Here is a 67,968-nt window from a genome sequence, read left to right as displayed (position 1 = left end):
TTCCGGCACGCCCGACAGGTGATTCCGGAGCGTCCGCCAAGTGTTTCTGGCGTACCCGGCAGGTGATTTTGGCATGTCCGACAGGTGTTTCTTGCGAGTCGAACAGGTGGCTCAGGCATTCTCAGCTGGTGCTTCCGGCGTCTCTGGCACGTGGTTCTGGTGTCTCTGAGAGCTGGTTCTGGCATGTCCGGCAGATGATTCCGGAGTGTCCACCAAGTGGTTGTGGTATACCTGGCAGGTGATTTTGACGTGTCAGGAATGTGGTTCCGGCTTGTTGAGCAGGTGGATCAGGCGTGCTCGACAGTGGGTTCAGGCGGGTCTGGAAGTTGGTTTCGGTCTGTTCGGGGAGTGGTTCCAGCATCTCAGGCTCATGGTTCTGGCACGTCTGAGAGGTGGTTGCGGCCGGCCAGACAGGTGTTTCCATGGTGTCCGCCAAGTGGTTCCGGCACAGCTGGCAGGTGATGTTGGCGTGACCAGCAGGTGGTTCCAGCAAGCCCGGCAGGTGATTCCGAAGAGTTCACCAAATGGTTGTGGCGTAGCCGGCAGGTGATTTTGGCGAGTCCAGCAGGTGGTTTTGGCGAGTCGAGCAGGTGGTTCTGGCGTGCTCGGCAGGTGCTTCCGGTGTCATTGGCATGTGGTTCCGGCATGTCTGAGAGGTGGCTCCGGTATGCCCGGCAGGTGGTTCCGGAGAGTCTGCCGAGTGGTTCTGGAGCCAGCCCGGCAGGTGATTCCGAAGAGTTCACCAAATAGTTGTGGCGTAGCCGGCAGGTTATTTTGACGTGTCAGGAAGGTGGTTCCGGCTAGTTGAGCAGGTGGATCAGGCGTGCTCGCCAGTGGGTTCAGGAGGGTATGGCAGGTGGTTTCGGTCTTTTCGGGGAGTGGTTCCGGCATCTCAGGCACATGGTTCTGGCACGTCTGAGAGGTGGTTCCGGCCGGCCGGAGAGGTGTTTCCGGAGTGTCCGCCAAGTCGTTCCGGCGTAGCTGAAAGGTGATGTTGGCGTGACCGGCAGGTGGTTCCAGCCAGCCCGGCAGGTGATTCCGGAGTGTCTGCCGTGTGGTTCTGGCGTAGCTGGCAGGTGATTTTGGCGTGTCCAGCAGGTGGTTCCGGCGAGCTCGGCAGGTGGTACCGGCGTGTCCGAAACATGGTTCTGGCACATCTGAGAGATGGTTCCGGCATGCCCGGCTGGTGATTCCAGAGTGTCCGGCATGTGGTTCTGGCACCTCTGAGAGGTGGTTCCGGCATGCCCGGTAGGTGGTTCCGGAGTGTCTGCCGAGTGGTTCTGGCGTAGCCGGCAGGTGATTCTGGCGTGTCCAGCAGGTGGTTCTGGGGAGTTTATCAGGTGGTTCCGGCATACTCGGCAGGTGGTACCGGCGTGTCCGGAACATGGTTCTCGCAAGTCTGAGAGGTGGTTCCGGCATGCCAGACAGGTGATTCCGGGGTGTTCGCCAAGTGGTTCTGGCGTAGCCGGCAGGTCATTTTGCATGTCCGGCGGTGGTTCCGGCGAGTCGAGCCGGTGGTTCCAGCGTAGCCGGCCGTTGATTTTGGCGTGTCCACTAGGTGGTTCTGGGGAGTGGATCAGCTGGTTCCGGCATACTCGGCAGGTGGTACCGCCGTGTCCAGAACACAGTTCTGGCAAGTCTGAGAGGTGGTTCCGGCACGCCCGACAGGTGATTCCGGAGTGTACGCCAAGTGGTTCTGGCGTCGCGGGCAGGTCATTTTGCATTTCCGGCGGTGGTTCCGGCGACTCGAGCCAGTGGTTCCGGCGTGTCCAGCAGGTCGCTCCGGTCTGTCCGGCATGTGGTTCTGGCGTGTCCGGCACGAGGTTCTGGCACGTCTGAGAGTTGGTTCTGGCATGCCCGGCAGGTGATTCCGGAGTGTCCGGCATGTGGTTCTGGCACCTCTGAGAGGTGGTTACGGCATGCCCGGCAGGTGATACCGGAGTGTTCACCAAGTGTTTCTGGCGTAGCCGACAGGTGATTTTGCATGTCCGGCAATGGTTCCGGCGAGTCGAGCCGGTGGTTCCGGAATGTCCGGCAGGTGGTTCCGGCATGTCCGGCAGGTGGTTCCGGCATGTCCAGCACGTGGTTCCAGCATGCCCGGCAGGTGATTCCGGAGTGTCTGGCATGTGGTTCTGGCACCTCTGAGAGGTGGTTCCGGCATGCCCGGCAGGTGGTTCCGGAGTGTCTGCCGAGTGGTTCTGGCGTAGTCAGCTGGTGATTCTGGCGTGTCCAGCAGGTGGTTCTGGCTAGTGGATCAGGTGGTTCTTTCATACTCGGCAGGTGGTACCTGCGTGTCCGGAACATGGTTCTGGCAAGTCTGAGAGGCGGTTCCGGCATGCCCGACAGGTGATTCCAGAGTGTTCGCCAAGTGGTTCTGGCGTAGCCGGCAGGTCATTTTGCATGTCCGGCGGTGGTTCCAGCGACTCGAGCCGGTGGCTCCGGCGTGCTCGGCAGGTCGTTCAGGCGGGTCTGGCAGGTGGTTTCGGTCTGTTCGGGGTGTGGTTCCGGCATGTCAGGCACATGGTTCTGGCACGTCTGATAGGTGGTTCCGGCCGGCCCGACAGTTGTTTCCATGGTGTCCGCCAAGTGGCTCTGGCATAGCTGGCAGGTGATGTTGGCGTGACCGGCAGGTGGTTCCAGCCAGCCCGGCAGGTGATTCCGAAGTGTTCACCAAATGGTTGTGGCCTAGCCGGCAGGTGATTTCGGCGTGTCCAGCAGGTGGTTTTGGGGAGTCGAGCAGGTGGTTCTGGCGTGCCGGCTGGTGATACCGGAGTCTCCGGCATTTGGTTCTGGCACCTCTAAGAGGTGTTTCCGGAATGCCTGGCATGTGATTCCGGAGTTTCTGCCGAGTGGTTATGGCATAGTCGGCAGGTGATTTTGGCGTGTCCAGAGGGTGGTTTTGGCGAGTCGAGCAGGTGGTTCTGGCGTGCTCGGCAGCTGCTTCCGGTGTCATTGGCATCTGGTTCCGGCATGTCTGAGAGGTGGTTCCGCCATGCCCGGCAGGTGATTCCGGAGTGTTCGCCAAGTGGTTCTGGCGTAGCCGGCAGGTGATTTTGCATGTCCGGCAATGGTTCCGGCGAGTCGAGCCGGTGGTTCCGGCATGTCCGGCAGGTGGTTCCGGCATGCCCGGCAGGTGATTCCGGAGTGTCTGGCATGTGGTTCTGGCACCTCTGAGAGGTGGTTCCGGCATGCCCGGCAGGTGATACCAGAGTGTTCGCCAAGTGGTTCTGGCGTAGCCGGCAGGTGATTTTGCATGTCCGGCAATGGTTCCGGCGTGTCGAGCCGGTGGTTCCGGAATGTCCGGCAGGTTTTTCCGGCATGTCCGGCAGGTGGTTCCGGCATGTCCAGCACGTGGTTCCAGCATGCCCGGCAGGTGATTCCGGAGTGTCCGGCATGTGGTTCTGGCACCTCTGAGAGGTGGTTCCGGCATGCCCGGCAGGTGATACCGGAGTGTCCGGCATTTGGTTCTGGCACCTCTGAGAAGTGGTTCCGGAATGCCTGGCCTGTGATTCCGGAGTGTCTGCCGAGTGGTTCTGGCATAGCCGGCAGTTGATTTTGGCGTGTCCACTAGGTGGTTCTGGGGAGTGGAGCAGCTGGTTCCGGCATACTCGGCAGGTGGTACCTGATTTTGGCGTGTCCAGCAGGTGGTTTCGGCGAGCTCGGCTGGTGGTACCGGCGTGTCCAGAACATGGTTCTGGCAAGTCTGAGAGGTGGTTCCGGCACGCCCGACAGGTGATTCTGGAGTGTAGGCCAAGTGTTTCTGGCGTACCCGGCAGGTGATTTTGGCATGTCCGACAGGTGTTTCTTGCGAGTCGAGCAGGTGGCTCAGGCATGCTCAGCTGGTGCTTCCGGCGTCTCTGGCACGTGGTTCTGGTGTGTCTGAGTGCTGGTTCTGGCATGTCCGGCAGATGATTCCGGAGTGTCCACCAAGTGGTTCTGGTATAACTGGCAGGTGATTTTGGCGTGTCAGGAAGGTGGTTCCGGCTAGGTGAGCAGGTGGATCAGGCGTGTTCGCCAGGGGGTTTAGGCGGGTCTAACAGGTGTTTTCGGTCTGTTCGGGGAGTGGTTCCGGCATCTCAGGCACATGGTTCTGGCACGTCTGATAGGTGGTACCGGCCGGCCCGACAGGTGTTTCCATGGTGTCCGCCAAGTGGTTCTGGCATAGCTGGCAGGTGATGTTGGCGTGACCGGCAGGCGGTTCCAGCCAGCCCGGCAGGTGATTCCGAAGAGTTCACCAAATGGTTGTGGCGTAGCCGGCAGGTGATTTTGGCGTGTCCAGCAGGTGGTTTTGGCGAATCGAGCAGGTGGTTCTGGCGTGCTCGGCAGGTGCTTCCGGTGTCATTGGCATGTGGTTCCGGCATGTCTGAGAGGTGGTTCCGGCATGCCCGGAAGGTGATTCTGGAGTGTTCGCCAAGTGGTTCTGGCGTAGCCGGCAGGTGATTTTGCGTGTCCGGCAATGGTTCCGGCGAGTCGAGCCGGTGGTTCCGGCATGTCCGGCAGGTGGTTCCGGCATGCCCGGCAGGTGATTCCGGAGTGTCCGGCATGTGGTTCTGGCACCTCTGAGAGGTGGTTCCGGCATGCCCGGCAGGTGATACCGGAGTCTCCGGCATTTGGATCTGGCACCTCTGAGAGGTGGTTCCGGCATGCCCGGCAGGTGGTTCCGGAGTGTCTGCCGAGTGGTTCTGGCGTAGTCAGCTGGTGATTCTGGCGTGTCCAGCAGGTGGTTCTGGCTAGTGGATCAGGTGGTTCTTTCATACTCGGCAGGTGGTACCTGCGTGTCCGGAACATGGTTCTGGCAAGTCTGAGAGGCGGTTCCGGCATGCCCGACAGGTGATTCCAGAGTGTTCGCCAAGTGGTTCTGGCGTAGCCGGCAGGTCATTTTGCATGTCCGGCGGTGGTTCCAGCGACTCGAGCCGGTGGCTCCGGCGTGCTCGGCAGGTGCTTCCGGTGTGATTGGCATGTGTTTCCGGCACGTCTGAGAGGTGGTTCCGCCATGCCCGGCAGGTGTTTCTGGAGTGTTCGCCAAGTGGTTCTGGCGTAGCCGGCAGGTGATTTTGCATGTCCGGCAATGGTTCCGGCGAGTCGAGCCGGTGGTTCCGGCATGTCCGGCAGGTGGTTCCGGCATGGCCGGCAGGTGATTCCGGAGTGTCCGGCATGTGGTTCTGGCACCTCTGAGAGGTGGTTCCGGCATGCCCGGCAGTTGGTTGCGGAGTGTCTGCCGAGCGGTTCTGGAGTAGCCGGCAGGTGATTCTGGCGTATCCAGCAGGTGGTTCTGGGGAGTGGATCAGGTGGTTCCGGCATACTCGGCAGGTGGTACCGGCGTGTCCAGAACATGGTTCTGGCAAGTCTGAGAGGTGGTTCCGGCACGCCCGACAGGTGATTCCGGAGCGTCCGCCAAGTGTTTCTGGCGTACCCGGCAGGTGTTTTTCGCCTGTCCGACAGGTGTATCTTGCGAGTCGAGCAGGTGGCTGAGGCATGCTCAGCTGGTGCTTCCGGCGTCTCTGGAACGTGGTTCTGGTCTGTCTGAGAGCTGGTTCTGGCATCTCCGGCAGATGATTCCGGAGTGTCCACCAAGTGGTTCTTGTATACCTGGCAGGTGATTTTGGCATGTCAGGAAGTTGGTTCCGGCTAGTTGAGCAGGTGGATCAGGCGTGCTCGCCAGGGGGTTCAGGCGCGTCTGGCAGGTGGTTTCGGTCTGTTCGGGGAGTGGTTCCGGCATGTCAGGCACATGGTTCTGGCACGTCTGAGAGGTGGTTGCGGCCGGCCGGAGAGGTGTTTCCGGAGTGTCCGCCAAGTCGTTCCGGCGTAGCTGAAAGGTGATGTTGGCGTGACCGGCAGGTGGTTCCAGCCAGCCCGGCAGGTGATTCCGGAGTGTCTGCCGTGTGGTTCTGGCGTAGCTGGCAGGTGATTTCGGCGTGTCCAGCATGTGGTTCCGGCGAGCTCGGCAGGTGGTACCAGCATGTCCGGAACATGGTTCTGGCACGTCTGAGAGATGGTTCCGTCATGCCCAGCAGGTGATTCCGCAGTGTCCGTCATGTGGTTCTGGCACCTCTTAGAGCTGGTTCCGGCATGCCCGGCAGGTGATTCCGGAGTGTCCGGCATGTGGTTCTGGCACCTCTGAGAGGTGGTTCCGGCATGCCCGGCAGGTGGTTCCGGAGTGTCTGCCGAGTGGTTCTGGAGTAGCCGGCAGGTGATTTTGGCGTGTCCAGCAGGTGGTTTTGGCGAGTCGAGCAGGTGGTTCTGGCGTGCTCGGCAGGTGCTTCCGGTGTCATTGGCATGTGGTTCCGGCATGTCTGAGAGGTGGTTCCGCCATGCCCGGCAGGTGTTTCTGGAGTGTTCGCCAAGTGGTTCTGGCGTAGCCGGCAGGTGATTTTGCATGTCCGGCAATGGTTCCGGCGAGTCGAGCCGGTGGTTCCGGCATGTCCGGCAGGTGGTTCCGGCATGCCCGGCAGGTGATTCCGGAGTGTCCGGCATGTGGTTCTGGCACCTCTGAGAGGTGGTTCCGGCATGCCCGGCAGGTGATACCGGAGTGTTCGCCAAGTGGTTCTGGCATAGCCGGCAGGTGATTTTGCATGTCCGGCAATGGTTCCGGCGAGTCGAGCCGGTGGTTCCTGCATGTCCGGCAGGTGGTTCCGGCATGCCCGGCAGGTGATTCCGGTGTGTCCGGCATGTGGTTCTGGTACATCTGAGAGGTGGTTCCGGCATGCCCGGCAGGTGATACCTGAGTGTCCGGCATTTGGTTCTGGCACCTCTCAGAGGTGGTTCCGGAATGCCTGGCATGTGATTCCGGAGTGTCTGCCGAGTGGTTCTGGCGTAGCCGGCAGTTGATTTTGGCGTGTCCACTAGGTGGTTCTGGGGAGTGGATCAGCTGGTTCCGGCATACTCGGCAGGTGGTACCGGCGTGTCCAGAACATGGTTCTGGCAAGTCTGAGAGGTGGTTCCGGCACGCCCGACAGGTGATTCCGGAGCGTCCGCCAAGTGTTTCTGGCGTACCCGGCAGGTGTTTTTCGCCTGTCCGACAGGTGTATCTTGCGAGTCGAGCAGGTGGCTGAGGCATGCTCAGCTGGTGCTTCCGGCGTCTCTGGAACGTGGTTCTGGTGTGTCTGAGAGCTGGTTCTGGCATCTCCGGCAGATGATTCCGGAGTGTCCACCAAGTGGTTCTTGTATACCTGGCAGGTGATTTTGGCATGTCAGGAAGTTGGTTCCGGCTAGTTGAGCAGGTGGATCAGGCGTGCTCGCCAGGGGGTTCAGGCGGGTCTGGCAGGTGGTTTCGGTCTGTTCGGGGAGTGGTTCCGGCATCTCAGGCACATGGTTCCGGCACGTCTGTGAGGTGGTTCCGGCCGGCCCGACAGGTGTTTCCATGGTGTCCGCCAGGTGGTTCTGGCATAGCTGGCAAGTGATGTTGGCGTGACCGGCAGGTGGTTCCAGCCAGCCCGGTAGGTGATTCCGGAGTGTTCGCCAAGTGGTTCTGGCGTAGCCGGCAGGTGATTTTGCATGTCCGGCAATGGTTCCGGCGAGTCGAGCCGGTGGTTCCGACATCTCCGGCAGGTGGTTCCGGCATGCCCGGCAGGTGATTCCGGAGTGTCCGGCATGTGGTTCTGGCACCTCTGAGAGGTGTTTCCGGCATGCCCGGCAGGTGATACCGGAGTGTCCGGCATTTGGTTCTCACACCTCTGAGAGGTGGTTCCGGAATGCCTGGCATGTGATTCCCGAGTGTCTGCCGAGTGGTTCTGGCGTAGCCGGCAGGTGATTTTGGCGTGTCCACTAGGTCGTTCTGGGGAGTGGATCAGCTGGTTCCGGCATACTCGGCAGGTGCTACCGGCGTGTCCAGAACATGGTTCTGGCAAGTCTGAGAGGTGGTTCCGGCACGCCCGACAGGTGATTCCGGAGCGTCCGCCAAGTGTTTCTGGCGTACCCTGCAGGTGATTTTGGCATGTCCGACAGGTGTATCTTGCGAGTCGAGCAGGTGGCTGAGGCATGCTCAGCTGGTGCTTCCGGCGTCTCTGGCACGTGGTTCTGGTGTGTCTGAGAGCTGGTTCTGGCATGTCCGGCAGATGATTCCGGAGTGTCCACCAAGTGGTTCTGGTATACCTGGCAGGTGATTTTGGCGTGTCAGGAAGTTGGTTCCGGCTATTTGAGCAGGTGGATGAGGCATGCTCGCCAGTGGGTTCAGGCGGGTCTGGCAGGTGGTTTCGGTGTGTTCGGGGAGTGGTTCCGGCATCTCCGGCTCATGGTTCTGTCAAGTCTGAGAGGTGGTTCCGGCCGGCCCGACAGGTGTTTCCATGGTGCCCGCCAAGTTTTTCTGGCATAGCTGGCAGATGATGTTGGCGTGACCAGCAGGTGGTTCCAGCAAGCCCGGCAGGTGATTCCGAAGAGTTCACCAAATGGTTGTGGCGTAGCCGGCAGGTGATTTTGGCGTGTCCAGCAGGTGGTTTTGGCGAGTCGAGCATGTGGTTCTGGCGTGCTCGGCAGGTGCTTCCGGTGTCATTGGCATGTGGTTCCAGCATGTCTGAGAGGTGGTTCCGGTATGCCCGGCAGGTGGTTCCGGAGTGTCTGCAGAGTGGTTCTGGAGCCAGCCCGGCAGGTGATCCCGAAGAGTTCAGTAAATGGTTGTGGCGTAGCCGGCAGGTGATTTTGGCGTGTCCAGCAGGTGGTTTTGGCGAGTCGAGCAGGTGGTTCTGTCGTGCTCGGCAGGTGCTTCCGGTGTCATTGGCATCTGGTTCCAGCATGTCTGAGAGGTGGTTCCGCCATGCCCGGCAGGTGATTCCGGAGTTTTCGCCAAGTGGTTCTGGCATAGCCGGCAGGTGATTTTGCATGTCCGGCAATGTTTCCGGCGACTCGAGCCGGTGGTTCCGGCATGTCCGGCAGGTGGTTCCGGCATGCCCGGCAGGTGATTCCGGAGTGTCCGGCATGTGGTTCTGGCACCTCTGAGAGGTGGTTCCGGCATGCCCGGCAGGTGGTTCCGGAGTGTCTGCCGTGTGGTTCTGGGATAGTCGGCAGGTGATTCTGGCGTGTCCAGCAGGTGGTTCTGGGGAGTGGATCAGGTGGTTCCGGCATACTCGGCAGGTGGTACCGGCGTGTCCGGAACATGCTTCTGGCATGTCTGAGAGGAGGTTCCGGCATGCCCGACAGGTGATTCCGGAGTGTTCGCCAAGTGGTTCTGGCGTAGCAGGCAGGTGATTTTGCATGTCCGGCAATTGTTCCGGCGAGTCCAGCCGGTGGTTCCGACATGTCCGGAAGGTGATTCTGGCATGCCCGGCAGGTGATTCCGGAGTGTCCGGCATGTGGTTCTGGCCCCTCTGAGAGGTGATTCCGGCATGCCCGGCAGGTGATACCGGAGTGTCCGGCATTTGGTTCTGGCACCTCTGAGAGGTGGTTCCGGAATGCCTGGCCTGTGATTCCGGAGTGTCTGCCGAGTGGTTCTGGCGTAGCCGGCAGTTGATTTTGGCGTGTCCACTAGGTGGTTCTGGGGAGTGGAGCAGCTGGTTCCGGAATACTCGGCAGGTGGTACCTGATTTTGGCGTGTCCAGCAGGTGGTTTCGGCGAGCTCGGCTGGTGGTACCGGCGTGTCCAGAACATGGTTCTGGCAAGTCTGAGAGGTGGTTCCGGCACGCCCGACAGGTGATTCTGGAGTGTAGGCCAAGTGTTTCTGGCGTACCCGGCAGGTGATTTTGGCATGTCCGACAGGTGTTTCTTGCGAGTCGAGCAGGTGGCTCAGGCATGCTCAGCTGGTGCTTCCGGCGTCTCTGGCACGTGGTTCTGGTGTGTCTGAGTGCTGGTTCTGGCATGTCCGGCAGATGATTCCGGAGTGTCCACCAAGTGGTTCTGGTAGACCTGGCAGGTGATTTTCGCGTGTCAGGAAGGTGGTTCCGGCTAGGTGAGCAGGTGGATCAGGCGTGCTCGCCAGGGGGTTCAGGCGCGTCTGGCAGGTGGTTTCGGTCTGTTCGGGGAGTGGTTCCGGCATGTCAGGCACATGGTTCTGGCACGTCTGAGAGGTGGTTGCGGCCGGCCGGAGAGGTGTTTCCGGAGTGTCCGCCAAGTCGTTCCGGCGTAGCTGAAAGGTGATGTTGGCGTGACCGGCAGGTGGTTCCAGCCAGCCCGGCAGGTGATTCCGGAGTGTCTGCCGTGTGGTTCTGGCGTAGCTGGCAGGTGATTTCGGCGTGTCCAGCATGTTCTTCCGGCGAGCTCGGCAGGTGGTACCAGCATGCCCGGAACATGGTTCTGGCACGTCTGAGAGATGGTTCCGTCATGCCCAGCAGGTGATTCCGCAGTGTCCGTCATGTGGTTCTGGCACCTCTGAGAGCTGGTTCCGGCATGCCCGGCAGGTGATTCCGGAGTGTCCGGCATGTGGTTCTGGCACCTCTGAGAGGTGGTTCCGGCATGCCCGGCAGGTGGTTCCGGAGTGTCTGCCGAGTGGTTCTGGAGTAGCCGGCAGGTGATTTTGGCGTGTCCAGCAGGTGGTTTTGGCGAGTCGAGCAGGTGGTTCTGGCGTGCTCGGCAGGTGCTTCCGGTGTCATTGGCATGTGGTTCCGGCATGTCTGAGAGGTGGTTCCGCCATGCCCGGCAGGTGTTTCTGGAGTGTTCGCCAAGTGGTTCTGGCGTAGCCGGCAGGTGATTTTGCATGTCCGGCAATGGTTCCGGCGAGTCGAGCCGGTGGTTCCGGCATGTCCGGCAGGTGGTTCCGGCATGCCCGGCAGGTGATTCCGGAGTGTCCGGCATGTGGTTCTGGCACCTCTGAGAGGTGGTTCCGGCATGCCCGGCAGGTGATACCGGAGTGTTCGCCAAGTGGTTCTGGCATAGCCGGCAGGTGATTTTGCATGTCCGGCAATGGTTCCGGCGAGTCGAGCCGGTGGTTCCTGCATGTCCGGCAGGTGGTTCCGGCATGCCCGGCAGGTGATTCCGGTGTGTCCGGCATGTGGTTCTGGTACATCTGAGAGGTGGTTCCGGCATGCCCGGCAGGTGATACCTGAGTGTCCGGCATTTGGTTCTGGCACCTCTCAGAGGTGGTTCCGGAATGCCTGGCCTGTGATTCCGGAGTGTCTGCCGAGTGGTTCTGGCGTAGCCGGCAGTTGATTTTGGCGTGTCCACTAGGTGGTTCTGGGGAGTGGATCAGCTGGTTCCGGCATACTCGGCAGGTGGTACCGGCGTGTCCAGAACATGGTTCTGGCAAATCTGAGAGGTGGTTCCGGCACGCCCGACAGGTGATTCCGGAGCGTCCGCCAAGTGTTTCTGGCGTACCCGGCAGGTGTTTTTCACCTGTCCGACAGGTGTATCTTGCGAGTCGAGCAGGTGGCTGAGGCATGCTCAGCTGGTGCTTCCGGCGTCTCTGGAACGTGGTTCTGGTGTGTCTGAGAGCTGGTTCTGGCATCTCCGGCAGATGATTCCGGAGTGTCCACCAAGTGGTTCTTGTATACCTGGCAGGTGATTTTGGCATGTCAGGAAGTTGGTTCCGGCTAGTTGAGCAGGTGGATCAGGCGTGCTCGCCAGGGGGTTCAGGCGGGTCTGGCAGGTGGTTTCGGTCTGTTCGGGGAGTGGTTCCGGCATCTCAGGCACATGGTTCCGGCACGTCTGTGAGGTGGTTCCGGCCGGCCCGACAGGTGTTTCCATGGTGTCCGCCAGGTGGTTCTGGCATAGCTGGCAAGTGATGTTGGCGTGACCGGCAGGTGGTTCCAGCCAGCCCGGTAGGTGATTCCGGAGTGTTCGCCAAGTGGTTCTGGCGTAGCCGGCAGGTGATTTTGCATGTCCGGCAATGGTTCCGGCGAGTCGAGCCGGTGGTTCCGACATCTCCGGCAGGTGGTTCCGGCATGCCCGGCAGGTGATTCCGGAGTGTCCGGCATGTGGTTCTGGCACCTCTGAGAGGTGTTTCCGGCATGCCCGGCAGGTGATACCGGAGTGTCCGGCATTTGGTTCTCACACCTCTGAGAGGTGGTTCCGGAATGCCTGGCATGTGATTCCCGAGTGTCTGCCGAGTGGTTCTGGCGTAGCCGGCAGGTGATTTTGGCGTGTCCACTAGGTCGTTCTGGGGAGTGGATCAGCTGGTTCCGGCATACTCGGCAGGTGCTACCGGCGTGTCCAGAACATGGTTCTGGCAAGTCTGAGAGGTGGTTCCGGCACGCCCGACAGGTGATTCCGGAGCGTCCGCCAAGTGTTTCTGGCGTACCCTGCAGGTGATTTTGGCATGTCCGACAGGTGTATCTTGCGAGTCGAGCAGGTGGCTGAGGCATGCTCAGCTGGTGCTTCCGGCGTCTCTGGCACGTGGTTCTGGTGTGTCTGAGAGCTGGTTCTGGCATGTCCGGCAGATGATTCCGGAGTGTCCACCAAGTGGTTCTGGTATACCTGGCAGGTGATTTTGGCGTGTCAGGAAGTTGGTTCCGGCTATTTGAGCAGGTGGATGAGGCATGCTCGCCAGTGGGTTCAGGCGCGTCTGGCAGGTGGTTTCGGTGTGTTCGGGGAGTGGTTCCGGCATCTCCGGCTCATGGTTCTGTCAAGTCTGAGAGGTGGTTCCGGCCGGCCCGACAGGTGTTTCCATGGTGCCCGCCAAGTTTTTCTGGCATAGCTGGCAGATGATGTTGGCGTGACCAGCAGGTGGTTCCAGCAAGCCCGGCAGGTGATTCCGAAGAGTTCACCAAATGGTTGTGGCGTAGCCGGCAGGTGATTTTGGCGTGTCCAGCAGGTGGTTTTGGCGAGTCGAGCATGTGGTTCTGGCGTGCTCGGCAGGTGCTTCCGGTGTCATTGGCATGTGGTTCCAGCATGTCTGAGAGGTGGTTCCGGTATGCCCGGCAGGTGGTTCTGGAGTGTCTGCAGAGTGGTTCTGGAGCCAGCCCGGCAGGTGATCCCGAAGAGTTCAGTAAATGGTTGTGGCGTAGCCGGCAGGTGATTTTGGCGTGTCCAGCAGGTGGTTTTGGCGACTCGAGCAGGTGGTTCTGTCGTGCTCGGCAGGTGCTTCCGGTGTCATTGGCATCTGGTTCCAGCATGTCTGAGAGGTGGTTCCGCCATGCCCGGCAGGTGATTCCGGAGTTTTCGCCAAGTGGTTCTGGCATAGCTGGCAGGTGATTTTGCATGTCCGGCAATGGTTCCGGCGACTCGAGCCGGTGGTTCTGGCATGTCCGGCAGGTGGTTCCGGCATGCCCGGCAGGTGATTCCGGAGTGTCCGGCATGTGGTTCTGGCACCTCTGAGAGGTGATTCCGGCATGCCCGGCAGGTGATACCGGAGTGTCCGGCATTTGGTTCTGGCACCTCTGAGAGGTGGTTCCGGAATGCCTGGCCTGTGATTCCGGAGTGTCTGTCGAGTGGTTCTGGCGTAGCCGGCAGTTGATTTTGGCGTGTCCACTAGGTGGTTCTGGGGAGTGGAGCAGCTGGTTCCGGAATACTCGGCAGGTGGTACCTGATTTTGGCGTGTCCAGCAGGTGGTTTCGGCGAGCTCGGCAGGTGGTACCGGCGTGTCCAGAACATGGTTCTGGCAAGTCTGAGAGGTGGTTCCGGCACGCCCGACAGGTGATTCTGGAGTGTAGGCCAAGTGTTTCTGGCGTACCCGGCAGGTGATTTTGGCATGTCCGACAGGTGTTTCTTGCGAGTCGAGCAGGTGGCTCAGGAATGCTCAGCTGGTGCTTCCGGCGTCTCTGGCACGTGGTTCTGGTGTGTCTGAGTGCTGGTTCTGGCATGTCGGGCAGATGATTCCGGAGTGTCCACCAAGTGGTTCTGGTAGACCTGGCAGGTGATTTTCGCGTGTCAGGAAGGTGGTTCCAGCTAGGTGAGCAGGTGGATCAGGCGTGTTCGCCAGGGTGTTCAGGCGGGTCTAACAGGTGTTTTCGGTCTGTTCGGGGAGTGGTTCCGGCATCTCAGGCACATGGTTCTGGCACGTCTGAGAGGTGGTTCCGGCCGGCCCTACAGGTGTTTCCGGAGTGTCCGCCAAGTGGTTCTGGTGTAGCTGAAAGGTTATGTTTGCATGAACCGCAGGTGGTTCCAGCCAGCCCGGCAGGTGATTCCGGAGTGTCTGCCGAGTGGTTCTGGCGTAGCCGGCAGGTGATTTTGGCGTGTCCAGCAGGTGGTTCCGGGGAGCTCGGCAGGTGGTACCGGAGTGTCGGGAACATGGTTCTGGCACGTCTGAGAGATGGTTCCGGCATGCCCGGCAGGTGATTCCGGAGTGTCCGGCATGTGGTTCTGGCACCTCTGAGAGGTGGTTCCGGCATGCCCGGCAGGTGGTTCCGGAGTGTCTGCCGAGTGGTTCTGGCGTAGCCGGCAGGTGATTCTGGCGTGTCCAGCAGGTGGTTCTGGGGAGTGGATCAGGTGGTTCCGGCATACTCGGCAGGTGGTACCGGAGTGTCCTGAACATGGTTCTGGCAAGTCTGAGAGGTGGTTCCGGCATGCCCGACAGGTGATTCCGGAGTGTTCGCCAAGTGGTTCTGGCGTAGCCGGCAGGTCATTTTGCATGTCCGGCGGTGGTTCCGGCGAGTGGAGCCGGTGGTTCCGGCGTGTCGAGCAGGTGTTTCAGGTCTGTCCGGCAGGTGGTTCTGGCGTGTCCGGCACGAGGTTCTGGCACGTCTGAGGGTTGGTTCTGGCATGCCCGACAGGTGATTCCGGAGTGTCCATCACGTGGTTCTGGCGTACCCGGCAGGTGATTTTGGCGTGTCTGGCAGGTGTTTCTTGCAAGTCGAGCATTTGGCTCAGGCATGATCAGCAGGTGCTTCCGGCGTGTCTGGCACGTGGTTCTGGTGTGTCTGAGAGCTGGTTCTGACATGTCCGGCAGATGATTCCGGAGTGTCCACCAAGTGGTTGTGGCATACCCGGCAGGTGATTTTAGCGTGTCAGGTAGGTGGTTCCGGCGAGTCGAGTAGGTGGTTCAGGCGGGTCTGGCAGGTGGTTTCGGTCTGTTCGTGGTGTGGTTCCGGCATCTCAGGCACATGGTTCTGGCACGTCTGATAGGTGGTTCCGGCCGGCCCGACAGGTGTTTCCAAGGTGTCCGCCAAGTGGTTCTGGCATAGCTGGCAGGTGATGTTGGCGTGACCGGCAGGTGGTTCCAGCCAGCCCGGCAGGTGATTCCGAAGTGTTCACCAAATGGCTGTGGCATAGACGGAAGGTGATTTTGGCGTGTCCAGCAGGTGGTTTTGGTGAGTCGAGCAGGTGGTTCTGGCGTGCTCGGCAGGTGCTACCGGCGTGTCCAGAACATAGTTCCGGCATGTCTGAGAGGTGTTTCCGGAATGCCCGGCAGGTGGTTCCGGAGACTCTGCCGAGTGGTTCTGCAGCCAGCCCAGCAGGTGATTCCGAAGAGTTCACCAAATGGTTGTGGCGTAGCCGGCAGGTTATTTTGGAGTGTCAGGAAGGTGGTTCCGGCTAGTTGAGCAGGTTTATCAGGCCTGCTTGCCAGGGGGTTCAGGCGGGTCTGGCAGGTGGTTTCGGTCTTTTCGGGGTGTGGTTCCGGCATCTCAGGCACATGGTTCTGGCACGTCTGAGAGGTGGTTCCGGCCCGCCCGACAGGTGTTTCCATGGTGTCCGCCAAGTGGTTCTGGCATAGCTGGCAGGTGATGTTGGCGTGACCGGCAGGTGGTTCCAGCCATCCCGACAGGTGATTCCGTAGAGTTCATCAAATTGTTGTGGCGTAGTCGGCAGGTGATTTTGGCGTGTCCAGCATGTGGTTTTGAAGAGTCGAGAAGGTGGTTCTGGCGTGCTCGGCAGGTGCTTCCGGTGTCATTGGCATGTGGTTCCGGCATGTATGAGAGGTGGTTCCGCCATGCCCGGCAGGTGTTTCTGGAGTGTTCGCCAAGTGGTTCTGGCGTAGCCGGCAGGTGATTTTGCATGTCCGGCAATGGTTCCGGAGAGTCGAGCCGGTGGTTCTGGCATGTCCGGCAGGTGGTTCCGGCATGCCCGGCAGGTGATTCCGGAGTGTCCGGCATGTGGTTCTGGCACCTCTGAGAGGTGGTTCCGGCATGCCCGGCAGGTGATACCGGAGTGTTCGCCAAGTGGTTCTGGCATAGCCGGCAGGTGATTTTGCATGTCCGGCAATGGTTCCGGCGAGTCGATCCGGTGGTTCCTGCATGTCCGGCAGGTGGTTCCGGCATGCCCGGCAGGTGATTCCGGTGTGTCCGGCATGTGGTTCTGGTACATCTGAGAGGTGGTTCCGGCATGCCCGGCAGGTGATACCTGAGTGTCCGGCATTTGGTTCTGGCACCTCTGAGATGTGGTTCCGGAATGTCTGGCATGTGATTCCCAAGTGTCCGCTGAGTGGTTGTGGCGTAGCCGGCCGGTGGTTCCGGCATGTCCGGAACATGGTTCTGGCAAGTCTGAGACATGGTTCCGCCATGCCCGGCAGGTGATTCCGGAGTGTCCGGCATGTGGTTCTGGCACCTCTGAGAGGTGGTTCCGGCATGCCCGGCAGTTGGTTGCGGAGTGTCTGCCGAGCGGTTCTGGAGTAGCCGGCAGGTGATTCTGGCGTATCCAGCAGGTGGTTCTGGGGAGTGGATCACGTGGTTCCGGCATACTCGGCAGGTGGTACCGGCGTGTCCGGAACATGGTTCTGGCAACTCTGAGAGGTGGTTCCGGCATGGCCGACAGGTGATTCCGGAGTGTTCGCCAAGTGGTTCTGGCGTAGACGGCAGGTCATTTTGCATGTCCGGCGGTGGTTCCGGCGAGTCGAGCCGGTGGTTCCGGCGTATCCAGCAGTTGTTTCCGGTCTGTCCGGCAGGTGGTTCTGGCGTGACCGGCACGAGGTTCTGGCACGTCTGAGATTTGGTTCCGCCATGCCCGACAGGTGATTCCGGAGTGTCCGCCACGTGGTTCTGGCATACCCGGCAGGTGATTTTGGCGTGTCTGGCAGGTGTTTTTTGCAAGTCGAGCATTTGGCTCAGGCATGCTCAGCAGGTGCTTCCGGCGTGTCTGGCACGTGGTTCTGGTGTGTCTGAGAGCTGGTTCTGGCATGTCCGGCAGATGATTCCGGAGTGTCCACCAAGTGGTTGTGGCATACCCGGCAGGTGATTTTAGCGTGTCAGGTAGGTGGTTCGGCGAGTCCAGTAGGTGGTTCTGGCGTGCTCGGCAGGTGGTTCAGGGGTGTCCGGCAGGTGGTTCCGGCGAGTCGATCCGGTGGTTCCGGCATGTCCGGCAGGTGGTTCCGGCATGCCCGGCAGGTGATTCCGGAGTGTCCGGCATGTGGTTCTGGCACCTCTGAGAGGTGGTTCCGGCATGCCCGGCAGGTGATACCGGAGTGTTCGCCAAGTGGTTCTGGCGTAGCCGGCAGGTGATTTTGCATGTCCGGCAATGGTTCCGGCGAGTCGAGCCGTGGTTCCGCAATGTCCGGCAGGTGGTTCCGGCATGTCTGGCAGGTGGTTCCGGCATGCCCAGCACGTGGTTCCAGCATGCCCGGCAGGTGATTCCGGAGTGTCCGGCATGTGGTTCTGGCACCTCTGAGAGGTGGTTCCGGCATGCCCGGCAGGTGATACCGGAGTGTCCGGCATTTGGTTCTGGCACCTCTGAGAGGTGGTTCCGGCATTCCCGGCAGTTGGTTGCGGAGTCTCTGCCGAGCGGTTCTGGAGTAGCCGGCAGGTGATTCTGGCGTATCCAGCAGGTGGTTCTGGGGAGTGGATCAGGTGGTTCCGGCATACTCGGCAGGTGGTACCGGAGTGTCCGGAACATGGTTCTGGCAACTCTGAGAGGTGGTTCCGGCATGGCCGACAGGTGATTCCGGAGTGTTCGCCAAGTGGTTCTGGCGTAGACGGCAGGTCATTTTGCATGTCCGGCGGTGGTTCCGGCGAGTCGAGCCGGTGGTTCCGGTGTATCCAGCAGTTGTTTCCGGTCTGTCCGGCAGGTGGTTCTGGCGTGACCGGCACGAGGTTCTGGCACGTCTGAGATTTGGTTCCGCCATGCCCGACAGGTGATTCCGGAGTGTCCGCCACGTGGTTCTGGCGTACCCGGCAGGTGATTTTGGCGTGTCTGGCAGGTGTTTTTTGCAAGTCGAGCATTTGGCTCAGGCATGCTCAGCAGGTGCTTCCAGCGTGTCTGGCACGTGGTTCTGGTGTGTCTGAGAGCTGGTTCTGGCATGTCCGGCAGATGATTCCGGAGTGTCCACCAAGTGGTTGTGGCATACCCGGCAGGTGATTTTAGCGTGTCAGGTAGGTGGTTCGGCGAGTCCAGTAGGTGGTTCTGGCGTGCTCGGCAGCTGGTTCAGGCGTGTCCGGCAGGTGGTTCCGGCGAGTCGATCCGGTGGTTCCGGCATGTCCGGCAGGTGGTTCCGGCATGCCCGGCAGGTGATTCCGGAGTGTCCGGCATGTGGTTCTGGCACCTCTGAGAGGTGGTTCCGGCATGCCCGGCAGGTGATACCGGAGTGTTCGCCAAGTGGTTCTGGCGTAGCCGGCAGGTGATTTTGCATGTCCGGCAATGGTTCCGGCGAGTCGAGCCGTGGTTCCGCAATGTCCGGCAGGTGGTTCCGGCATGTCTGGCAGGTGGTTCCGGCATGTCCAGCACGTGGTTCCAGCATGCCCGGCAGGTGATTCCGGAGTGTCCGGCATGTGGTTCTGGCACCTCTGAGAGGTGGTTCCGGCATGCCCGGCAGGTGATACCTGAGTGTCCGGCATTTGGTTCTGGCACCTCTCAGAGGTGGTTCCGGAATGCCTCGCATGTGATTCCGGAGTGTCTGCCGAGTGGTTCTGGCGTAGCCGGCAGTTGATTTTGGCGTGTCCACTAGGTGGTTCTGGGGAGTGGATCAGCTGGTTCCGGCATACTCGGCAGGTGCTACCGGCGTGTCCAGAACATGGTTCTGGCAAGTCTGAGAGGTGGTTCCGTCACGCCCGACAGGTGATTCCGGAGCGTCCGCCAAGTGTTTCTGGCGTACCCGGCAGGTGTTATTCGCCTGTCCGACAGGTGTATCTTGCGAGTCGAGCAGGTGGCTGAGGCATGCTCAGCTGGTGCTTCCGGCGTCTCTGGAACGTGGTTCTGGTGTGTCTGAGAGCTGGTTCTGGCATCTCCGGCAGATGATTCCGGAGTGTCCACCAAGTGGTTCTTGTATACCTGGCAGGTGATTTTGGCATGTCAGGAAGTTGGTTCCGGCTAGTTGAGCAGGTGGATCAGGCGTGCTCGCCAGGGGGTTCAGGCGGGTCTGGCAGGTGGTTTCGGTCTGTTCGGGGAGTGGTTCCGGCATCTCAGGCACATGGTTCCGGCACGTCTGTGAGGTGGTTCCGGCCGGCCCGACAGGTGTTTCCATGGTGTCCGCCAAGTGGTTCTGGCATAGCTGGCAAGTGATGTTGGCGTGACCGGCAGGTGGTTCCAGCCAGCCCGGCAGGTGATTCCGAAGAGTTCACCAAATGGTTGTGGCGTAGCCGGCAGGTGATTTTGGCGTGTCCAGCAGGTGGTTATGGTGAGTCGAGCAGGTGGTTCTGGCGTGCTCGGCAGGTGCTTCTGGTGCAATTGTCATGTGGTTCCGGCATGTCTGAGAGGTGGTTCCGGCATGCCCGGCAGGTGGTTCCGGAGTGTCTGCCGAGTGGTTCTGGAGCCAGGCCGGCAGGTGATTCCCAAGAGTTCACCAAATGGTTGTGGCGTAGCCGGCAGGTGATTTTGGCGTGCCAGGAAGTTGGTTCCGGCAAGTTGAGCAGGTGGATCAGGCGTGCTCGCCAGGGGGTTCAGGCGCGTCTGGCAGGTGGTTTCGGTCTGTTCGGGGAGTGGTTCCGGCATGTCAGGCACATGGTTCTGGCACGTCTGAGAGGTGGTTGCGGCCGGCCGGAGAGGTGTTTCCGGAGTGTCCGCCAAGTCGTTCCGGCGTAGCTGAAAGGTGATGTTGGCGTGACCGGCAGGTGGTTCCAGCCAGCCCGGCAGGTGATTCCGGAGTGTCTGCCGTGTGGTTCTGGCGTAGCTGGCAGGTGATTTCGGCGTGTCCAGCATGTGGTTCCGGCGAGCTCGGCAGGTGGTACCAGCATGTCCGGAACATGGTTCTGGCACGTCTGAGAGATGGTTCCGTCATGCCCAGCAGGTGATTCCGCAGTGTCCGTCATGTGGTTCTGGCACCTCTGAGAGCTGGTTCCGGCATGCCCGGCAGGTGATTCCGGAGTGTCCGGCATGTGGTTCTGGCACCTCTGAGAGGTGGTTCCGGCATGCCCGGCAGGTGGTTCCGGAGTGTCTGCCGAGTGGTTCTGGAGTAGCCGGCAGGTGATTTTGGCGTGTCCAGCAGGTGGTTTTGGCGAGTCGAGCAGGTGGTTCTGGCGTGCTCGGCAGGTGCTTCCGGTGTCATTGGCATGTGGTTCCGGCATGTCTGAGAGGTGGTTCCGCCATGCCCGGCAGGTGTTTCTGGAGTGTTCGCCAAGTGGTTCTGGCGTAGCCGGCAGGTGATTTTGCATGTCCGGCAATGGTTCCGGCGAGTCGAGCCGGTGGTTCCGGCATGTCCGGCAGGTGGTTCCGGCATGCCCGGCAGGTGATTCCGGAGTGTCCGGCATTTGGTTCTGGCACCTCTGAGAGGTGGTTCCGGAATGCCTGGCATGTGATTCCCAAGTGTCCGCTGAGTGGTTGTGGCGTAGACGGCCGGTGGTTCCGGCATGTCCGGAACATGGTTCTGGCAAGTCTGAGAGATGGTTCCACCATGCCCGGCAGGTGATTCCGGAGTGTCCGGCATGTGGTTCTGGCACCTCTGAGAGGTGGTTCCGGCATGCCCGGCAGTTGGTTGCGGAGTGTCTGCCGAGGGGTTGTGGAGTAGCCGGCAGGTGATTCTGGCGTATCCAGCAGGTGGTTCTGGGGAGTGGATCAGGTGGTTCCGGCATACTCGGCAGGTGGTACCGGCGTGTCCAGAACATGGTTCTGGCAAGTCTGAGAGGTGGTTCCGGCACGCCCGACAGGTGATTCCGGAGCGTCCGCCAAGTGTTTCTGGCGTACCCGGCAGGTGTTTTTCGCCTGTCCGACAGGTGTATCTTGCGAGTCGAGCAGGTGGCTGAGGCATGCTCAGCTGGTGCTTCCGGCGTCTCTGGAACGTGGTTCTGGTCTGTCTGAGAGCTGGTTCTGGCATCTCCGGCAGATGATTCCGGAGTGTCCACCAAGTGGTTCTTGTATACCTGGCAGGTGATTTTGGCATGTCAGGAAGTTGGTTCCGGCTAGTTGAGCAGGTGGATCAGGCGTGCTCGCCAGGGGGTTCAGGCGGGTCTGGCAGGTGGTTTCGGTCTGTTCGGGGAGTGGTTCCGGCATCTCAGGCACATGGTTCCGGCACGTCTGTGAGGTGGTTCCGGCCGGCCCGACAGGTGTTTCCATGGTGTCCGCCAGGTGGTTCTGGCATAGCTGGCAAGTGATGTTGGCGTGACCGGCAGGTGGTTCCAGCCAGCCCGGTAGGTGATTCCGGAGTGTTCGCCAAGTGGTTCTGGCGTAGCCGGCAGGTGATTTTGCATGTCCGGCAATGGTTCCGGCGAGTCGAGCCGGTGGTTCCGACATCTCCGGCAGGTGTTTCCGGCATGCCCGGCAGGTGATTCCGGAGTGTCCGGCATGTGGTTCTGGCACCTCTGAGAGGTGGTTCCGGCATGCCCGGCAGGTGATACCGGAGTGTCCGGCATTTGGTTCTCACACCTCTGAGAGGTGGTTCCGGAATGCCTGGCATGTGATTCCCGAGTGTCTGCCGAGTGGTTCTGGCGTAGCCGGCAGGTGATTTTGGCGTGTCCACTAGGTCGTTCTGGGGAGTGGATCAGCTGGTTCCGGCATACTCGGCAGGTGCTACCGGCGTGTCCAGAACATGGTTCTGGCAAGTCTGAGAGGTGGTTCCGGCACGCCCGACAGGTGATTCCGGAGCGTCCGCCAAGTGTTTCTGGCGTACCCTGCAGGTGATTTTGGCATGTCCGACAGGTGTATCTTGCGAGTCGAGCAGGTGGCTGAGGCATGCTCAGCTGGTGCTTCCGGCGTCTCTGGCACGTGGTTCTGGTGTGTCTGAGAGCTGGTTCTGGCATGTCCGGCAGATGATTCCGGAGTGTCCACCAAGTGGTTCTGGTAGACCTGGCAGGTGATTTTGGCGTGTCAGGAAGTTGGTTCCAGCTAGTTGAGCAGGTGGATCAGGCGTGCTCGCCAGGGGGTTCAGGCGGGTCTGGCAGGTGGTTTCGGTCTGTTCGGGGAGTGGTTCCGGCATCTCAGGCTCATGGTTCTGGCACGTCTGAGAGGTGGTTTCGGCTGGCCCGACAGGTGTTTCCCTGGTGTCTGCCAACTGGTTCTGGCATAGCTGGCAGGTGATGTTGGCGTGACCGGCAGGTGGTTCCAGCAAGCCCGGCATTTGATTCCGAAGAGTTCAACAAATGTTTGTGGCGTAGCCGGCAGGTTATTTTGGCGAGTCCAGCAGGTGGTTTTGGCGAGTCGAGCAGGTGGTTGTGGCGTGCTCGGCAGGTGCTTCCGGTGTCATTGGCATGTGGTTCTGGCATGTCTGAGAGGTGGTTCCGGCATGCCCGGCAGGTGGTTCCGGAGTGTCTGCCGACTGGTTCTGGAGCCAGGCCGGCAGGTGATTCCGAAGAGTTCACCAAATGGTTGTGGCGTAGCCGGCAGGAGATTTTGGCGTGTCCAGCAGGTGGTTTTGGCGAGTCGAGCAGGTGGTTCTGGCGTGCTCGGCAGGTGCTTCTGGTGCAATTGTCATGTGGTTCCGGCATGTCTGAGAGGTGGTTCCGGCATGCCCGGCAGGTGGTTCCGGAGTGTCTGCCGAGTGGTTCTGGAGCCAGGCCGGCAGGTGATTCCCAAGAGTTCACCAAATGGTTGTGGCGTAGCCGGCAGGTGATTTTGGCGTGCCAGGAAGTTGGTTCCGGCAAGTTGAGCAGGTGGATCAGGCGTGCTCGCCAGGGGGTTCAGGCGCGTCTGGCAGGTGGTTTCGGTCTGTTCGGGGAGTGGTTCCGGCATGTCAGGCACATGGTTCTGGCACGTCTGAGAGGTGGTTGCGGCCGGCCGGAGAGGTGTTTCCGGAGTGTCCGCCAAGTCGTTCCGGCGTAGCTGAAAGGTGATGTTGGCGTGACCGGCAGGTGGTTCCAGCCAGCCCGGCAGGTGATTCCGGAGTGTCTGCCGTGTGGTTCTGGCGTAGCTGGCAGGTGATTTCGGCGTGTCCAGCATGTGGTTCCGGCGAGCTCGGCAGGTGGTACCAGCATGTCCGGAACATGGTTCTGGCACGTCTGAGAGATGGTTCCGTCATGCCCAGCAGGTGATTCCGCAGTGTCCGTCATGTGGTTCTGGCACCTCTGAGAGCTGGTTCCGGCATGCCCAGCAGGTGATTCCGGAGTGTCCGGCATGTGGTTCTGGCACCTCTGAGAGGTGGTTCCGGCATGCCCGGCAGGTGGTTCCGGAGTGTCTGCCGAGTGGTTCTGGAGTAGCCGGCAGGTGATTTTGGCGTGTCCAGCAGGTGGTTTTGGCGAGTCGAGCAGGTGGTTCTGGCGTGCTCGGCAGGTGCTTCCGGTGTCATTGGCATGTGGTTCCGGCATGTCTGAGAGGTGGTTCCGCCATGCCCGGCAGGTGTTTCTGGAGTGTTCGCCAAGTGGTTCTGGCGTAGCCGGCAGGTGATTTTGCATGTCCGGCAATGGTTCCGGCGAGTCGAGCCGGTGGTTCCGGCATGTCCGGCAGGTGGTTCCGGCATGCCCGGCAGGTGATTCCGGAGTGTCCGGCATGTGGTTCTGGCACCTCTGAGAGGTGGTTCCGGCATGCCCGGCAGGTGATACCGGAGTGTTCGCCAAGTGGTTCTGGCATAGCCGGCAGGTGATTTTGCATGTCCGGCAATGGTTCCGGCGAGTCGAGCCGGTGGTTCCTGCATGTCCGGCAGGTGGTTCCGGCATGCCCGGCAGGTGATTCCGGTGTGTCCGGCATGTGGTTCTGGTACATCTGAGAGGTGGTTCCGGCATGCCCGGCAGGTGATACCTGAGTGTCCGGCATTTGGTTCTGGCACCTCTCAGAGGTGGTTCCGGAATGCCTGGCATTTTATTCCGGAGTGTCTGCCGAGTGGTTCTGGCGTAGCCGGCAGTTGATTTTGGCGTGTCCACTAGGTGGTTCTGGGGAGTGGATCAGCTGGTTCCGGCATACTCGGCAGGTGGTACCGGCGTGTCCAGAACATGGTTCTGGCAAGTCTGAGAGGTGGTTCCGGCACGCCCGACAGGTGATTCCGGAGCGTCCGCCAAGTGTTTCTGGCGTACCCGGCAGGTGTTTTTCGCCTGTCCGACAGGTGTATCTTGCGAGTCGAGCAGGTGGCTGAGGCATGCTCAGCTGGTGCTTCCGGCGTCTCTGGAACGTGGTTCTGGTGTGTCTGAGAGCTGGTTCTGGCATCTCCGGCAGATGATTCCGGAGTGTCCACCAAGTGGTTCTTGTATACCTGGCAGGTGATTTTGGCATGTCAGGAAGTTGGTTCTGGCTAGTTGAGCAGGTGGATCAGGCGTGCTCGCCAGGGGGTTCAGGCGGGTCTGGCAGGTGGTTTCGGTCTGTTCGGGGAGTGGTTCCGGCATCTCAGGCACATGGTTCCGGCACGTCTGTGAGGTGGTTCCGGCCGGCCCGACAGGTGTTTCCATGGTGTCCGCCAGGTGGTTCTGGCATAGCTGGCAAGTGATGTTGGCGTGACCGGCAGGTGGTTCCAGCCAGCCCGGTAGGTGATTCCGGAGTGTTCGCCAAGTGGTTCTGGCGTAGCCGGCAGGTGATTTTGCATGTCCGGCAATGGTTCCGGCGAGTCGAGCCGGTGGTTCCGACATCTCCGGCAGGTGGTTCCGGCATGCCCGGCAGGTGATTCCGGAGTGTCCGGCATGTGGTTCTGGCACCTCTGAGAGGTGGTTCCGGCATGCCCGGCAGGTGATACCGGAGTGTCCGGCATTTGGTTCTCACACCTCTGAGAGGTGGTTCCGGAATGCCTGGCATGTGATTCCCGAGTGTCTGCCGAGTGGTTCTGGCGTAGCCGGCAGGTGATTTTGGCGTGTCCACTAGGTCGTTCTGGGGAGTGGATCAGCTGGTTCCGGCATACTCGGCAGGTGCTACCGGCGTGTCCAGAACATGGTTCTGGCAAGTCTGAGAGGTGGTTCCGGCACGCCCGACAGGTGATTCCGGAGCGTCCGCCAAGTGTTTCTGGCGTACCCTGCAGGTGATTTTGGCATGTCCGACAGGTGTATCTTGCGAGTCGAGCAGGTGGCTGAGGCATGCTCAGCTGGTGCTTCCGGCGTCTCTGGCACGTGGTTCTGGTGTGTCTGAGAGCTGGTTCTGGCATGTCCGGCAGATGATTCCGGAGTGTCCACCAAGTGGTTCTGGTATACCTGGCAGGTGATTTTGGCGTGTCAGGAAGTTGGTTCCGGCTATTTGAGCAGGTGGATGAGGCATGCTCGCCAGTGGGTTCAGGCGGGTCTGGCAGGTGGTTTCGGTGTGTTCGGGGAGTGGTTCCGGCATCTCCGGCTCATGGTTCTGTCAAGTCTGAGAGGTGGTTCCGGCCGGCCCGACAGGTGTTTCCATGGTGCCCGCCAAGTTTTTCTGGCATAGCTGGCAGATGATGTTGGCGTGACCAGCAGGTGGTTCCAGCAAGCCCGGCAGGTGATTCCGAAGAGTTCACCAAATGGTTGTGGCGTAGCCGGCAGGTGATTTTGGCGTGTCCAGCAGGTGGTTTTGGCGAGTCGAGCATGTGGTTCTGGCGTGCTCGGCAGGTGCTTCCGGTGTCATTGGCATGTGGTTCCAGCATGTCTGAGAGGTGGTTCCGGTATGCCCGGCAGGTGGTTCCGGAGTGTCTGCAGAGTGGTTCTGGAGCCAGCCCGGCAGGTGATTCCGAAGAGTTCAGTAAATGGTTGTGGCGTAGCCGGCAGGTGATTTTGGCGTGTCCAGCAGGTGGTTTTGGCGAGTCGAGCAGGTGGTTCTGTCGTGCTCGGCAGGTGCTTCCGGTGTCATTGGCATCTGGTTCCAGCATGTCTGAGAGGTGGTTCCGCCATGCCCGGCAGGTGATTCCGGAGTTTTCGCCAAGTGGTTCTGGCATAGCCGGCAGGTGATTTTGCATGTCCGGCAATGGTTCCGGCGACTCGAGCCGGTGGTTCCGGCATGTCCGGCAGGTGGTTCCGGCATGCCCGGCAGGTGATTCCGGAGTGTCCGGCATGTGGTTCTGGCACCTCTGAGAGGTGGTTCCGGCATGCCCGGCAGGTGGTTCCGGAGTGTCTGCCGTGTGGTTCTGGGATAGTCGGCAGGTGATTCTGGCGTGTCCAGCAGGTGGTTCTGGGGAGTGGATCAGGTGGTTCCGGCATACTCGGCAGGTGGTACCGGCGTGTCCGGAACATGCTTCTGGCATGTCTGAGAGGAGGTTCCGGCATGCCCGACAGGTGATTCCGGAGTGTTCGCCAAGTGGTTCTGGCCTAGCAGGCAGGTGATTTTGCATGTCCGGCAATTGTTCCGGCGAGTCCAGCCGGTGGTTCCGACATGTCCGGCAGGTGATTCTGGCATGCCCGGCAGGTGATTCCGGAGTGTCCGGCATGTGGTTCTGGCACCTCTGAGAGGTGATTCCGGCATGCCCGGCAGGTGATACCGGAGTGTCCGGCATTTGGTTCTGGCACCTCTGAGAGGTGATTCCGGAATGCCTGGCCTGTGATTCCGGAGTGTCTGCCGAGTGGTTCTGGCGTAGCCGGCAGTTGATTTTGGCGTGTCCACTAGGTGGTTCTGGGGAGTGGAGCAGCTGGTTCCGGAATACTCGGCAGGTGGTACCTGATTTTGGCGTGTCCAGCAGGTGGTTTCGGCGAGCTCGGCAGGTGGTACCGGCGTGTCCAGAACATGGTTCTGGCAAGTCTGAGAGGTGGTTCCGGCACGCCCGACAGGTGATTCTGGAGTGTAGGCCAAGTGTTTCTGGCGTACCCGGCAGGTGATTTTGGCATGTCCGACAGGTGTTTCTTGCGAGTCGAGCAGGTGGCTCAGGCATGCTCAGCTGGTGCTTCCGGCGTCTCTGGCACGTGGTTCTGGTGTGTCTGAGTGCTGGTTCTGGCATGTCCGGCAGATGATTCCGGAGTGTCCACCAAGTGGTTCTGGTAGACCTGGCAGGTGATTTTCGCGTGTCAGGAAGGTGGTTCCGGCTAGGTGAGCAGGTGGATCAGGCGTGTTCGCCAGGGTGTTAAGGCGGGTCTAACAGGTGTTTTCGGTCTGTTCGGGGAGTGGTTCCGGCATCTCAGGCACATGGTTCTGGCACGTCTGAGAGGTGGTTCCGGCCGGCCCTACAGGTGTTTCCGGAGTGTCCGCCAAGTGGTTCTGGTGTAGCTGAAAGGTTATGTTTGCATGAACCGCAGGTGGTTCCAGCCAGCCCGGCAGGTGATTCCGGAGTGTCTGCCGAGTGGTTCTGGCGTAGCCGGCAGGGGATTTTGGCGTGTCCAGCAGGTGGTTCCGGGGAGCTCGGCAGGTGGTACCGGAGTGTCGGGAACATGGTTCTGGCACGTCTGAGATATGGTTCCGGCATGCCCGGCAGGTGATTCCGGAGTGTCCGGCATGTGGTTCTGGCACCTCTGAGAGGTGGTTCCGGCATGCCCGGCAGGTGGTTCCGGAGTGTCTGCCGAGTGGTTCTGGCGTAGCCGGCAGGTGATTCTGGCGTATCCAGCAGGTGGTTCTGGGGAGTGGATCAGGTGGTTCCGGCATACTCGGCAGGTGGTACCGGAGTGTCCTGAACATGGTTCTGGCAAGTCTGAGAGGTGGTTCCGGCATGCCCGACAGGTGATTCCGGAGTGTTCGCCAAGTGGTTCTGGCGTAGCCGGCAGGTCATTTTGCATGTCCGGCGGTGGTTCCGGCGAGTGGAGCCGGTGGTTCCGGCGTGTCGAGCAGGTGTTTCAGGTCTGTCCGGCAGGTGGTTCTGGCGTGTCCGGCACGAGGTTCTGGCACGTCTGAGGGTTGGTTCTGGCATGCCCGACAGGTGATTCCGGAGTGTCCATCACGTGGTTCTGGCGTACCCGGCAGGTGATTTTGGCGTGTCTGGCAGGTGTTTCTTGCAAGTCGAGCATTTGGCTCAGGCATGATCAGCAGGTGCTTCCGGCGTGTCTGGCACGTGGTTCTGGTGTGTCTGAGAGCTGGTTCTGACATATCCGGCAGATGATTCCGGAGTGTCCACCAAGTGGTTGTGGCATACCCGGCAGGTGATTTTAGCGTGTCAGGTAGGTGGTTCCGGCGAGTCGAGTAGGTGGTTCCAGCGTGCTCGGCAGGTGGTTCAGGCGGGTCTGGCAGGTGGTTTCGGTCTGTTCGTGGTGTGGTTCCGGCATCTCAGGCACATGGTTCTGGCACGTCTGATAGGTGGTTCCGGCCGGCCCGACAGGTGTTTCCAAGGTGTCCGCCAAGTGGTTCTGGCATAGCTGGCAGGTGATGTTGGCGTGACCGGCAGGTGGTTCCAGCCAGCCCGGCAGGTGATTCCGAAGTGTTCACCAAATGGCTGTGGCATAGACGGAAGGTGATTTTGGCGTGTCCAGCAGGTGGTTTTGGTGAGTCGAGCAGGTGGTTCTGGCGTGCTCGGCAGGTGCTACCGGCGTGTCCAGAACATAGTTCCGGCATGTCTGAGAGGTGGTTCCGGAATGCCCGGCAGGTGGTTCTGGAGACTCTGCCGAGTGGTTCTGCAGCCAGCCCGGCAGGTGATTCCGAAGAGTTCACCAAATGGTTGTGGCGTAGCCGGCAGGTTATTTTGGCGTGTCAGGAAGGTGGTTCCGGCTAGTTGAGCAGGTGAATCAGGCCTGCTTGCCAGGGGGTTCAGGCGGGTCTGGCAGGTGGTTTCGGTCTTTTCGGGGTGTGGTTCCGGCATCTCAGGCACATGGTTCTGGCACGTCTGAGAGGTGGTTCCGGCCCGCCCGACAGATGTTTCCATGGTGTCCGCCAAGTGGTTCTGGCATAGCTGGCAGGTGATGTTGGCGTGACCGGCAGGTGGTTCCAGCCATCCCGACAGGTGATTCTGTAGAGTTCATCAAATTGTTGTGGCGTAGTCGGCAGGTGATTTTGGCGTGTCCAGCATGTGGTTTTGAAGAGTCGAGAAGGTGGTTCTGACGTGCTCGGCAGGTGCTTCCGGTGTCATTGGCATGTGGTTCCGGCATGTATGAGAGGTGGTTCCGCCATGCCCGGCAGGTGTTTCTGGAGTGTTCGCCAAGTGGTTCTGGCGTAGCCGGCAGGTGATTTTGCATGTCCGGCAATGGTTCCGGAGAGTCGAGCCGGTGGTTCTGGCATGTCCGGCAGGTGGTTCCGGCATGCCCGGCAGGTGATTCCGGAGTGTCCGGCATGTGGTTCTGGCACCTCTGAGAGGTGGTTCCGGCATGCCCGGCAGGTGATACCGGAGTGTTCGCCAAGTGGTTCTGGCATAGCCGGCAGGTGATTTTGCATGTCCGGCAATGGTTCCGGCGAGTCGATCCGGTGGTTCCTGCATGTCCGGCAGGTGGTTCCGGCATGCCCGGCAGGTGATTCCGGTGTGTCCGGCATGTGGTTCTGGTACATCTGAGAGGTGGTTCCGGCATGCCCGGCAGGTGATACCTGAGTGTCCGGCATTTGGTTCTGGCACCTCTGAGAGGTGGTTCCGGAATGTCTGGCATGTGATTCCCAAGTGTCCGCTGAGTGGTTGTGGCGTAGCCGGCCGGTGGTTCCGGCATGTCCGGAACATGGTTCTGGCAAGTCTGAGACATGGTTCCGCCATGCCCGGCAGGTGATTCCGGAGTGTCCGGCATGTGGTTCTGGCACCTCTGAGAGGTGGTTCCGGCATGCCCGGCAGTTGGTTGCGGAGTGTCTGCCGAGCGGTTCTGGAGTAGCCGGCAGGTGATTCTGGCGTATCCAGCAGGTGGTTCTGGGGTGTGGATCACGTGGTTCCGGCATACTCGGCAGGTGGTACCGGCGTGTCCGGAACATGGTTCTGGCAACTCTGAGAGGTGGTTCCGGCATGGCCGACAGGTGATTCCGGAGTGTTCGCCAAGTGGTTCTGGCGTAGACGGCAGGTCATTTTGCATGTCCGGCGGTGGTTCCGGCGAGTCGAGCCGGTGGTTCCGGCGTATCCAGCAGTTGTTTCCGGTCTGTCCGGCAGGTGGTTCTGGCGTGACCGGCACGAGGTTCTGGCACGTCTGAGATTTGGTTCCGCCATGCCCGACAGGTGATTCCGGAGTGTCCGCCACGTGGTTCTGGCATACCCGGCAGGTGATTTTGGCGTGTCTGGCAGGTGTTTTTTGCAAGTCGAGCATTTGGCTCAGGCATGCTCAGCAGGTGCTTCCGGCGTGTCTGGCACGTGGTTCTGGTGTGTCTGAGAGCTGGTTCTGGCATGTCCGGCAGATGATTCCGGAGTGTCCACCAAGTGGTTGTGGCATACCCGGCAGGTGATTTTAGCGTGTCAGGTAGGTGGTTCGGCGAGTCCAGTAGGTGGTTCTGGCGTGCTCGGCAGGTGGTTCAGGGGTGTCCGGCAGGTGGTTCCGGCGAGTCGATCCGGTGGTTCCGGCATGTCCGGCAGGTGGTTCCGGCATGCCCGGCAGGTGATTCCGGAGTGTCCGGCATGTGGTTCTGGCACCTCTGAGAGGTGGTTCCGGCATGCCCGGCAGGTGATACCGGAGTGTTCGCCAAGTGGTTCTGGCGTAGCCGGCAGGTGATTTTGCATGTCCGGCAATGGTTCCGGCGAGTCGAGCCGTGGTTCCGCAATGTCCGGCAGGTGGTTCCGGCATGTCTGGCAGGTGGTTCCGGCATGCCCAGCACGTGGTTCCAGCATGCCCGGCAGGTGATTCCGGAGTGTCCGGCATGTGGTTCTGGCACCTCTGAGAGGTGGTTCCGGCATGCCCGGCAGGTGATACCGGAGTGTCCGGCATTTGGTTCTGGCACCTCTGAGAGGTGGTTCCGGCATTCCCGGCAGTTGGTTGCGGAGTCTCTGCCGAGCGGTTCTGGAGTAGCCGGCAGGTGATTCTGGCGTATCCAGCAGGTGGTTCTGGGGAGTGGATCAGGTGGTTCCGGCATACTCGGCAGGTGGTACCGGAGTGTCCGGAACATGGTTCTGGCAACTCTGAGAGGTGGTTCCGGCATGGCCGACAGGTGATTCCGGAGTGTTCGCCAAGTGGTTCTGGCGTAGACGGCAGGTCATTTTGCATGTCCGGCGGTGGTTCCGGCGAGTCGAGACGGTGGTTCCGGTGTATCCAGCAGTTGTTTCCGGTCTGTCCGGCAGGTGGTTCTGGCGTGACCGGCACGAGGTTCTGGCACGTCTGAGATTTGGTTCCGCCATGCCCGACAGGTGATTCCGGAGTGTCCGCCACGTGGTTCTGGCGTACCCGGCAGGTGATTTTGGCGTGTCTGGCAGGTGTTTTTTGCAAGTCGAGCATTTGGCTCAGGCATGCTCAGCAGGTGCTTCCAGCGTGTCTGGCACGTGGTTCTGGTGTGTCTGAGAGCTGGTTCTGGCATGTCCGGCAGATGATTCCGGAGTGTCCACCAAGTGGTTGTGGCATACCCGGCAGGTGATTTTAGCGTGTCAGGTAGGTGGTTCGGCGAGTCCAGTAGGTGGTTCTGGCGTGCTCGGCAGCTGGTTCAGGCGTGTCCGGCAGGTGGTTCCGGCGAGTCGATCCGGTGGTTCCGGCATGTCCGGCAGGTGGTTCCGGCATGCCCGGCAGGTGATTCCGGAGTGTCCGGCATGTGGTTCTGGCACCTCTGAGAGGTGGTTCCGGCATGCCCGGCAGGTGATACCGGAGTGTTCGCCAAGTGGTTCTGGCGTAGCCGGCAGGTGATTTTGCATGTCCGGCAATGGTTCCGGCGAGTCGAGCCGTGGTTCCGCAATGTCCGGCAGGTGGTTCCGGCATGTCTGGCAGGTGGTTCCGGCATGTCCAGCACGTGGTTCCAGCATGCCCGGCAGGTGATTCCGGAGTGTCCGGCATGTGGTTCTGGCACCTCTGAGAGGTGGTTCCGGCATGCCCGGCAGGTGATACCTGAGTGTCCGGCATTTGGTTCTGGCACCTCTCAGAGGTGGTTCCGGAATGCCTCGCATGTGATTCCGGAGTGTCTGCCGAGTGGTTCTGGCGTAGCCGGCAGTTGATTTTGGCGTGTCCACTAGGTGGTTCTGGGGAGTGGATCAGCTGGTTCCGGCATACTCGGCAGGTGCTACCGGCGTGTCCAGAACATGGTTCTGGCAAGTCTGAGAGGTGGTTCCGGCACGCCCGACAGGTGATTCCGGAGCGTCCGCCAAGTGTTTCTGGCGTACCCGGCAGGTGTTTTTCGCCTGTCCGACAGGTGTATCTTGCGAGTCGAGCAGGTGGCTGAGGCATGCTCAGCTGGTGCTTCCGGCGTCTCTGGAACGTGGTTCTGGTGTGTCTGAGAGCTGGTTCTGGCATCTCCGGCAGATGATTCCGGAGTGTCCACCAAGTGGTTCTTGTATACCTGGCAGGTGATTTTGGCATGTCAGGAAGTTGGTTCCGGCTAGTTGAGCAGGTGGATCAGGCGTGCTCGCCAGGGGGTTCAGGCGGGTCTGGCAGGTGGTTTCGGTCTGTTCGGGGAGTGGTTCCGGCATCTCAGGCACATGGTTCCGGCACGTCTGTGAGGTGGTTCCGGCCGGCCCGACAGGTGTTTCCATGGTGTCCGCCAAGTGGTTCTGGCATAGCTGGCAAGTGATGTTGGCGTGACCGGCAGGTGGTTCCAGCCAGCCCGGCAGGTGATTCCGAAGAGTTCACCAAATGGTTGTGGCGTAGCCGGCAGGTGATTTTGGCGTGTCCAGCAGGTGGTTTTGGTGAGTCGAGCAGGTGGTTCTGGCGTGCTCGGCAGGTGCTTCCGGTGTCATTGGCATGTGGTTCCGGCATGTCTGAGATGTGGTTCCGCCATGCCCGGTAGGTGATTCCGGAGTGTTCGCCAAGTGGTTCCGGCGTAGCCGGAAGGTGATTTTGCATGTCCGGCAATGGTTCCGGCGAGTCGAGCCGGTGGTTCCGACATGTCCGGCAGGTGTTTCCGGCATGCCCGGCAGGTGATTCCGGAGTGTCCGGCATGTGGTTCTGGCACCTCTGAGAGGTGGTTCCGGCATGCCTGGCAGGTGATACCGGAGTGTCCGGCATTTGGTTCTCACACCTCTGAGAGGTGGTTCCGGAATGCCTGGCATGTGATTCCCGAGTGTCTGCCGAGTGGTTCTGGCGTAGCCGGCAGGTGATTTTGGCGTGTCCACTAGGTCGTTCTGGGGAGTGGATCAGCTGGTTCCGGCATACTCGGCAGGTGCTACCGGCGTGTCCAGAACATGGTTCTGGCAAGTCTGAGAGGTGGTTCCGGCACGCCCGACAGGTGATTCTGGAGCGTCCGCCAAGTGTTTCTGGCGTACCCGGCAGGTGACTTTGGCATGTCCGACAGGTGTATCTTGCGAGTCGAGCAGGTGGCTGAGGCATGCTCAGCTGGTGCTTCCGGCGTCTCTGGCACGTGGTTCTGGTGTGTCTGAGAGCTGGTTCTGGCATGTCCGGCAGATGATTCCGGAGTGTCCACCAAGTGGTTCTGGTAGACCTGGCAGGTGATTTTGGCGTGTCAGGAAGTTGGTTCCAGCTAGTTGAGCAGGTGGATCAGGCGTGCTCGCCAGGGGGTTCAGGCGGGTCTGGCAGGTGGTTTCGGTCTGTTCGGGGAGTGGTTCCGGCATCTCAGGCTCATGGTTCTGGCACGTCTGAGAGGTGTTTCCGGCTGGCCCGACAGGTGTTTCCGTGGTGTCTGCCAACTGGTTCTGGCATAGCTGGCAGGTGATGTTGGCGTGACCGGCAGGTGGTTCCAGCAAGCCCGGCATTTGATTCCGAAGAGTTCAACAAATGTTTGTGGCGTAGCCGGCAGGTTATTTTGGCGAGTCCAGCAGGTGGTTTTGGCGAGTCGAGCAGGTGGTTGTGGCGTGCTTGGCAGGTGCTTCCGGTGTCATTGGCATGTGGTTCCGGCATGTCTGAGAGGTGGTTCCGGAATGCCCGGCAGGTGGTTCCGGAGTGTCTGCCGACTGGTTCTGGAGCCAGGCCGGCAGGTGATTCCGAAGAGTTCACCAAATGGTTGTGGCGTAGCTGGCAGGAGATTTTGGCGTGTCCAGCAGGTGGCTTTGGCGAGTCGAGCAGGTGGTTCTGGCGTGCTCGGCAGTTGCTTCTGGTGCAATTGTCATGTGGTTCCGGCATGTCTGAGAGGTGGTTCCGGCATGCCCGGCAGGTGGTTCCGGAGTGTCTGCCGAGTGGTTCTGGAGCCAGGCTGGCAGGTGATTCCCAAGAGTTCACCAAATGGTTGTGGCGTAGCCGGCAGGTGATTTTGGCGTGCCAGGAAGTTGGTTCCGGCAAGTTGAGCAGGTGGATCAGGCGTGCTCGCTAGGGGGTTCAGGCGCGTCTGGCAGGTGGTTTCGGTCTGTTCGGGGAGTGGTTCCGGCATGTCAGGCACATGGTTCTGGCACGTCTGAGAGGTGGTTGCGGCCGGCCGGAGAGGTGTTTCCGGAGTGTCCGCCAAGTCGTTCCGGCGTAGCTGAAAGGTGATGTTGGCGTGACCGGCAGGTGGTTCCAGCCGGCCCGACAGGTGTTTCCGCAGTGTCCGCCAAGCGGTTCTGGCGTAGTTGGCAGGTGATTTTGGCATGACTGGCAGGTGGTTCCAGCAAGCCTGGCAGGTGATTCCAAAGTGTTCACCAACTGGTTGTGGCGTAGCCGGCAGGTGATTTTTGCGTGATCGGCAGGTGGTTCTGGCGAGTCGAGCAGGTGGTTCCGGCGTGCTCGGCTGGTGCTTCCGGGGTCATTGGCACGGGGTTCTGGCATGTCTGAGAGGTGGTTCCTGCATGCCCGGCAAGTGATTCCGGAGTGTTCGCCAAGTGGTTCTGGCATAGTCGGCAGGTGATTTTGGCATGTCCGGCAGGTGGTTCAGGCGAGTTGAGCAGGTGGTTCCAACGTGCTTGGCAGGTGCTTCCGGCGTCTCCGGCACGTGTTTCTGGCACATCTGACAGGTGGTTTCGGCATGCCCGAAAGGTGATTCCGGTCTGTCCGGTAGGTGGCTCCAGCCGGCACGGCATGTGGTTCTGGTACGTCTCAGAGGTGGTTGCGCATGCCCAACAGGTGATTCCAGACTGTCCGCCACATGGTTCTGGCACGTCTGAGAGGTGGTTCCGGCATGCCCGGCAGGTCATCCCAGAGAGTCCTCCAAGTGGTTCTGGCATATCACGCAGGTGATTTTGGCGTGTCAGGCACGTTGTTCCATTGTGCTTGGCAGGTGGTTCAGGCTTGGCCGGCAGGTGGTTCCAGACTGTCCAGGACGTGTTTCCAGCTTCTCCGGCAGGTGGTTCTGGTACGTCTGAGAGGTGGTTCCGCCATGGCTGGCAGGTGATTCCGGACCGTCCCCCAGGTGGTTCTGGCATAGCCAGCAGTTGATATTGGCCTGTCCGGCAGGTGGTTCCAGCGAGTCGAACAGGTGGCTCCGGCGTGCTCGGCAGGTGGTTCCGGTCTGTCCGGTAGGTCATTCCGGCGTGTCCGGCACGTGCTTCCTGCACGTCTGAGAGGTGGTTCCGGCATGCGCGACAGGTGGTTTCGGAGTGTCCGCCAGGTGGTTCTGGCGTACCCGGCAGGTGATTTTGGCGTGTCCGGCAGGTGTTTCTGGCGAGTCGAGCAGGTGGCTCCGGCATGCTCGACAGGTGCTTCCGGCGTCTCCGGCACGTGGTTCTGGTGTGTCTGAGAGCTGGTTCCGGCATGTCCGGCAGATGATTCCGGAGTGTCCGCCAAGTGGTTCTGGCATACCCGGCTGGTGATTTGGGCATGTCAGGTAGGTGGCTCCGGCGTGCTCGGCAGGTTGTTCAGACGGGTCTGGCAGGTGTTTTCCGTCTGTTCTGGGTGTGGTTCCAGCATCTCATGCACATGGTTCTGGCACGTCTGAGATGTGGTTCCGGCCGGCCCGACAGGTGTTTCCACAGTGTCCGCCAAGTGGTACTGGCGTAGTTGGCAGGTGATTTTGGCATGACCGGCAGGTGGTTCCAGCAAGCCCGGCAGGTGATTCCGAAGTGTTCGCCAACTGGTTGTGGCGTAGCCGGCAGGTGATTTTTGCGTGTCCGGCAGGTGGTTCTGGCGAGTCGAGCAGGTGGTTCCGGCGTGCTCGGCAGGTGCTTCCGGAGTCATTGGCACGTGGTTCTGGCATATCTGAGAGGTGGTTCCGGCATGCCCGGCAGGTGATTCCGGAGTGTTCGCCAAGTGTTTCCGGCGTAGCCGGCCGGTGATTTTGCATGTCCAGCGGTCGTTCCGGCGGGTCGAGCCGGTGGTTCCGGCGTGTCCGGCAGGTGGTTCCGGTCTGTCCGGCAGGTGGTTCTGTGGTGTCCGGCACGAGGTTCAGTCTGAGAGGCTGTGCCGGCATGCCCCTCACGTGATTCCGGCTTGTCCCCGAAGTGGTGCTGGTGTAGCGGGCAGGTGATTTTGGCGTGTCCGGCAGGTGGTTCAGGCGAGTTGAGCAGGTGGTTGCGACGTGCTCGGCAGGTGCTTCCGGCGTCTCCGGCACGTGTTTCTGGCACATCTGACTGGTGGTTCCGGCATGCCCAAAAGTTGATTCCGGTCTGTCCGGTAGGTGGTTCCGGCGTGCACGGCACGTGGTTCTGGTACGTGTCAGAGGTGGTTGCGTATGCCCAACAGGTGATACCGGACTTTGCGCCACGTGCTTCTGGCACGTCTGAGAGGTGGTTCCAACATGCCCGGCAGGTCATTTCGGAGAGTCGTCCAAGTGGTTCTGGCGTAGCCCGCAGGTGGGTCCGCCGTGCTCGGCAGGTGGTTCAGGCATGGCCGTCACGTGGTTCCAGTCTGTCCAGGACGTGTTTCCAGCTTCTCCGGCAGGTGGTTCTGGTACGTCTGAGAGGTGGTTCCGCCATGGCTGGCAGGTGATCCCGGACTGTCCCCCAGGTGGTTCTGGCATAGCCAGCAGTTGATATTGGCCTGTCCGGCAGGTGGTTCCAGCGAGTCGAACAGGTGGCTCCGGCGTTCTTGGCAGGTGGTTCCGGTCTGTCCGGTAGGTGTTTCCGGCGTGTCTGGCACGTGCTTCCGGCACGTCTGAGAGGTGGTTCCGTCATGCGCGGCAGGTGATTCCGTAGTGTCCGCCAGGTGGTTCTGGCGTACCCAGCAGGTGATTTTGGCGTGTCCGGCAGGTGTTTCTGGCGAGTCGAGCAGGTGGCTCCGGCATGCTCGGCAGGTGCTTCCGGCGTCTCCGGCACTTGGTTCTGGTGTGTCTGAGAGCTGGTTCCGGCATGTCCGGCAGATGATTCCGGAGTGTCCGCCAAGTGGTTCTGGCATACCCAGCAGGTGATTTTGGCGTGTCATGGAGGTGGTACCGGTGATTCGAGCAGGTGGTTCCGGCGTGCTCAGCAGGTGGTTCAGGCGGTTCTGGCAGGTGGTATCCGTCTGTTCGGGGTGTGGTTCCAGCATCTCATGAACACGTTTCTGGCAAGTCTGAGATGTGGTTCCAACCGGCCCGACAGGTGTTTCCGCAGTGTCCGCCAAGCGGTTCTGGCGTAGTTGGCAGGTGATTTTGGCATGACTGGCAGGTGGTTCCAGCAAGCCTGGCAGGTGATTCCAAAGTGTTCACCAACTGGTTGTGGCGTAGCCGGCAGGTGATTTTTGCGTGATCGGCAGGTGGCTCTGGCGAGTCGAGCAGGTGGTTCCGGCGTGCTCGGCTGGTGCTTCCGGGGTCATTGGCACGGGGTTCTGGCATGTCTGAGAGGTGGTTCCTGCATGCCCGGCAAGTGATTCCGGAGTGTTCGCCAAGTGGTTCTGGCATAGTCGGCAGGTGATTTTGGCATGTCCGGCAGGTGGTTCAGGCGAGTTGAGCAGGTGGTTCCAACGTGCTTGGCAGGTGCTTCCGGCGTGTCCGGCACGTGTTTCTGGCACATCTGGCAGGTGGTTCCGGCATGCCCAAAAGGTGATTCCGGTCTGTCCGGTAGGTGGTTCCAGCCGGCACGGCATGTGGTTCTGGTACGTCTCAGAGGTGGTTGCGCATGCCCAACAGGTGATTCCGGACTGTCCGCCACATGGTTCTGGCACGTCTGAGAGGTGGTTCCGGCATGCCCGGCAGGTCATCCCAGAGAGTCCTCCAAGTGGTTCTGGCATAACACGCAGGTGATTTTGGCGTGTCTGGCAGTTTGTTCCGTTGTGCTTGGCAGGTGGTTCAGGCTTGGCCGGCAGGTGGTTCCAGACTGTCCAGGACGTGTTTCCAGCTTCTCCGGCAGGTGGTTCTGGTACGTCTGAGAGGTGGTTCCACCATTGTTGGCAGGTGATTCCGGACCGTCCCCCAGGTGGTTCTGGCATAGCCAGCAGTTGATATTGGCCTGTCCGGCAGGTGGTTCCAGCGAGTCGAACAGGTGGCTCCGGCGTGCTCGGCAGGTGGTTCCGGTCTGTCCGGTAGGTTATTCCGGCATGTCCGGCACGTGCTTCCGGCACGTCTGAGAGGTGGTTCCGGCATGCGCGACAGGTGGTTTCGGAGTGTCCGCCAGGTGGTTCTGGCGTACCCGGCAGGTGATTTTGGCGTGTCCGGCAGGTGTTTCTGGCGAGTCGAGCAGGTGGCTCCGGCATGCTCGGCAGGTGCTTCCGGCGTCTCCGGCACGTGGTTCTGGTGTGTCTGAGAGTTGGTTCCGGCATATCCATCAGATGATTCCGGAGTGTCCGCCAAGTGGTTCTGGCATACCCGGCTGGTGATTTGGGCATGTCAGGTAGGTGGCTCCGGCGTGCTCGGCAGGTTGTTCAGACGGGTCTGGCAGGTGTTTTCCGTCTGTTCTGGGTGTGGTTCCAGCATCTCATGCACATGGTTCTGGCACGTCTGAGATGTGGTTCCGGCCGGCCCGACAGGTGTTTCCACAGTGTCCGCCAAGTGGTACTGGCGTAGTTGGCAGGTGATTTTGGCATGACCGGCAGGTGGTTCCAGCAAGCCCGGCAGGTGATTCCGAAGTGTTCCCCAACTGGTTGTGGCGTAGCCGGCAGGTGATTTTTGCGTGTCCGGCAGGTGGTTCTGGCGAGTCGAGCAGGTGGTTCCGGCGTGCTCGGCAGGTGCTTCCGGGGTCATTGGCACGTGGTTCTGGCATATCTGAGAGGTGGTTCCGGCATGCCCGGCAGGTGATTCCGGAGTGTTCGCCAAGTGTTTCCGGCGTAGCCGGCAGGTGATTTTGCATGTCCAGCGGTCGTTCCGGCGGGTCGAGCCGGTGGTTCCGGCGTGTCCGGCAGGTGGTTCCGGTCTGTCCGGCAGGTGGTTCTGTGGTGTCCGGCACGAGGTTCAGTCTGAGAGGCTGTGCCGGCATGCCCCTCACGTGATTCCGGCTTGTCCCCGAAGTGGTGCTGGTGTAGCGGGCAGGTGATTTTGGCGTGTCCGGCAGGTGGTTCAGGCGAGTTGAGCAGGTGGTTGCGACGTGCTCGGCAGGTGCTTCCGGCGTCTCCGGCACGTGTTTCTGGCACATCTGACTGGTGGTTCCGGCATGCCCAAAAGTTGATTCCGGTCTGTCCGGTAGGTGGTTCCGGCGTGCACGGCACGTGGTTCTGGTACGTGTCAGAGGTGGTTGCGTATGCCCAACAGGTGATTCTGGACTGTCCGCCACGTGCTTCTATCACGTCTGAGAGGTGGTTCCAACATGCCCGGCAGGTCATTTCGGAGAGTCGTCCAAGTGGTTCTGGCGTAGCCCGCAGGTGATTTTGGCGTGTCCGGCAGGTGGTTCCGCCGTGCTCGGCAGGTGGTTCAGGCATGGCCGTCACGTGGTTCCAGTCTATCCAGGACGTGTTTCCAGCTTCTCCGGCAGGTGGTTCTGGTACGTCTGAGAGGTGGTTCCGCCATGGCTGGCAGGTGATTCCGGACCGTCCCCCAGGTGGTTCTGGCATAGCCAGCAGTTGATATTGGACTGTCCGGCAGGAGGTTCCAGCGAGTCGAACAGGTGGCTCTGGCGTGCTCGGCAGGTGGTTCCGGTCTGTCCGGTAGGTGATTCCGGCGTGTCCGGCACGTGCTTCCGGCACGTCTGAGAGGTGGTTCCGTCATGCGCGGCAGGTGATTCCGGAGTGTCCGCCAGGTGGTTCTGGCGTACCCAGCAGGTGATTTTGGCGTGTCCGGCAGGTGTTTCTGGCGAGTCGAGCAGGTGGCTCCGGCATGCTCAGCAGGTGCTTCCGGCATCTCCGGCACTTGGTTCTGGTGTGTCTGAGAGCTGGTTCCGGCATGTCCGGCAGATGATTCCGGAGTGTCCGCCAAGTGGTTCTGGCATACCCAGCAGGTGATTTTGGCGTGTCAGGGAGGTGGTACCGGTGAGTCGAGAAGGTGGTTCCGGCGTGCTCAGCAGGTGGTTCAGGCGGTTCTGGCAGGTGGTATCCGTCTGTTCGGGGTGTGGTTCCAGCATCTCATGAACACGTTTCTGGCAAGTCTGAGATGTGGTTCCAGCTGGCCCGACAGGTGTTTCCGCAGTGTCCGCCAAGCGGTTCTGGCGTAGTTGGCAGGTGATTTTGGCATGACTGGCAGGTGGTTCCAGCAAGCCTGGCAGGTGATTCCAAAGTGTTCACCAACTGGTTGTGGCGTAGCCGGCAGGTGATTTTTGCGTGATCGGCAGGTGGTTCTGGCGAGTCGAGCAGGTGGTTCCGGCGTGCTCGGCTGGTGCTTCCGGGGTCATTGGCACGGGGTTCTGGCATGTCTGAGAGGTGGTTCCTGCATGCCCGGCAAGTGATTCCGGAGTGTTCGCCAAGTGGTTCTGGCATAGTCGGCAGGTGATTTTGGCATGTCCGGCAGGTGGTTCAGGTGAGTTGAGCAGGTGGTTCCAACGTGCTTGGCAGGTGCTTCCGGCGTCTCCGGCACGTGTTTCTGGCACATCTGACAGGTGGTTCCGGCATGCCCGAAAGGTGATTCCGGTCTGTCCGGTAGGTGGTTCCGGCGTGCACGGCACGTGGTTCTGGTGCGTCTCAGAGGTGGTTGCGCATGCCCAACAGGTGATTCCGGACTGTCCGCCACATGGTTCTGGCACGTCTGAGAGGTGCTTCCGGCATGCCCGGCAGGTCATCCCAGAGAGTCCTCCAAGTGGTTCTGGCATAACACGCAGGTGATTTTGGCGTGTCAGGCAGGTTGTTCCGTTGTGCTTGGCAGGTGGTTCAGGCTTGGCCGGCAGGTGGTTCCAGACTGTCCAGGACGTGTTTCCAGCTTCTCCGGCAGGTGGTTCTGGTACGTCTGAGAGGTGGTTCCGCCATGGCTGGCAGGTGATTCCGGACCGTCCCCAGGTGGTTCTGGCATAGCGAGCAGTTGATATTGGCCTGTCCGGCAGGTGGTTCCAGCGAGTCGAACAGGTGGCTCCGGCGTGCTCGGCAGGAGGTTCCGGTCTGTGCTGTAGGTTATTCCGGCGTGTCCAGCACGTGCTTCCGACACGTCTGAGAGGTGGTTCCCCCATGCGCGACAGGTGATTTCGGAGTGTCCGCCAGGTGGTTCTGGCGTACCCGGCAGGTGATTTTGGTGTGTCCGGCAGGTGTTTCTGGCGAGTCGAGCAGGTGGCTCCGGCATGCTCGGCAGGTGCTTCCGGCGTCTCCGGCACGTGGTTCTGGTGTGTCTGAGAGCTGGTTCCGGCATGTCCGGCAGATGATTCCGGAGTGTCCGCCAAGTGGTTCTGGCATACCCGGCTGGTGATTTGGGCCTGTCAGTTAGGTGGCTCCGGCGTGCTCGGCAGGTTGTTCAGACTGGTCTGGCAGGTGTTTTCCGTCTGTTCGGGGTGTGGTTCCAGCATCTCATGCACATGGTTCTGGCACGTCTGAGATGTGGTTCCGGCCGGCCCGACAGGTGTTTCCACAGTGTCCGCCAAGTGGTACTGGCGTAGTTGGCAGGTGATTTTGGCATGACCGGCAGGTGGTTCCAGCAAGCCCGGCAGGTGATTCCGAAGTGTTCCCCAACTGGTTGTGGCGTACCCAGCAGGTGATTTTGGCGTGTCCGGCAGGTGGTTCTGGCGAGTCGAGCAGGTGGCTCCGGCATGCTCAGCAGGTGCTTCCGGCGTCTCCGGCACTTGGTTCTGGTGTGTCTGAGAGCTGGTTCCGGCATGTCCGGCAGATGATTCCGGAGTGTCCGCCAAGTGGTTCTGGCATACCCAGCAGGTGATTTTGGCGTGTCAGGGAGGTGGTACCGGTGAGTCGAGCAGGTGGTTCCGGCGTGCTCAGCAGGTGGTTCAGGCGGTTCTGGCAGGTGGTATCCGTCTGTTCGGGGTGTGGTTCCAGCATCTCATGAACACGTTTCTGGCACGTCTGAGATGTGGTTCCAGCCGGCCCGACAGGTGTTTCCGCAGTGTCCGCCAAGCGGTTCTGGCGTAGTTGGCAGGTGATTTTGGCATGACTGGCAGGCGGTTCCAGCAAGCCTGGCAGGTGATTCCAAAGTGTTCACCAACTGGTTGTGGCGTAGCCGGCAGGTGATTTTTGCGTGATCAGCAGGTGGTTCTGGCGAGTCGAGCAGGTGGTTCCGGCGTGCTCGGCCGGTGCTTCCGGGGTCATTGGCACGGGGTTCTGGCATGTCTGAGAGGTGGTTCCTGCATGCCCGGCAAGTGATTCCGGAGTGTTCGCCAAGTGGTTCTGGCATAGTCGGCAGGTGATTTTGGCATGTCCGGCAGGTGGTTCAGGCGAGTTGAGCAGGTGGTTCCAACGTGCTTGGCAGGTGCTTCCGGCGTCTCCGGCACGTGTTTCTGGCACATCTGACAGGTGGTTCCGGCATGCCCGAAAGGTGATTCCGGTCTGTCCGGTAGGTGGTTCCAGCCGGCACGGCATGTGGTTCTGGTACGTCTCAGAGGTGGTTGCGCATGCCCAACAGGTGATTCCGGACTGTCCGCCACATGGTTCTGGCATGTAAGAGAGGTGGTTCCGGCATGCCCGGCAGGTCATCCCAGAGAGTCCTCCAAGTGGTTCTGGCATAACACGCAGGTGATTTTGGCGTGTCTGGCAGGTTGTTCCGTTGTGCTTGGCAGGTGTTTCAGGCTTGGCCGGCAGGTGGTTCCAGACTGTCCAGGACGTGTTTCCAGCTTCTCCGGCAGGTGGTTCTGGTACGTCTGAGAGGTGGTTCCGCCATGGCTGGCAGGTGATTCCGGACCGTCCCCCAGGTGGTTCTGGCATAGCCAGCATTTGATATTGGCCTGTCCGGCAGGTGGTTCCAGCAAGTCGAACAGGTGGCTCCGGCGTGCTCGGCAGTTGGTTCCGGTCTGTCCCGTTGGTGATTCCGGCGTGTCCGGCACGTGCTTCCGGCAATTCTGAGAGGTGGTTCCGGCATGCGCGACAGGTGGTTTCGGAGTGTCCGCCAGGTGGTTCTGGCGTACCCGGCAGGTGATTTTGGCGTGTCCGGCAGGTGTTTCTGGCGAGTCGAGCAGGTGGCTCCGGCATGCTCGGCAGGTGCTTCCTGCGTCTCCGGCACGTGGTTCTGGTGTGTCTGAGAGCTGGTTCCGGCATGTCCGGCAGATGATTCCGGAGTGTCCGCCAAGTGGTTCTGGCATACCCGGCTGGTGATTTGGGCATGTCAGGTAGGTGGCTCCGGCGTGCTCGGCAGGTTGTTCAGACGGGTCTGGCAGGTGTTTTCCGTCTGTTCGGGGTGTGGTTCCAGCATCTCATGCACATGGCTCTGGCACGTCTGAGATGTGGTTCCGGCCGGCCCGACAGGTGTTTCCACAGTGTACGCCAAGAGGTACTGGCGTAGTTGGCAGGTGATTTTGGCATGACCGGCAGGTGGTTCCAGCAAGCCCGGCAGGTGATTCCGAAGTGTTCCCCAACTGGTTGTGGCGTAGCCGGCAGGTGATTTTTGCGTGTCCGGCAGGTGGTTCTGGCGAGTCGAGCAGGTGGTTCCGGCGTGCTCGGCAGGTGCTTCCGGGGTCATTGGCACGTGGTTCTGGCATATCTGAGAGGTGGTTCCGGCATGCCCGGCAGGTGATTCCGGAGTGTTCGCCAAGTGTTTCCGGCGTAGCCGGCAGGTGATTTTGCATGTCCAGCGGTCGTTCCGGCGGGTCGAGCCGGTGGTTCCGGCGTGTCCGGCAGGTGGTTCCGGTCTGTCCGGCAGGTGGTTCTGTGGTGTCCGGCACGAGGTTCAGTCTGAGAGGCTGTGCCGGCCTGCCCCTCACGTGATTCCGGTTTGTCCCCGAAGTGGTGCTGGTGTAGCGGGCAGGTGATTTTGGCGTGTCCGGCAGGTGGTTCAGGCGAGTTGTGCAGGTGGTTGCGACGTGCTCGGCAGGTGCTTCCGGCGTCTCCGGCACGTGTTTCTGGCACATCTGACTGGTGGTTCCGGCATGCCCAAAAGTTGATTCCGGTCTGTCCGGTAGGTGGTTCCGGCGTGCACGGCACGTGGTTCTGGTACGTGTCAGAGGTGGTTGCGTATGCCCAACAGGTGATTCCGTACTGTCCGCCACGTGCTTCTGGCACGTCTGAGAGGTGGTTCCAACATGCCCGGCAGGTCATTTCGGAGAATCGTCCAAGTGGTTCTGGCGTAGCCCGCAGGTGATTTTGGCGTGTCCGGCAGGTGGTTCCGCCGTGCTCGGCAGGTGGTTCAGGCATGGCCGTCACGTGGTTCCAGTCTGTCCAGGACGTGTTTCCAGCTTCTCCGGCAGGTGGTTCTGGTACGTCTGAGAGGTGGTTCCGCCATGGCTGGCAGGTGATCCCGGACTGTCCCCCAGGTGGTTCTGGCATAGCCAGCAGTTGATATTGGCCTGTCTGGCAGGTGGTTCCAGCGAGTCGAACAGGTGGCTCCGGCGTTCTTGGCAGGTGGTTCCGGTCTGTCCGGTAGGTGTTTCCGGCGTGTCTGGCACGTGCTTGCGGCACGTCTGAGAGGTGGTTCCGTCATGCGCGGCAGGTGATTCCGGAGTGTCCGCCAGGTGGTTCTGGCGTACCCAGCAGGTGATTTTGGCGTGTCCGGCAGGTGTTTCTGGCGAGTCGAGCAGGTGGCTCCGGCATGCTCGGCAGGTGCTTCCGGCGTCTCCGGCACTTGGTTCTGGTGTGTCTGAGAGCTGGTTCCGGCATGTCCGGCAGATGATTCCGGAGTGTCCGCCAAGTGGTTCTGGCATACCCAGCAGGTGATTTTGGCGTGTCAGGGAGGTGGTACCGGTGAGTCGAGCAGGTGGTTCCGGCGTGCTCAGCAGGTGGTTCAGGCGGTTCTGGCAGGTGGTATCCGTCTGTTCGGGGTGTGGTTCCAGCATCTCATGAACACGTTTCTGGCAAGTCTGAGATTTGGTTCCAGCCGGCCCGACAGGTGTTTCCGCAGTGTCCGCCAAGCGGTTCTGGCGTAGTTGGCAGGTGATTTTGGCATGACTGGCAGGTGGTTCCAGCAAGCCTGGCAGGTGATTCCAAAGTGTTCACCAACTGGTTGTGGCGTAGCCGGCAGGTGATTTTTGCGTGATCGGCAGGTGGTTCTGGCGAGTCGAGCAGGTGGTTCCGGCGTGCTCGGCTGGTGCTTCCGGGGTCATTGGCACGGGGTTCTGGCATGTCTGAGAGGTGGTTCCTGCATGCCCGGCAAGTGATTCCGGAGTGTTCGCCAAGTGGTTCTGGCATAGTCGGCAGGTGATTTTGGCATGTCCGGCAGGTGGTTCAGGCGAGTTGAGCAGGTGGTTCCAACGTGCTTGGCAGGTGCTTCCGGCGTCTCCGGCACGTGTTTCTGGCACATCTGACAGGTGGTTCCGGCATGCCCGAAAGGTGATTACGGTCTGTCCGGTAGGTGGTTCCAGCCGGCACGGCATGTGGTTCTGGTACGTCTCAGAGGTGGTTGCGCATGCCCAACAGGTGATTCCGGACTGTCCGCCACATGGTTCTGGCACGTCTGAGAGTTGGTTCCGGCATGCCCGGCAGGTCATCCCAGAGAGTCCTCCAAGTGGTACTGGCATAACACGCAGGTGATTTTGGCGTGTCAGGTAGGTTGTTCCGTTGTGCTTGGCAGGTGGTTCAGGCTTGGCCGGCAGGTGGTTCCAGACTGTCCAGGACGTGTTTCCAGCTTCTCCGGCAGGTGGTTCTGGTACGTCTGAGAGGTGGTTCCGCCATGGCTGGCAGGTGATTCCGGACCACCCCCCAGGTGGTTCTGGCATAGCCAGCAGTTGATATTGGCCTGTCCGGCAGGTGGTTCCAGAGAGTCGAACAGGTGGCTCCGGCGTGCTCGGCAGGTGGTTCCGGTCTGTCCGGTAGGTCATTCCGGCGTGTCCGGCACGTGCTTCCTGCACGTCTGAGAGGTGGTTCCGGCATGCGCGACAGGTGGTTTCGGAGTGTCCGCCAGGTGGTTCTGGCGTACCCGGCAGGTGATTTTGGCGTGTCCGGCAGGTGTTTCTGGCGAGTCGAGCAGGTGGCTCCGGCATGCTCGGCAGGTGCTTCCGGCGTCTCCGGCACGTGGTTCTGGTGTGTCTGAGAGCTGGTTCCGGCATGTCCGGCAGATGATTCCGGAGTTTTCCGCCAAGTGGTTCTGGCATACCCGGCTGGTGATTTGGGCATGTCAGGTAGGTGGCTCCGGCGTGCTCGGCAGGTTGTTCAGACGGGTCTGGCAGGTGTTTTCCGTCTGTTCTGGGTGTGGTTCCAGCATCTCATGCACATGGTTCTGGCACGTCTGAGATGTGGTTCCGGCCGGCCCGACAGGTGTTTCCACAGTGTCCGCCAAGTGGTACTGGCGTAGTTGGCAGGTGATTTTGGCATGACCGGCAGGTGGTTCCAGCAAGCCCGGCAGGTGATTCCAAAGTGTTCCCCAACTGGTTGCGGCGTAGCCGGCAGGTGATTTTTGCGTGTCCGGCAGGTGGTTCTGGCGAGTCGAGCAGGTGGTTCCGGCGTGCTCGGCAGGTGCTTCCGGGGTCATTGGCACGTGGTTCTGGCATATCTGAGAGGTGGTTCCGGCATGCCCGGCAGGTGATTCCGGAGTGTTCGCCAAGTGTTTCCGGCGTAGCCGGCAGGTGATTTTGCATGTCCAGCGGTCGTTCCGGCGGGTCGAGCCGGTGGTTCCGGCGTGTCCGGCAGGTGGTTCCGGTCTGTCCGGCAGGTGGTTCTGTGGTGTCCGGCACGAGGTTCAGTCTGAGAGGCTGTGCCGGCCTGCCCCTCACGTGATTCCGGCTTGTCCCCGAAGTGGTGCTGGTGTAGCGGGCAGGTGATTTTGGCGTGTCCGGCAGGTGGTTCAGGCGAGTTGAGCAGGTGGTTGCGACGTGCTCGTCAGGTGCTTCCGGCGTCTCCGGCACGTGTTTCTGGCACATCTGACTGGTGGTTCCGGCATGCCCAAAAGTTGATTCCGGTCTGTCCGGTAGGTGGTTCCGGCGTGCACGGCACGTGGTTCTGGTACGTGTCAGAGGTGGTTGCGTATGCCCAACAGGTGATTCCGGACTGTCCGCCACGTGCTTCTGGCACGTCTGAGAGGTGGTTCCAACATGCCCGGCAGGTCATTTCGGAGAGTCGTCCAAGTGGTTCTGGCGTAGCCCGCAGGTGATTTTGGCGTGTCCGGCAGGTGGTTCCGCCGTGCTCGGCAGGTGGTTCAGGCATGGCCGTCACGTGGTTCCAGTCTGTCCAGGACGTGTTTCCAGCTTCTCCGGCAGGTGGTTCTGGTACGTCTGAGAGGTGGTTCCGCCATGGCTGGCAGGTGATCCCGGACTGTCCCCCAGGTGGTTCTGGCATAGCCAGCAGTTGATATTGGCCTGTCCGGCAGGTGGTTCCAGCGAGTCGAACAGGTGGCTCCGGCGTTCTAGGCAGGTGGTTCCGGTCTGTCCGGTAGGTGTTTCCGGCGTGTCTGGCACGTGCTTCCGGCACGTCTGAGAGGTGGTTCCGTCATGCGCGGCAGGTGATTCCGGAGTGTCCGCCAGGTGGTTCTGGCGTACCCAGCAGGTGATTTTGGCGTGTCCGGCAGGTGTTTCTGGCGAGTCGAGCAGGTGGCTCCGGCATGCTCGGCAGGTGCTTCTGGCATCTCCGGCACTTGGTTCTGGTGTGTCTGAGAGCTGGTTCCGGCATGTCCGGCAGATGATTCCGGAGTGTCCGCCAAGTGGTTCTGGCATACCCAGCAGGTGATTTTGGCGTGTCAGGGAGGTGGTACCGGTGAGTCGAGCAGGTGGTTCCGGCGTGCTCAGCAGGTGGTTCAGGCGGTTCTGGCACGTGGTATCCGTCTGTTCGGGGTGTGGTTCCAGCATCTCATGAACACGTTTCTGGCAAGTCTGAGATGTGGTTCCAGCCGGCCCGAAAGGTGTTTCCGCAGTGTCCGCCAAGCGGTTCTGGCGTAGTTGGCAGGTGATTTTGGCATGACTGGCAGGTGGTTCCAGCAAGCCTGGCAGGTGATTCCAAAGTGTTCACCAACTGGTTGTGGCGTAGCCGGCAGGTGATTTTTGCGTGATCGGCAGGTGGTTCTGGCGAGTCGAGCAGGTGGTTCCGGCGTGCTCGGCTGGTGCTTCCGGGGTCATTGGCACGGGGTTCTGGCATGTCTGAGAGGTGGTTCCTGCATGCCCGGCAAGTGATTCCGGAGTGTTCGCCAAGTGGTTCTGGCATAGTCGGCAGGTGATTTTGGCATGTCCGGCAGGTGGTTCAGGCGAGTTGAGCAGGTGGTTCCAACGTGCTTGGCAGGTGCTTCCGGCGTCTCCGGCACGTGTTTCTGGCACATCTGACAGGTGGTTCCGGCATGCCCGAAAGGTGATTCCGGTCTGTCCGGTAGGTGGTTCCAGCCGGCACGGCATGTGGTTCTGGTACGTCTCAGAGGTGGTTGCGCATGCCCAACAGGTGATTCCAGACTGTCCGCCACATGGTTCTGGCACGTCTGAGAGGTGGTTCCGGCATGCCCGGCAGGTCATCCCAGAGAGTCCTCCAAGTGGTTCTGGCATAACACGCAGGTGATTTTGGCGTGTCAGGCAGGTTGTTCCGTTGTGCTTGGCAGGTGGTTCAGGCTTGGCCGGCAGGTGGTTCCAGACTGTCCAGGACGTGTTTCCAGCTTCTCCGGCAGGTGGTTCTGGTACGTCTGAGAGGTGGTTCCGCCATGGCTGGCAGGTGATTCCGGACCGTCCCCCAGGTGGTTCTGGCATAGCCAGCATTTGATATTGGCCTGTCCGGCAGGTGGTTCCAGAGAGTCGAACAGGTGGCTCCGGCGTACTCGGCAGGTGGTTCCGGTCTGTCCGGTAGGTCATTCCGGCGTGTCCGGCACGTGCTTCCTGCACGTCTGAGAGGTGGTTCCGGCATGCGCGACAGGTGGTTTCGGAGTGTCCGCCAGGTGGTTCTGGCGTACCCGGCAGGTGATTTTGGCGTGTCCGGCAGGTGTTTCTGGCGAGTCGAGCAGGTGGCTCCGGCATGCTCGGCAGGTGCTTCCGGCGTCTCCGGCACGTGGTTCTGGTGTGTCTGAGAGCTGGTTCCGGCATGTCCGGCAGATGATTCCGGAGTGTCCGCCAAGTGGTTCTGGCATACCCGGCTGGTGATTTGGGCATGTCAGGTAGATGGCTACGGCGTGCTCGGCAGGTTGTTCAGACTGGTCTGGCAGGTGTTTTCCGTCTGTTCTGGGTGTGGTTCCAGCATCTCATGCACATGGTTCTGGCACGTCTGAGATGTGGTTCCGGCCGGCCCGACAGGTGTTTCCACAGTGTCCGCCAAGTGGTACTGGCGTGGTTGGCAGGTGATTTTGGCATGACTGGCAGGTTGTTCCAGCAAGCCCGGCAGGTGATTCCGAAGTTTTCCCCAACTGGTTGTGGCGTAGCCGGCAGGTGATTTTTGCGTGTCCGGCAGGTGGTTCTGGCGAGTCGAGCAGGTGGTTCCGGCGTGCTCGGCAGGTGCTTCCGGGGTCATTGGCACGTGGTTCTGGCATATCTGAGAGGTGGTTCCGGCATGCCCGGCAGGTGATTCCGGAGTGTTCGCCAAGTGTTTCCGGCGTAGCCGGCAGGTGATTTTGCATGTCCAGCGGTCGTTCCGGCGGGTCGAGCCGGTGGTTCCGGCATGTCCGGCAGGTGGTTCCGGTCTGTCCGGCAGGTGGTTCTGTGGTGTCCGGCACGAGGTTCAGTCTGAGAGGCTGTGCCGGCATGCCCCTCACGTGATTCCGGCTTGTCCCCGAAGTGGTGCTGGTGTAGCGGGCAGGTGATTTTGGCGTGTCCGGCAGGTGGTTCAGGCGAGTTGAGCAGGTGGTTGCGACGTGCTCGGCAGGTGCTTCCGGCGTCTCCGGCACGTGTTTCTGGCACATCTGACTGGTGGATCCGGCATGCCCAAGAGTTGATTCCGGTCTGTCCGGTACGTGGTTCCGGCGTGCACGGCACGTGGTTCTGGTACGTGTCAGAGGTGGTTGCGTATGCCCAACAGGTGATTCCGGACTGTCCGCCACGTGCTTCTGGCACGTCTGAGAGGTGGTTCCAACATGCCCGGCAGGTCATTTCGGAGAGTCGTCCAAGTGGTTCTGGCGTAGCCCGCAGGTGATTTTGGCGTGTCCGGCAGGTGGTTCCGCCGTGCTCGGCAGGTGGTTCAGGCATGGCCGTCACGTGGTTCCAGTCTGTCCAGGACGTGTTTCCAGCTTCTCCGGCAGGTGGTTCTGGTACGTCTGAGAGGTGGTTCCGCCATGGCTGGCAGGTGATCCCGGACTGTCCCCCAGGTGGTTCTGGCATAGCCAGCAGTTGATATTGGCCTGTCCGGCAGGTTGTTCCTGTGAGTCGAGAAGGTGGCTCCGGCGTTCTTGGCAGGTGGTTCCGGTCTGTCCGGTAGGTGTTTCCGGCGTGTCTGGCACGTGCTTCCGGCACGTCTGAGAGGTGGTTCCGGCATGCGCGGCAGGTGATTCCGGAGTGTCCGCCAGGTGGTTCTGGCGTACCCGGCAGGTGATTTTGGCGTGTCCGGCAGGTGTTTCTGGCGAGTCGAGAAGGTGGTTCCGGCGTGCTCAGCAGGTGGTTCAGGCGGTTCTGGCAGGTGGTATCCGTCTGTTCGGGGTGTGGTTCCAGCATCTCATGAACACGTTTCTGGCAAGTCTGAGATTTGGTTCCAGCCGGCCCGACAGGTGTTTCCGCAGTGTCCGCCAAGCGGTTCTGGCGTAGTTGGCAGGTGATTTTGGCATGACTGGCAGGTGGTTCCAGCAAGCCTGGCAGGTGATTCCAAAGTGTTCACCAACTGGTTGTGGCGTAGCCGGCAGGTGATTTTTGCGTGATCGGCAGGTGGTTCTGGCGAGTCGAGCAGGTGGTTCCGGCGTGCTCGGCTGGTGCTTCCGGGGTCATTGGCACGGGGTTCTGGCATGTCTGAGAGGTGGTTCCTGCATGCCCGGCAAGTGATTCCGGAGTGTTCGCCAAGTGGTTCTGGCATAGTCGGCAGGTGATTTTGGCATGTCCGGCAGGTGGTTCAGGCGAGTTGAGCAGGTGGTTCCAACGTGCTTGGCAGGTGCTTCCGGCGTCTCCGGCACGTGTTTCTGGCACATCTGACAGGTGGTTCCGGCATGCCCGAAAGGTGATTCCGGTCTGTCCGGTAGGTGGTTCCAGCCGGCACGGCATGTGGTTCTGGTACGTCTCAGAGGTGGTTGCGCATGCCCAACAGGTGATTCCGGACTGTCCGCCACATGGTTCTGGCACGTCTGAGAGGTGGTTCCGGCATGCCCGGCAGGTCATCCCAGAGAGTCCTCCAAGTGGTTCTGGCATAACACGCAGGTGATTTTGGCGTGTCAGGCAGGTTGTTCCGTTGTGCTTGGCAGGTGGTTCAGGCTTGGCCGTCAGGTGGTTCCAGACTGTCCAGGACGTGTTTCCAGCTTCTCCGGCAGGTGGTTCTGGTACGTCTGAGAGGTGGTTCCGCCATGGCTGGCAGGTGATTCCGGACCGTCCCCCAGGTGGTTCTGGCATAGCCAGCAGTTGATATTGGCCTGTCCGGCAGGTGGTTCCAGCGAGTCGAACAGGTGGCTCCGGCGTTCTTGGCAGGTGGTTCCGGTCTGTCCGGTAGGTGTTTCCGGCGTGTCTGGCACGTGCTTCCGGCACGTCTGAGAGGTGGTTCTGGCATGCGCGACAGGTGGTTTCGTAGTGTCCGCCAGGTGGTTCTGGCGTACCCGGCAGGTGATTTTGGCGTGTCCGGCAGGTGTTTCTGGCGAGTCGAGCAGGTGGCTCCGGCATGCTCGGCAGGTGCTTCCGGCGTCTCCAGCACTTGGTTCTGGTGTGTCTGAGAGCTGGTTCCGGCATGTCCGGCAGATGATTCCGGAGTGTCCGCCAAGTGGTTCTGGCATACCCGGCTGGTGATTTGGGCATGTCAGGTAGGTGGCTCCGGCGTGCTCGGCGGGTTGTTCAGACGGGTCTGGCAGGTGTTTTCCGTCTGTTCTGGGTGTGGTTCCAGCATCTCATGCACATGGTTCTGGCACGTCTGAGATGTGGTTCCGGCCGGCCCGACAGGTGTTTCCACAGTGTCCGCCAAGTGGTACTGGCGTAGTTGGCAGGTGATTTTGGCATGACCGGCAGGTGGTTCCAGCAAGCCCGGCAGGTGATTCCGAAGTGTTCCCCAACTGGTTGTGGCGTAGCCGGCAGGTGATTTTTGCGTGTCCGGCAGGTGGTTCTGGCGAGTCGAGCATGTGGTTCCGGCGTGCTCGGCAGGTGCTTCCGGGGTCATTGGCACGGGGTTCTGGCATATCTGAGAGGTGGTTCCGGCATGCCCGGCAGGTGATTCCGGAGTGTTCGCCAAGTGTTTCCGGCGTAGCTGGCAGGTGATTTTGCATGTCCAGCGGTCGTTCCGGCGGGTCGAGCCGGTGGTTCCGGCGTGTCCGGCAGGTGGTTCCGGTCTGTCCGGCAGGTGGTTCTGTGGTGTCCGGCACGAGGTTCAGTCTGAGAGGCTGTGCCGGCCTGCGCCTCACGTGATTCCGGCTTGTCCCCGAAGTGGTGCTGGTGTAGCGGGCAGGTGATTTTGGCGTGTCCGGCAGGTGGTTCAGGCGAGTTGAGCAGGTGGTTGCGACGTGCTCGGCAGGTGCTTCCGGCGTCTCCGGCACGTGTTTCTGGCACATCTGACTGGTGGTTCCGGCATGCCCAAAAGTTGATTCCGGTCTGTCCGGTAGGTGGTTCCGGCGTGCACGGCACGTGGTTCTGGTACGTGTCAGAGGTGGTTGCGTATGCCCAACAGGTGATTCCGGACTGTCCGCCACGTGCTTCTGGCACGTCTGAGAGGTGGTTCCAACATGCCCGGCAGGTCATTTCGGAGAGTCGTCCAAGTGGTTCTGGCGTAGCCCGCAGGTGATTTTGGCGTGTCCGGAAGGTGGTTCCGGCACTTCTGAGAGGTGGTTCCGGCATGCGCGACAGGTGGTTTCGGAGTGTCCGCCAGGTGGTTCTGGCGTACCCGGCTGGTGATTTTGGCGTGTCCGGCAGTTGTTTCTGGCGATTCGAGCAGGTTGCTCCGGCATGCTCGGCAGGTGCTTCCGGCGTCTCCGGCACGTGGTTCTGGTGTGTCTGAGAGCTGGTTCCGGCATGTCCGGCAGATGATTCCGGAGTGTCCGCCAACTGGTTCTGGCATACCCGGTTGGTGATTTGGGCCTGTCAGGTAGGTGGTTCCGGCGAGTAGAGCAGGTGGCTCCGGCGTGCTCGGCAGGTTGTTCAGACGGGTCTGGCAGGAGTTTTCCGTCTGTTCGGGGTGTGGTTCCAGCATCTCATGCACATGGTTCTGGCACGTCTGAGATGTGGTTCCGGCCGGCCCGACAGGTGTTTCCACAGTGTCCGCCAAGTGGTGCTGGCGTAGTTGGCAGGTGATTTTGGCATGACTGGCTGGTGGTTCCAGCAAGCCCGGCAGGTGATTCCGAAGTGTTCCCCAACTTGTTGTGGCGTAGCCGGCAGGTGATTTTTCCGTGACCGGCAGGTGGTTCTGGCGAGTCGAGCAGGTGGTTCCGGCGTGCTCGGCAGGTGCTTCCGGGGTCATTGGCATGTGGTTCTGTCATATCTGAGAGGTGGTTCCGGCATGCCCGGCAGGTGATTCCGGAGTGTTCGCCAAGTGTTTCCGGCGTAGCCGGCAGGTGATTTTGCATGTCCAGCGGTCGTTCCGGCGGGTCGAGCCGGTGGTTCCGGCGTGTCCGGCAGGTGGTTCCGGTCTGTCCGGCAGGTGGTTCTGTGGTGTCCGGCACGAGGTTCAGTCTGAGAGGCTGTGCCGGCATGCCCCTCACGTGATTCCGGCTTGTCCCCGAAGTGGTGCTGGTGTAGCGGGCAGGTGATTTTGGCGTGTCCGGCAGGTGGTTCAGGCGAGTTGAGCAGGTGGTTGCGACGTGCTCGGCAGGTGCTTCCGGCGTCTCCGGCACGTGTTTCTGGCACATCTGACTGGTGGTTCCGGCATGCCCAAAAGTTGATTCCGGTCTGTCCGGTAGGTGGTTCCGGCGTGCACGGCACGTGGTTCTGGTACGTGTCAGAGGTGGTTGCGTATGCCCAACAGGTGATTCCGGACTGTCCGCCACGTGCTTCTAGCACATCTGAGAGGTGGTTCCCACATGCCCGGCAGGTCATTTCGGAGAGTCGTCCAAGTGGTTCTGGCGTAGCCCGCAGGTGATTTTGGCGTGTCCGGCAGGTGGTTCCGCCGTGCTCGGCAGGTGGTTCAGGCATGGCCGTCACGTGGTTCCAGTCTGTCCAGGACGTGTTTCCAGCTTCTCCGGCAGGTGGTTCTGGTACGTCTGAGAGGTGGTTCCGCCATGGCTGGCAGGTGATCCCGGACTGTCCCCCAGGTGGTTCTGGCATAGCCAGCAGTTGATATTGGCCTGTCCGGCAGGTGGTTCCGGCACGTCTGAGAGGTGGTTCCGGCATGCGCGACAGGTGGTTTCGGAGTGTCCGCCAGGTGGTTCTGGCGTACCCGGCTGGTGATTTTGGCGTGTCCGGCAGTTGTTTCTGGCGAGTCGAGCAGGTGGCTCCGGCATGCTCGGCAGGTGCTTCCGGCGTCTCCGGCACGTGGTTCTGGTGTGTCTGAGAGCTGGTTCCGGCATGTCCGGCAGATGATTCCGGAGTGTCCGCCAAGTGGTTCTGGCATACCCGGTTGGTGATTTGGGCCTGTCAGGTAGGTGGCTCCGGCGAGTAGAGCAGGTGGCTCCGGCGTGCTCGGCAGGTTGTTCAGACGGGTCTGGCAGGTGTTTTCCGTCTGTTCGGGGTGTGGTTCCAGAATCTCATGCACATGGTTCTGGCACGTCTGAGATGTGGTTCCGGCCGGCCCGACAGGTGTTTCCACAGTGTCCGCCAAGTGGTACTGGCGTAGTTGGCAGGTGATTTTGGCATGACCGGCAGGTGGTTCCGAAGTGTTCACCAACTTGTTGTAGCGTAGCCGGCAGGTGATTTTTGCGTGATCGGCAGGTGGTTCTGGCGAGTCGACCAGGTGGTTCCGGCGTGCTTGGCAGGTGGTTCCGGTCTGTCCGGTAGGTGTTTCCGGCGTGTCTGGCACGTGCTTCCGGCACGTCTGAGAGGTGGTTCCGGCATGCGCGGCAGGTGATTCCGGAGTGTCCGCCAGGTGGTTCTGGCGTAGCCGGCAGGTGAGTTTTGCATTTCCGGCAGGTGTTTCTGGCGAGTCGAGCAGGTGGCTCCCGCATGCTCGGCAGGTGCTTCCGGCGTCTCCGGCACTTGGTTCTGGTGTGTCTGAGAGTTGGTTCCGGCATGTCCGGCAGATGATTCCGGAGTGTCCGCCAAGTGGTTCTGGCATACCCAGCAGGTGATTTTGGCGTGTCAGGGAGGTGGTACCGGTGAGTCGAGCAGGTGGTTCCGGCGTGCTCAGCAGGTGGTTCAGGCGGTTCTGGCAGGTGGTATCCGTCTGTTCGGGGTGTGGTTCCAGCATCTCATGAACACGTTTCTGGCAAGTCTGAGATGTGGTTCCAGCCGGCCCGACAGGTGTTTCCGCAGTGTCCGCCAAGCGGTTCTGGCGTAGTTGGCAGGTGATTTTGGCATGACTGGCAGGTGGTTCCAGCAAGCCTGGCAGGTGATTCCAAAGTGTTCCCCAACTGGTTGTGGCGTAGCCGGCAGGTGATTTTTGCGTGATCGGCAGGTGGTTCTGGCGAGTCGAGCAGGTGGTTCCGGCGTGCTCGGCTGGTGCTTCTGGGGTCATTGGCACGGGGTTCTGGCATGTCTGAGAGGTGGTTCCTGCATGCCCGGCAAGTGATTCCGGAGTGTTCGCCAAGTGGTTCTGGCATAGTCGGCAGGTGATTTTGGCATGTCCGGCAGGTGGTTCAGGCGAGTTGAGCAGGTGGTTCCAACGTGCTTGGCAGGTGCTTCCGGCGTCTCCGGCACGTGTTTCTGGCACATCTGACAGGTGGTTCCGGCATGCCCGAAAGGTGATTCCGGTCTGTCCGGTAGGTGGTTCCAGCCGGCACGGCATGTGGTTCTGGTACGTCTCAGAGGTGGTTGCGCATGCCCAACAGGTGATTCCGGACTGTCCGCCACATGGTTCTGGCACGTCTGAGAGGTGGTTCCGGCATGCCCGGCAGGTCATCCCAGAGAGTCCTCCAAGTGGTTCTGGCATAACACGCAGGTGATTTTGGCGTGCCAGGCAGGTTGTTCCGTTGTGCTTGGCAGGTGGTTCAGGCTTGGCCGGCAGGTGGTTCCAGACTGTCCAGGACGTGATTCCAGCTTCTCCGGCAGGTGGTTCTGGTACGTCTGAGAGGTGGTTCCGCCATGGCTGGCAGGTGATTCCGGACCGTCCCCCAGGTGGTTCTGGCATAGCCAGCAGTTGATATTGGCCTGTCCGGCAGGTGGTTCCAGCGAGTCGGACAGGTGGCTCCGGCGTGCTCGGCAGGTGGTTCCGGTCTGTCCGGTAGGTGATTCCGGCGTGTCCGGCACGTGCTTCCGGCACGTCTTAGAGGTGGTTCCGGCATGCGCGACAGGTGATTTCAGAATGTCCGCCAGGTGGTTCTGGCGTACCCGGAAGGTGATATTGGCGTGTCCGGCAGGTGTTTCTGGCGAGTCGAGCAGGTGGCTCCGGCATGCTCGGCAGGTGCTTCCGGCGTCTCCGGCACGTGGTTCTGGTGTGTCTGAGAGCTGGTTCCGGCATGTCCGGCAGATGATTCCGGAGTGTCCGCCAAGTGGTTCTGGCATACCCAGCAGGTGATTTTGGCGTGTCAGGGAGGTGGTACCGGTGAGTCGAGCAGGTGGTTCCGGCGTGCTCAGCAGGTGGTTCAGGCGGTTCTGGCAGGTGGTATCCGTCTGTTCTGGGTGTGGTTCCAGCATCTCATGAACACGTTTCTGGCACGTCTGAGATGTGGTTCCAGCCGGCCCGACAGGTGTTTCCGCAGTGTCCGCCAAGCGGTTCTGGCGTAGTTGGCAGGTGATTTTGGCATGACTGGCAGGTGGTTCCAGCAAGCCTGGCAGGTGATTCCAAAGTGTTCACCAACTGGTTGTGGCGTAGCCGGCAGGTGATTTTTGCGTGATCGGCAGGTGGTTCTGGCGAGTCGAGCAGGTGGTTCCGGCGTGCTCGGCTGGTGCTTCCGGGGTCATTGGCACGGGGTTCTGGCATGTCTGAGAGGTGGTTCCTGCATGCCCGGCAAGTGATTCCGGAGTGTTCGCCAAGTGGTTCTGGCATAGTCGGCAGGTGATTTTGGCATGTCCGGCAGGTGGTTCAGGCGAGTTGAGCAGGTGGTTCCAACGTGCTTGGCAGGTGCTTCCGGCGTCTCCGGCACGTGTTTCTGGCACATCTGACAGGTGGTTCCGGCATGCCCGAAAGGTGATTCCGGTCTGTCCGGTAGGTGGTTCCAGCCGGGACGGCATGTGGTTCTGGTACGTCTCAGAGGTGGTTGCGCATGCCCAACAGGTGATTCCGGACTGTCCGCCACGTGCTTCTGGCACGTCTGAGAGGTGGTTCCAACATGCCCGGCAGGTCATTTCGGAGAGTCGTCCAAGTGGTTCTGGCGTAGCCCGCAGGTGATTTTGGCGTGTCCGGCAGGTGGTTCCGCCGTGCTCGGCAGGTGGTTCAGGCATGGCCGTCACGTGGTTCCAGTCTGTCCAGGACGTGTTTCCAGCTTCTCCGGCAGGTGGTTCTGGTACGTCTGAGAGGTGGTTCCGCCATGGCTGGCAGGTGATCCCGGACTGTCCCCCAGGTGGTTCTGGCATAGCCAGCAGTTGATATTGGCCTGTCCGGCAGGTGGTTCCAGCGAGTCCAACAGGTGGCTCCGGCGTTCTTGGCAGGTGGTTCCGGTCTGTCCGGTAGGTGTTTCCGACGTGTCTGGCACGTGCTTCCGGCACGTCTGAGAGGTGGTTCCGTCATGCGCGGCAGGTGATTCCGGAGTGTCCGCCAGGTGGTTCTGGCGTACCCAGCAGGTGATTTTGGCGTGTCCGGCAGGTGTTTCTGGCGAGTCGAGCAGGTGGCTCCGGCATGCTCGGCAGGTGCTTCCGGCGTCTCCGGCACTTGGTTCTGGTGTGTCTGAGAGCTGGTTCCAGCATGTCCGGCAGATGATTCCGGAGTGTCCGCCAAGTGGTTCTGGCATACCCAGCAGGTGATTTTGGCGTGTCAGGGAGGTGGTACCGGTGAGTCGAGCAGGTGGTTCCGGCGTGCTCAGCAGGTGGTTCAGGCGGTTCTGGCAGGTGGTATCCGTCTGTTCGGGGTGTGGTTCCAGCATCTCATGAACACGTTTCTGGCAAGTCTGAGATGTGGTTCCAGCCGGCCCGACAGGTGTTTCCGCAGTGTCCGCCAAGCGGTTCTGGCGTAGTTGGCAGGTGATTTTGGCATGACTGGCAGGTGGTTCCAGCAAGCCTGGCAGGTGATTCCAAAGTGTTCACCAACTGGTTGTGGCGTAGCCGGCAGGTGATTTTTGCGTGATCGGCAGGTGGTTCTGGCGAGTCGAGCAGGTGGTTCCGGCGTGCTCGGCTGGTGCTTCCGGGGTCATTGGCACGGGGTTCTGGCATGTCTGAGAGGTGGTTCCTGCATGCCCGGCAAGTGATTCCGGAGTGTTCGCCAAGTGGTTCTGGCATAGTCGGCAGGTGATTTTGGCATGTCCGGCAGGTGGTTCAGGCGAGTTGAGCAGGTGGTTCCAACGTGCTTGGCAGGTGCTTCCGGCGTCTCCGGCACGTGTTTCTGGCACATCTGACAGGTGGTTCCGGCATGCCCGAAAGGTGATTCCGGTCTGTCCGGTAGGTGGCTCCAGGCGGCACGGCATGTGGTTCTGGTACGTCTCAGAGGTGGTTGCGCATGCCCAACAGGTGATTCCAGACTGTCCGCCACATGGTTCTGGCACGTCTGAGAGGTGGTTCCGGCATGCCCGGCAGGTCATCCCAGAGAGTCCTCCAAGTGGTTCTGGCATAACACGCAGGTGATTTTGGCGTGTCAGGCAGGTTGTTCCGTTGTGCTTGGCAGGTGGTTCAGGCTTGGACGGCAGGTGGTTACAGACTGTCCAGGACGTGTTTCCAGCTTCTCCGGCAGGTGGTTCTGGAACGTCTGAGAGGTGGTTCCGCCATGGCTGGCAGGTGATTCCGGACCGTCCCCCAGGTGGTTCTGGCATAGCCAGCAGTTGATATTGGCCTGTCCGGCAGGTGGTTCCAGCAAGTCGAACAGGTGACTCCGGCGTGCTCGGCTGGTGGTTCCGGTCTGTCCGGTAGGTCATTCCGGTGTGTCCGGCACGTGCTTCCTGCACGTCTGAGAGGTGGTTCCGGCATGCGCGACAGGTGGTTTCGGAGTGTCCGCCAGGTGGTTCTGGCGTACCCGGCAGGTGATTTTGGCGTGTCCGGAAGGTGTTTCTGGCGAGTCGAGCAGGTGGCTCCGGCATGCTCGGCAGGTGCTTCCGGCGTCTCCGGCACGTGGTTCTGGTGTGTCTGAGAGCTGGTTCCGGCATGTCCGGCAGATGATTCCGGAGTGTCCGCCAAGTGGTTCTGGCATACCCGGCTGGTGATTTGGGCATGTCAGGTAGGTGGCTCCGGCGTGCTCGGCAGGTTGTTCAGACGGGTCTGGCAGGTGTTTTCCGTCTGTTCTGGGTGTGGTTCCAGCATCTCATGCACATGGTTCTGGCACGTCTGAGATGTGGTTCCGGCCGGCCCGACAGGTGTTTCCACAGTGTCCGCCAAGTGGTACTGGCGTAGTTGGCAGGTGATTTTGGCATGACCGGCAGGTGGTTCCAGCAAGCCCGGCAGGTGATTCCGAAGTGTTCCCCAACTGGTTGTGGCGTAGCCGGCAGGTGATTTTTGCGTGTCCGGCAGGTGGTTCCGGCGTGCTCGGCAGGTGCTTCCGGGGTCATTGGCACGTGGTTCTGGCATATCTGAGAGGTGGTTCCGGCATGCCCGGCAGGTGATTCCGGAGTGTTCGCCAAGTGTTACCGGCGTAGCCGGCAGGTGATTTTGCATGTCCAGCGGTCGTTCCGGCGGGTCGAGCCGGTGGTTCCGGCGTGTCCGGCAGGTGGTTCCGGTCTGTCCGGCAGGTGGTTCTGTGGTGTCCGGCACGAGGTTCAGTCTGAGAGGCTGTGCCGGCATGCCCCTCACGTGATTCCGGCTTGTCCCCGAAGTGGTGCTGGTGTAGCGGGCAGGTGATTTTGGCGTGTCCGGCAGGTGGTTCAGGCGAGTTGAGCAGCTGGTTGCGACGTGCTCGGCAGGTGCTTCCGGCGTCTCCGGCACGTGTTTCTGGCACATCTGACTGGTGGTTCCGGCATGCCCAAAAGTTGATTCCGGTCTGTCCGGTAGGTGGTTCCGGCGTGCACGGCACGTGGTTCTGGTACGTGTCAGAGGTGGTTGCGTATGCCCAACAGGTGATTCCGGACTGTCCGCCACGTGTTTCTGGCACGTCTGAGATGTGGTTCCAACATGCCCGGCAGGTCATTTCGGAGAGTCGTCCAAGTGGTTCTGGCGTAGCCCGCAGGTGATTTTGGCGTGTCCGGCAGGTGGTTCCGCTGTGCTCGGCAGGTGGTTCAGGCATGGCCGTCACGTGGTTCCAGTCTGTCCAGGACGTGTTTCCAGCTTCTCCGGCAGGTGGTTCTGGTACGTCTGAGAGGTGGTTCCGCCATGGCTGGCAGGTGATCCCGGACTGTCCCCCAGGTGGTTCTGGCATAGCCAGCAGTTGATATTGGCCTGTCCGGCAGGTGGTTCCATCGAGTCGAACAGGTGGCTCCGGCGTTCTTGGCAGGTGGTTCCGGTCTGTCCGGTAGGTGTTTCTGGCGTGTCTGGCACGTGCTTCCGGCACGTCTGAGATGTGGTTCCGTCATGCGCGGCAGGTGATTCCGGAGTGTCCGCCATGTGGTTCTGGCGTACCCAGCAGGTGATTTTGGCGTGTCCGGCAGGTGTTTCTGGCGAGTCGAGCAGGTGGCTCCGGCATGCTCGGCAGGTGCTTCCGGCGTCTCCGGCACTTGGTTCTGGTGTGTCTGAGAGCTGGTTCCGGCATGTCCGGCAGATGATTCCGGAGTGTCCGCCAAGTGGTTCTGGCATACCCAGCAGGTGATTTTGGCGTGTCAGGGAGGTGGTACCGGTGAGTCGAGCAGGTGGTTCCGGCGTGCTCAGCAGGTGGTTCAGGCGGTTCTGGCAGGTGGTATCCGTCTGTTCGGGGTGTGGTTCCAGCATCTCATGAACACGTTTCTGGCAAGTCTGAGATGTGGTTCCAGCCGGCCCGACAGGTGTTTCCGCAGTGTCCGCCAAGCTGTTCTGGCGTAGTTGGCAGGTGATTTTGGCATGACTGGCAGGTGGTTCCAGCAAGCCTGGCAGGTGATTCCAAAGTGTTCACCAACTGCTTGTGGCGTAGCCGGCAGGTGATTTTTGCGTGATCGGCAGGTGGTTCTGGCGAGTCGAGCAGGTGGTTCCGGCGTGCTCGGCTGGTGCTTCCGGGGTCATTGGCACGGGGTTCTGGCATGTCTGAGAGGTGGTTCCTGCATGCCCGGCAAGTGATTCCGGAGTGTTCGCCAAGTGGTTCTGGCATAGTCGGCAGGTGATTTTGGCATGTCCGGCAGGTGGTTCAGGCGAGTTGAGCAGGTGGTTCCAACGTGCTTGGCAGGTGCTTCCGGCGTCTCCGGCACGTGTTTCTGGCACATCTGACAGGTGGTTCCGGCATGCCCGAAAGGTGATTCCGGTCTGTCCGGTAGGTGGTTCCAGCCGGCACGGCATGTGGTTCTGGTACGTCTCAGAGGTGGTTGCGCATGCCCAACAGGTGATTCCGGACTGTCCGCCACATGGTTCTGGCACGTCTGAGAGGTGGTTCCGGCATGCCCGGCAGGTCATCCCAGAGAGTCCTCCAAGTGGTTCTGGCATAACACGCAGGGGATTTTGGCGTGTCAGGCAGGTTGTTCCGTTGTGCTTGGCAGGTGGTTCAGGCTTGGCCGGCAGGTGGTTCCAGACTGTCCAGGACGTGTTTCCAGCTTCTCCGGCAGGTGGTTCTGGTACGTCTGAGAGGTGGTTCCGCCATGGCTGGCAGGTGATTCCGGACCGTCCCCCAGGTGGTTCTGGCATAGCCAGCAGTTGATATTGGCCTGTCTGGCAGGTGGTTCCAGCGAGTCGAACAGGTGGCTCCGGCGTGCTCGGCAGGTGGTTCCGGTCTGTCCGGTAGGTCATTCCGGCGTGTCCGGCACGTGCTTCCTGCATGTCTGAGAGGTGGTTCCGGCATGCGCGACAGGTGGTTTCGGAGTGTCCGCCAGGTGGTTCTGGCGTACCCGGCAGGTGATTTTGGCGTGTCCGGCAGGTGTGTCTGGCGAGTCGAGCAGGTGGCTCCGGCATGCTCGGCAGGTGCTTCCGGCGTCTCCGGCACGTGGTTCTGGTGTGTCTGAGAGCTGGTTCCGGCATGTCCGGCAGATGATTCCGGAGTGTCCGCCAAGTGGTTCTGGCATACCCGGCTGGTGATTTGGGCATGTCAGGTAGGTGGCTCCGGCGTGCTCGGCAGGTTGTTCAGACGGGTCTGGCAGGTGTTTTCCGTCTGTTCTGGGTGTGGTTCCAGCATCTCATGCACATGGTTCTGGCACGTCTGAGATGTGGTTCCAGCCGGCCCGACAGGTGTTTCCACAGTGTCCGCCAAGTGGTACTGGCGTAGTTGGCAGGTGATTTTGGCATGACCGGAAGGTGGTTCCAGCAAGCCCGGCAGGTGATTCCGAAGTGTTCCCCAACTGGTTGTGGCGTAGCCGGCAGGTGATTTTTGCGTGTCCGGCAGGTGGTTCTGGCGAGTCGAGCAGGTGGTTCCGGCGTGCTCGGCAGATGCTTCCGGGGTCATTGGCACGTGGTTCTGGCATATCTGAGAGGTGGTTCCGGCATGCCCGGCAGGTGATTCCGGAGTGTTCGCCAAGTGTTTCCGGCGTAGCCGGCAGGTGATTTTGGATGTCCAGCGGTCGTTCCGGCGGGTCGCGCCGGTGATTCCGGCGTGTCCGGCAGGTGGTTCCGGTCTGTCCGGCAGGTGGTTCTGTGGTGTCCGGCACGAGGTTCAGTCTGAGAGGCTGTGCCGGCATGCCCCTCACGTGATTCCGGCTTGTCCCCGAAGTGGTGCTGGTGTAGCGGGCAGGTGATTTTGGCGTGTCCGGCAGGTGGTTCAGGCGAGTTGAGCAGGTGGTTGCGACGTGCTCGGCAGGTGCTTCCGGCGTCTCCGGCACGTGTTTCTGGCACATCTGACTGGTGGTTCCGGCATGCCCAAAAGTTGATTCCGGTCTGTCCGGTAGGTGGTTCCGGCGTGCACGGCACGTGGTTCTGGTACGTGTCAGAGGTGGTTGCGTATGCCCAACAGGTGATTCCGGACTGTCCGCCACGTGCTTCTGGCACGTCTGAGAGGTGGTTCCAACATGCCCGGCAGGTCATTTCGGAGAGTCGTCCAAGTGGTTCTGGCGTAGCCCGCAGGTGATTTTGGCGTGTCCGGCAGGTGGTTCCGCCGTGCTCGGCAGGTGGTTCAGGCATGGCCGTCACGTGGTTCCAGTCTGTCCAGGACGTGTTTCCAGCTTCTCCGGCAGGTGGTTCTGGTACGTCTGAGAGGTGGTTCCGCCATGGCTGGCAGGTGATCCCGGACTGTCCCCCAGGTGGTTCTGGCATAGCCAGCAGTTGATATTGGCCTGTCCGGCAGGTGGTTCCAGCGAGTCGAACAGGTGGCTCCGGCGTTCTAGGCCGGTGGTTCCGGTCTGTCCGGTAGGTGTTTCCGGCGTGTCTGGCACGTGCTTCCGGCACGTCTGAGAGGTGGTTCCGTCATGCGCGGCAGGTGATTCCGGAGTGTCCGCCAGGTGGTTCTGGCGTACCCAGCAGGTGATTTTGGCGTGTCCGGCAGGTGTTTCTGGCGAGTCGAGCAGGTGGCTCCGGCATGCTCGGCAGGTGCTTCTGGCATCTCCGGCACTTGGTTCTGGTGTGTCTGAGAGCTGGTTCCGGCATGTCCGGCAGATGATTCCGGAGTGTCCGCCAAGTGGTTCTGGCATACCCAGCAGGTGATTTTGGCGTGTCAGGGAGGTGGTACCGGTGAGTCGAGCAGGTGGTTCCGGCGTGCTCAGCAGGTGGTTCAGGCGGTTCTGGCACGTGGTATCCGTCTGTTCGGGGTGTGGTTCCAGCATCTCATGAACACGTTTCTGGCAAGTCTGAGATGTGGTTCCAGCCGGCCCGAAAGGTGTTTCCGCAGTGTCCGCCAAGCGGTTCTGGCGTAGTTGGCAGGTGATTTTGGCATGACTGGCAGGTGGTTCCAGCAAGCCTGGCAGGTGATTCCAAAGTGTTCACCAACTGGTTGTGGCGTAGCCGGCAGGTGATTTTTGCGTGATCGGCAGGTGGTTCTGGCGAGTCGAGCAGGTGGTTCCGGCGTGCTCGGCTGGTGCTTCCGGGGTCATTGGCACGGGGTTCTGGCATGTCTGAGAGGTGGTTCCTGCATGCCCGGCAAGTGATTCCGGAGTGTTCGCCAAGTGGTTCTGGCATAGTCGGCAGGTGATTTTGGCATGTCCGGCAGGTGGTTCAGGCGAGTTGAGCAGGTGGTTCCAACGTGCTTGGCAGTTGCTTCCGGCGTCTCCGGCACGTGTTTCTGGCACATCTGACAGGTGGTTCCGGCATGCCCGAAAGGTGATTCCGGTCTGTCCGGTAGGTGGTTCCAGCCGGCACGGCATGTGGTTCTGGTACGTCTCAGAGGTGGTTGCGCATGCCCAACAGGTGATTCCAGACTGTCCGCCACATGGTTATGGCACGTCTGAGAGGTGGTTCCGGCATGCCCGGCAGGTCATCCCAGAGAGTCCTCCAAGTGGTTCTGGCATAACACGCAGGTGATTTTGGCGTGTCAGGCAGGTTGTTCCGTTGTGCTTGGCATGTGGTTCAGGCTTGGCCGGCAGGTGGTTCCAGACTGTCCAGGACGTGTTTCCAGCTTCTCCGGCAGGTGGTTCTGGTACGTCTGAGAGGTGGTTCCGCCATGGCTGGCAGGTGATTCCGGACCGTCCCCCAGGTGGTTCTGGCATAGCCAGCATTTGATATTGGCCTGTCCGGCAGGTGGTTCCAGAGAGTCGAACAGGTGGCTCCGGCGTACTCGGAAGGTGGTTCCGGTCTGTCCGGTAGGTCATTCCGGCGTGTCCGGCACGTGCTTCCTGCACGTCTGAGAGGTGGTTCCGGCATGCGCGACAGGTGGTTTCGGAGTGTCCGCCAGGTGGTTCTGGCGTACCCGGCAGGTGATTTTGGCGTGTCCGGCAGGTGTTTCTGGCGAGTCGAGCAGGTGGCTCCGGCATGCTCGGCAGGTGCTTCCGGCGTCTCCGGCACGTGGTTCTGGTGTGTCTGAGAGCTGGTTCCGGCATGTCCGGCAGATGATTCCGGAGTGTCCGCCAAGTGGTTCTGGCATACCCGGCTGGTGATTTGGGCATGTCAGGTAGATGGCTACGGCGTGCTCGGCAGGTTGTTCAGACTGGTCTGGCAGGTGTTTTCCGTCTGTTCTGGGTGTGGTTCCAGCATCTCATGCACATGGTTCTGGCACGTCTGAGATGTGGTTCCGGCCGGCCCGACAGGTGTTTCCACAGTGTCCGCCAAGTGGTACTGGCGTGGTTGGCAGGTGATTTTGGCATGACTGGCAGGTTGTTCCAGCAAGCCCGGCAGGTGATTCCGAAGTTTTCCCCAACTGGTTGTGGCGTAGCCGGCAGGTGATTTTTGCGTGTCCGGCAGGTGGTTCTGGCGAGTCGAGCAGGTGGTTCCGGCGTGCTCGGCAGGTGCTTCCGGGGTCATTGGCACGTGGTTCTGGCATATCTGAGAGGTGGTTCCGGCATGCCCGGCAGGTGATTCCGGAGTGTTCGCCAAGTGTTTCCGGCGTAGCCGGCAGGTGATTTTGCATGTCCAGCGGTCGTTCCGGCGGGTCGAGCCGGTGGTTCCGGCATGTCCGGCAGGTGGTTCCGGTCTGTCCGGCAGGTGGTTCTGTGGTGTCCGGCACGAGGTTCAGTCTGAGAGGCTGTGCCGGCATGCCCCTCACGTGATTCCGGCTTGTCCCCGAAGTGGTGCTGGTGTAGCGGGCAGGTGATTTTGGCGTGTCCGGCAGGTGGTTCAGGCGAGTTGAGCAGGTGGTTGCGACGTGCTCGGCAGGTGCTTCCGGCGTCTCCGGCACGTGTTTCTGGCACATCTGACTGGTGGTTCCAGCATGCCCAAAAGTTGATTCCGGTCTGTCCGGTAGGTGGTTCCGGCGTGCACGGCACGTGGTTCTGGTACGTGTCAGAGGTGGTTGCGTATGCCCAACAGGTGATTCCGGACTGTCCGCCACGTGCTTCTGGCACGTCTGAGAGGTGGTTCCAACATGCCCGGCAGGTCATTTCGGAGAGTCGTCCAAGTGGTTCTGGCGTAGCCCGCAGGTGATTTTGGCGTGTCCGGCAGGTGGTTCCGCCGTGCTCGGCAGGTGGTTCAGGCATGGCCGTCACGTGGTTCCAGTCTGTCCAGGACGTGTTTCCAGCTTCTCCGGCAGGTGGTTCTGGTACGTCTGAGAGGTGGTTCCGCCATGGCTGGCAGGTGATCCCGGACTGTCCCCCAGGTGGTTCTGGCATAGCCAGCAGTTGATATTGGCCTGTCCGGCAGGTTGTTCCTGCGAGTCGAGAAGGTGGCTCCGGCGTTCTTGGCAGGTGGTTCCGGTCTGTCCGGTAGGTGTTTCCGGCGTGTCTGGCACGTGCTTCCGGCACGTCTGAGAGGTGGTTCCGGCATGTGCGGCAGGTGATTCCGGAGTGTCCGCCAGGTGGTTCTGGCGTACCCGGCAGGTGATTTTGGCGTGTCCGGCAGGTGTTTCTGGCGAGTCGAGCAGGTGGCTCCGGCATGCTCGGCAGGTGCTTCCGGCGTCTCCGGCACTTGGTTCTGGTGTGTCTGAGAGCTGGTTCCGGCATGTCCGGCAGATGATTCCGGAGTGTCCGCCAAGTGGTTCTGGCATACCCAGCAGGTGATTTTGGCGTGTCAGGGAGGTGGTACCGGTGAGTCGAGAAGGTGGTTCCGGCGTGCTCAGCAGGTGGTTCAGGCGGTTCTGGCAGGTGGTATCCGTCTGTTCGGGGTGTGGTTCCAGCATCTCATGAACACGTTTCTGGCAAGTCTGAGATTTGGTTCCAGCCGGCCCGACAGGTGTTTCTGCAGTGTCCGCCAAGCGGTTCTGGCGTAGTTGGCAGGTGATTTTGGCATGACTGGCAGGTGGTTCCAGCAAGCCTGGCAGGTGATTCCAAAGTGTTCACCAACTGGTTGTGGCGTAGCCGGCAGGTGATTTTTGCGTGATCGGCAGGTGGTTCTGGCGAGTCGAGCAGGTGGTTCCGGCGTGCTCGGCTGGTGCTTCCGGGGTCATTGGCACGGGGTTCTGGCATGTCTGAGAGGTGGTTCCTGCATGCCCGGCAAGTGATTCCGGAGTGTTCGCCAAGTGGTTCTGGCATAGTCGGCAGGTGATTTTGGCATGTCCGGCAGGTGGTTCAGGCGAGTTGAGCAGGTGGTTCCAACGTGCTTGGCAGGTGCTTCCGGCGTCTCCGGCACGTGTTTCTGGCACATCTGACAGGTGGTTCCGGCATGCCCGAAAGGTGATTCCGGTCTGTCCGGTAGGTGGTTCCAGCCGGCACGGCATGTGGTTCTGGTACGTCTCAGAGGTGGTTGCGCATGCCCAACAGGTGATTCCGGACTGTCCGCCACATGGTTCTGGCACGTCTGAGAGGTGGTTCCGGCATGCCCGGCAGGTCATCCCAGAGAGTCCTCCAAGTGGTTCTGGCATAACACGCAGGTGATTTTGGCGTGTCAGGCAGGTTGTTCCGTTGTGCTTGGCAGGTGGTTCAGGCTTGGCCGGCAGGTGGTTCCAGACTGTCCAGGACGTGTTTCCAGCTTCTCCGGCAGGTGGTTCTGGTACGTCTGAGAGGTGGTTCCGCCATGGCTGGCAGGTGATTCCGGACCGTCCCCCAGGTGGTTCTGGCATAGCGAGCAGTTGATATTGGCCTGTCCGGCAGGTGGTTCCAGCGAGTCGAACAGGTGGCTCCGGCGTT

Source organism: Equus caballus, chromosome 15 (genome assembly GCF_041296265.1).
Source record: "Equus caballus isolate H_3958 breed thoroughbred chromosome 15, TB-T2T, whole genome shotgun sequence".
Lineage (NCBI taxonomy): Eukaryota > Metazoa > Chordata > Mammalia > Perissodactyla > Equidae > Equus > Equus caballus.
This window is presented reverse-complemented; position numbering follows the sequence as displayed.